The sequence below is a fragment of the Arachis hypogaea genome, chromosome 8, assembly GCF_003086295.3.
Source record: "Arachis hypogaea cultivar Tifrunner chromosome 8, arahy.Tifrunner.gnm2.J5K5, whole genome shotgun sequence".
Classification (NCBI taxonomy): Eukaryota; Viridiplantae; Streptophyta; class Magnoliopsida; order Fabales; family Fabaceae; genus Arachis; species Arachis hypogaea.
The window spans coordinates 25419791-25491879 of record NC_092043.1 but is presented as its reverse complement, the minus strand read 5'-3'; the positions used below and the strand labels follow the sequence as shown (position 1 = coordinate 25491879).

Below are 72089 nucleotides of genomic sequence, written 5' to 3'. Positions count from 1 at the left end.
CATGTATTTATATACAAATATATAATGATTAATGAATATTTTAATAGTTAATTTTTAGGTATATATAATATTTTTATTATAAAAATTATTATTATATTATATATATTTTGCCCCACTGTCAAAATTTTCTGGATCCGTCACTGGATGCAATGCACAGAAAACTTTGGTTAATAATAAAAATGCCTTCATTATTTTTTTTTCCAACATGCTGATTTCGATATTCAAATCCATACGCATAGTATTGAGTATTGACTCACAATATAATGTTAGGGTTAGAAGTTGGAATCATTTCTATTAATAATGATAGGAATAATATAGAACAAATTTTCTAAAATTAATAAATTGACAAAAATTTAAAATAAAAAATAATTAATATTAAATTTACAACTTCTATATTTATAACTTCTATTATATGATATAATAGAAGTTAGAGGACTAATAAAATTTATTATTTTTTATTAATAATTAGTTAATAATAGTAAAAATATGAGTTAAAAATATGTTTAGAATATTATACTAGAATTAGATTAACTAAAAATACTGATTAAAAACAACAAATACTCTTAAATATTTGGTACAGATCCAAATGATATATGTCACATATTTTCAACAAATTGAATATTGGGGCAATAAATTTGGGCTGGGTCATAGAAGTGTAATTGAGGTGGAAAAAATAACAGAAAAAAAGGAAATTTTGAAAAGCGATGCTGATAGACGGTTACAGTTTTGATTGTTGGCGTTTGTTTTCGGAGGCAGGCAGGACACAAAGATATAGCAACATATGTTTAAAAAATGTTTGAAAGTAGAGACATAGACACTGAATACATTGTTTTTTAGACTATCATTGTTCTTCATAAAAGAGTGGATACAGATTTTTTTATAAATTTTGTTTTTTTTTTTTGTCCATAGAAATTTTTTATTATTCCACTATTATCCCTTCTTATTTTCTTATAGGGTTGTTCTCAAAGAGATATTTTCTTCCTCAGGATTCGGTGGTCTCAGAACCTTTTGACCACTTAATTAATGGTCCATTAAAAAACATGATTTTAGAGTCTTTTTAACAATTGCTACATAGTCCTTGAACTAATTTTAATTGCAAATTAACCTCATATATTTTATTTAATTATAAAAACTGTTTTTTATTTTATAAATTATTATTTTATCAATTATCTATTATATTTATTAACAATCAAATACAAAAACAACAACCAATTATATCCTCCATTGATCCTAATAAAGCTTTTGGCCATTCCAATCGATTAAAATATTAAATTCCATGGCTTATAAATCGTGTTTCCTTGAAATTCAATCGATTGGCTTATCAAAACAATCGATTGAATTGTAACTCAATCGATTGAATTATAGTGTATCACAAAACAATCGATTGAAAGTTGTAAGGTAGAATGGTTTTCGATTAAACCAATCAATTGTTTATACTTTCCAATCGAATGAATGCCCAACAACAATCAATTGTTTTTGTTACTCAATCGATTGAATTCACGAAAATAACATGGATATGCTTAATACAATCGATTGGAAAGTGATGACATTGAAGTTTTAGACAAATTCAATGGATTGGTAATGTAATCTAATCGATTGGAAGGTGATGAAGTTGAATTTTTTGCCAACTTCAATTGATTGGTAATGCTACCCAATCGATTGAAATGTGTCATGCGCCTATTTCAATCTTGTTATCTTTTTAGAAATTATTTTATTATTCATCTATCTTATCTTTAAAATTCTATCTTCAATTTTTGCTATTTTATTTTGATGTAGATAAACTAATCTTATCTTTTTCTTAATATTAATGTAAATTTTAAAAAATTGAATAAATTTATATTTATTTTTATTACATTCAAAAGTGAATCAAGAAATATACTTAACTTCTTTTATAATAAGTAAGTTTTTTAATAATTTAATTTATTAAAAAAATCTCATCTTTTTATTTATCCTACAAAATAAAAATTCATATTAATAGTTTTGAATAAGACAATTAAAATAAAATATAAAAATAAAGCTTGAATAAAAAAAATACAAAGTTTTCAATCTAAAAATATAAAATAGTTAAAAAATAAAAAAATTATTTAAATATAATTTTTCAAGACACTCAATAACTTAAATGAATAAATATTATTTTTAAAATGAATCATGATATATTGATATAACACTTATTGTGTGTAAATTTTTTTAAAAATTAATAAACCTCTTTCGTTAATAACAATATTGGAATTTAAATTTGAACGCTAATTGATATTATATATTGTGTAGGTACTTAAAATATATTAGAAAAGTACGTTAATAATTTGAAGAGAAAAATTATTAGTGTAAATTTATTTTTTTTAAAAATTAATCCTTATTGAACTATTCTACTTTTATTCCTTCAAAACATATCTTAATAAAAATATTTGTAACAATAATTTACATCCAATAAAAATATCTTAATGAGCAGTTACATCATTCTGTCATGGGTTAATGCAAAATTTACAGAACGTGAGTACGTAATTGAGTATGTTGTTTTAGATTATAAACATAGGGGTAAAATAGGAAAAAAATAATCGACACCAACCTCTGTATTCCTAATATAAATTGTTATAGATAAGTATAGTTTCTTAAAATTTTGGGTGTCCAGGCCACTACTCGCCCCCTCTAGGTCCGTCCCTGATTACTAGCTAATTAATTAATAAAAAAAATAATAACATCTATTTACTTTTTAGTATTTCTCAATTTTTGTGAATTAATAAAAGATAAAAAAATATTTTTCCTTACACAATCAATTTCACAAATAAAGTATCGAAACAAATAATTACAAAATTAGAGATTCTATTCACTGACCTCGATTTTGTAATCAAAACGATTGTTTATTTTTTGAACACTATAATGAAAAACTTGATTGGACCTTTGCTGATTACTGCAACGGTGATTAACGATGAAGAAATAATGAATATTAAATAGACGGATAAAAAATAAAAAAAATTGGATATTGAGTAGATGGATGTTTCAAAGAAAAACAATTAAATTTTTTATAATCAAAGAAAATGATACACAATTTCAATGGTGGGATTGAATAATTAGTGATGGATTATTCTCCAATTTATAATGTTAATATTAAGGAAAGGATAAGATTAGTTTATCTACATCAAAATAAAACAGCAAAAATTGAAGATAGAATTTTAAAGATAAGATAGATGAATAATAAGATAATTTCTAAAAAGATAACAAGATTGAAATAGGCACAGGACACATTTCAATCGATTGGGTAGCATTACCAATCGACTGAAGTTGGTAAAAAATTCAACTTCATCACCTTCCAATCGATTGGATTACATTACCAATCGATTGAATTTGGCTAAAACTTCAATGTCATCACTTTCCAATCGATTGTATTTGGCAAATCCATGTTGTTTTCGTGAATGCAATCGATTGAGTAACAAAAACAATCGATTGTTTTTGGGCATTCATTCGATTGGAAAGTATAAACAATCGATTGGTTTAAGCGAAAATCATTCTACCTTACAACTTTCAATCGATTGTTTTGTGATACACTGTAATTCAATCGATTCAGTTACAATTCAATCGATTGTTTTGATAAACCAATCGATTGAATTTCAAGGAAACACGATTTAGAAGCCATGGACGAACGTCACGAGATCAAATTTAATATTTTAATCGATTGGAATGGCCAAAATCTTTATTAGGATCAATGGAGGATATAATTAGTTATTGTTTTTGTATTTGATTGTTAATAAATATAATAGATAATTGATAAAATAATAATTTATAAAATAAAAAACAATTTTTATAATTAAATAAAATATATGGGATTAATTTGTAATTAAAATTAGTTCAAGGACTATGTAGCAATTGTTAAAAACACTCTAAAAACATGTTTTCTAATGGGACCATTAAGTGGTCCAAAGATTTTGGGACCACCGAATCCTGAGCCTTCTTTCTCTATCTCTTTCTTTTTCAGATACTATCTCCCTTTTGTAGAATTTTTTATTAGCGTGAATAATTCTTTCCTTATTATGTTTTTACATTAATACCATTTTAATCTTATATTATATTATTTTATTTGTAATAAAAATAATTAATCTTAAAACTTTTGAAAGATAAATATTATCAAAAGTAAAATTGATCTTTTAAAATACTAAAAATAATTTATAAGTTGTAATTGATTTTATATAATTTAAAAAAAATAATTTTTTTGAAAAGAAAAATCAGTTTTCAAATTAAAAAATTAATTTTCTAAATAAAAATAAATTTTTATATGCAAAAATTAATTTTTTTATCATATAAAAATGAATTTTTTTTAAAATTAATTTTTTATTTAAAATTAATTTGACTTATTAATCTAAACAAAATTTTTTATTAATCAAATTAAGATTTTTTTTAATTTTAACCATATGTAATTTTACATATTATAAATAAATTTAAAAATAAAATAATTATATTTATAAAATTTATTTTAATATAAATACTATTATATATTTTTTTTATTAAATTTTTTTACCTTTTTAAACATTTTTTTACGTGCTCTCATTTTCAAAAAATTGAATATTGGGGCAATATATTTGGGCCAGGTCATAGAAGTGTAATTGGGGCAGAAAAAATAACAAAAAAAAAAGAATTTCAAAAAATGAAAAGTGCTAATAGACGGTTACAATTTCGGTTAGTTATTGTTGAGTATAGCGCATGTCTCTTGAGATTCAATCTCTCAGTCCTCAGACTCATTGTGTGTATATATAGCACTCAAACACACACATCCCCTTCCTTCATCATTTTTTCTTTTAGTAGCTTCCACTTCAATCTTCTGTTATATGTATGATAATATTTTTCGGGCCTGCTACACATACAAGCAAAAAGGCCCTACAAATTTTACAAGTTCCCAACCCACACATCATTCACACGCGCACTCATCTCACTTTGAATGGAGCGTAAATTACACGCGTCCCACTCAAACGGTTTTTCTTCGTAAATAGCGCTCCTTAATGGCGCACTCTTCCACTTCTCCAACCCGTTCAAAGAAAACACAAACCGTCCATTTTCGAGCAACATTCCAAACTGCAGAGATAGCACTTGTCGCGAAGATCAGAACTCTCCATCAACACAACGTAGAACTCTCGATCAAGAATCTCAAGAAAAAACGAAGTTATAATACTCAAGGTACGTTATGTTACTATTTCACTCATATTCTATATTTTTCAGATTTCGAAAACGAAGAACTAGGTTTTACTGTTCTTCTATATTCTTCTAGGTTTTACTGTTCTTGTTCTAAGTCTCATTTTACAGTTTTTAATATTCTACTTGTTCTACGTTTTACTGTTATTATTGGTTCTAGGTTATAGTGTTCTTCTTAGTTGTTCTAGGTATTACTGTAGTTGTTTTTCTAGTTCTTCTGGTAATTGATTGTTTGAAATATAATGCGTAATTTGCTGGGTGTATATGGAGTAACTTGTTGGGTGTATATCACATACTTTGTTGGGTGTATATTTCTGAACTGATATACTGTAATATATTCAACAGTTGCACTGTTCTAATATTTGATTGTCCATGGGTGTATATTACTTGACCTTGTAATGTTGCTTGTCCTTGTATATTAATGCTTGTTTGAGTGATATCTGATTGATATCTATAGGTGTATCTGACTCATATATATGGGTGTATCTTATTTATATCCTTGGGTGTATCTTTCTGATATCTATGGGTGTATTTTTCTGAACTAATATACTGTAATATATATTCAACAGTTGCACTGTTCTAATATTTGATTGTCCATGGGTGTATATTACTTGACCTTGTAATGTTGCTTGCTCTTGTATATTAATGCATGTTTGAGTGATATCTGACTGATATCTATGTGTGTATCTGACTCATATCTATGGGTGTATCTTATTTATATCCTTGGGTGTATCTTACTGATATCTATGGGTGTATTTTTCTGAACTGATATACTGTAACATATATTCAACAGTTTCACTGTTCTAATATTTGATTGTCCATGGGTGTATATTGCCTGAACTTGTAATGTTGCTTGCCCTTGTATATTAATGCATGTTTGAGTGATATCTGACTGATATCTATGGGTGTATCTGACTCATATCTATGGGTGTATCTTATTTATATCCTTGGGTGTATCCTGCTGATATATATGAGTGTATTTTTTATTTCAGAAAAAATGGTAGCCAGAAACCAAGTTGGAAGAAATGTAAGTGTGCTTAGATGAAATAAATGTCAGCTAGGTAAATGTGTTTAAAAAGTAAATAACTCTGTATTACATTTCTCAATTAACATGGTTGATTAAACAGAATATTCTTTTTAACTGTAGGACGCGGTGGACCACTTTAGAGTGGAATATGCTTCCAGGATTCTATTCCATGACATGAATCTAGACAAAGCTGAAGCCATTAGGAAAAGTAATGCAATAAGACTGTCCAAGCCATCCTCGTTTTTATTGAGTCCATATTGTCAGATAGATTCTGAGGATATTGACACTGTTTAATGTAAATGTTATATAGTCCTGTAACAAATTGAACACATGCTGTAAAAATTTTTCAATTATAGTTCTATTTATTGTAAAATTTCTTTCAATAATTAAAATTTCTCTGCTGTATTCAAAATGTATGAATTACAGGTACTATAATATGAAGGAAAAAAATCAAACTAAATATACATCCATAACTTGCCATTTTTTGCACCCAAAGAACGTTGAATATACACCAAAAAATCTATCCCCCTGATGCTTTATCCCTAAAACCCTAAACACGAAACACTTAAAACCTAAACCCTAACCCGTACCCCGTAAACCATAAAACCCTAAACCCTAATACCCAAAACCCTTAAACCATTGTAAAAAAAATAAACAGTATTTTATAACATAGAGATCCTTTGCGTGCTTCTCATCCCTGTCCAGAAGTGGTGATCTAGATAGATTGGAACCCATATATGACGGTCTTCATAGAGATCTGCAGAATACACCCAAACACAGACTATAAATACACCCGAAGAAAATTAAATTTACACCTCTGCTGCAGATTTTAAACAAACATTACCTGAAAGCCACTTGTTGTCCACAAGACCAAAATTCAGCAGAAATTCATTCCAATTCCTATCAAATGAGTCTTTACTATGAGAGTTCCAAACAACTTCGCTCATTTCTTGTTCAATTTCTGCATGTCCTTTGTACCCGTTTAATTTGCTTGGAATCTTCTTCATGATGTGCCAAATACACCAACGGTGAATTGTTGTTGGCATACAGGCCTCTAAAGCCCTTTTCATTGATGCGCATTGATCGGCGAAAAACCCTTTCGGAGCATTTCCTCCCATGCAACGAAGCCAACATTGAAATAACCATTTGAATGATTCAATTTCTTTGTTTTTCATCAAAGAGCATCCGAGAAGTGTTGACTGACCGTGGTGATTCACCCCGACAAAAGAACCACAAACCAAATTATACCTGAAACAAATTACCATAGTGCAGAATGGAAAATCATTACGTACACCCAACAAATACTTTGTATACACCCAAAAAACACCCAATATACACCTCTGTGGCAGATTCATAAAACACATTAATTTAGAATCATAAAAAGGGACAGTTTATTACCTGTTTGTATTGTATGTGGTGTCAAATGAAATAACATCTCCGAAATACTAGTTCCTGTAAAATTTTCTAGCATCTTCAAGGGTGGTAAAGATCATTTCAACCTTCGAAATAAACTGGTCATCAACAACAGAGAGAGGCTGCATAATACACCATGTCAAAAACTATAAATACACCCAATCATTGGTAATATAATACACCCGAACGGCACCAACTCAACCAAAATGACAATAAAAGCCATAAGCTGTAAATACACAGGCTGCATAATACACCATGAAGAAAACTAAAAACACACCCAATCATGTCTCATATAATACACCCGAACGACAACAACTCAGCTAAAATAACAAAAAAAGCCATAAATGTAAATACACCCACACTACCGAAATAAATACACCCAAAGAAAGCTCTTATCTACACCCGAGCATCTGCTATAAATTCCAGATAATCAATCAAATACATTACATTCAATCCACAGATTTATGTTGACGCGTTAGTCTCACAATCAATGTTCACGAATTATTCAGCTACACAATGCTATACAAATTACTATAACAAAATTCAGAGTAAACGTATGTAAATCAAACCTCAGGAACTTCGTTAGATTCAAATTCATAATCCACTTCCCCCTGATTCAGCTGAGAATCTGAGGTTGAATCATCTATTATCTTCAAAACGAATCCAAACTTTGATTTCAGTAAACAAAAAATCGATAGCAAACGAAGCTAGAGTTAAAAAGAGAGAAGAACAAGAAGAAGAAGAACGAGAAGAAAAACGAAGAATAAAACAAATCTAGAAATAAGGAGAGAAGAACGAGAAGAAGAAGAACGAGAAGAAGAAGAACGATAAGGAGAACGAAGAAGGAAACAAATCTTTTAAATTTGGTAGTTACATATACGCGGGATCTTTATATAGCGCGTGTATTGGACGTAGGACATGCAGCGCGTTTTGTGGGTTTATTGCTTAATGAACTTGTAAAGCATACAAGCCCTAATGACTTGTATGTAGAGCTTTTCTGAATATTTTTCTTTATCATTATATTTTATGCTACGTTTTACTTGATGTTGTTTATTATATGTGCTTATAGCTAGTTCTACTCATAGATGCTGGAAATTCAAGAATCGTGCTACGTACTATTCAAATTAGAGTTCTATTCATGATTCCATCTGCTATAATGCAACAATTAAACATGATGAGTTTCCTTTTGTTTTGATTCCTGTATTTGAATAAACTTTATCTCGAAGCAAAGGGAAGACACAGAAATGTTATTACTTAGTTCTTATTTATTTTTTTAATTATATAATCTTTACTGGTATTGTTCCATTAATTGATTTGGTTAGTGTTACTTGTTTTCACGTAATTTTTTCTGTAGAAGTATTATTATCATGCTTGACATGCATGTAATGGAAATTTCTTGCCGCATTAACAATATGTGTAGTATATACCGTATACTTTATTTCTTTAGCTTGCGTAACTTTAGAAGCTTGTTTTTTTTTTTATTATTCCATGTGGATTTCGCTACTCTGATCTTTTGCACTTTCTAGTTAGGTATATTAAATCATTTTTCTACCTCAACTCATGACAAATAAGTCTTATAGCTCATAAATTCAGCCAAACAAAATTTATAAATTCAGTTTTAATTTTAGTCTCTGTCATCTTATCTTATCTTTATGTTATCATCTTATCTGATCTTTGTTTTTCTCTTTTGTAGACAATACTCTATATATATTTAGTTTTATTCTTATAATTCAATTAATCAAAAAATACATACCAAAGTATTCTTTATCTTTGCGTACTCTTTTTGTACTCTTTGAATTTTGTTAAGGTACAATATTGTTGTAACGTGCAACACAAAGATGGATCCAAATAAAAAACCAGAGGAAGCAGCAACAACTTCAGAAATGGATAAGGGCAAGATGGTAGTTCTCACAGAGTTGCGGGATAAAAGTTAGTTTTCTGGATAATTAACCAACTACTCATTAATAAAAAACAAAGTTTAATTTCCATAACCATAGCACTTTTCGAATGGTAATTAACCATTAATTGTTCTTGTTCTCTTCATCATGTGGCAATCAAACTTAATCCTTCGTAGAATGATTAGGAGGACGATGATAAAGATAAAGACAAAGATAAATAAATTTGTTTATACTAATAAAACTTACATATATGATGAATTCTCTACAATTTTGATACAGTACTTGGTCTAAGCAATTTTTTACGGAATATCGCTCAAAAGCCTAAAGGAAAATAACGTGTCACTGAGTTACAGTTTACAATTTTTATCTGTATCTGCTAGCTATGATGATCATGAGATGAACACGATATATAGTAGTTAATGAATAAATAGTTCCATATGCATATTGGATTTCAATATTTCGAGTGTAAATGAAACTTGATGGATGGATGCTTGATGGATGGAATAATGTTGTAACTGTACTCTTTTATAGTTTTAGTTGATGAAGTCTTTAGCATGTCATTTGTTATTCTGTCTGCTGGGCATCATTTAGGCTGCGTTTGTTTGTAGAGACAGGACAAAACATGACACAATAGGACGAAGACACTAAAAATTATCTTTTGTGTATTGTGTTTGGATACGATGGATAAGACACTAATATAATGTCTAGTATTATGTTTGGATACACATGGACAAGACTAAAATATTATATGAAATGACTAAAATAGTCTTGTGATTCCAAATTTTCTACATCAATACAAATTAATTTAATAAAAATTGAGAGTACGTAGGAGTACAGACAGAACTTGAAAAAAATATTTGAAGAGGCAAAAAATTTTAATAAAAAAATATATTAGTATTTATATTAAAATAAAATTTATAAATATAATTATTTTATTTTAAAATTTATTATTAATATGTAAGAATACATATAGTTAAGATTAAAAAAAAATAAATTTGAGTTTGATTAATAAAAAATTTTGTTTAAGTTAATAAGTCAAATTAATTTTAAATAAAAAATTAATTTAAAAAAATCCATTTTTACATAAAAAAATAATTAGTTTTTGCATATAAAAATATATTTTTATTTAAAAAAAACTAATTTTTTTATCTAAAATCTGATTTTCTTTATAAAAAACTGATTTTTTCTTTAAATTATATAAAATCAATTATAATTTATAAATTATTTTTTAGCATTTTAAAAGATCAATTTTACTTTTGATAATATTTATCTTTCAAAAGTTTTAAGATTAATTATTTTTGTTATTATTTTTATTACAAATCAAATAATATAATATAAGGTTAAAATGGTATTAAAGTAAAACGATAAGAAGAAAAGAATTATCTACCCCCAATAAAAAATTCTACAGAAAGGAGAGAGTACCTGAAAAAGAAAGAGATAGAGAAATAACAGGAAGAAAAAAGTATCTCTGAACAACACAATAGAAAAAAATAAGAAGGGATAATAGTGGAAAAAAAGGAAAACAAAATTTATAAAATTGTCCGTGTCCACTCTTCCAAATCCCGTGTCTATCATTGTCCTTCGTGAAAGAGTGGACACAAAAGTATAAAAAATTGTCTCGTAGACAATATGTCCACTGTCCATGTCTCTCCTTCCAAACACTTTTTAAACAAGTGTTGTCCATGTCTCCGTGTTCTGCCTCCGAAAACAAACGCTACCTTGCATATATATTTTTATTATGGAAAAGTATAGGGAACCAATGGTCTAAGCGTACAATGTGTACAATGGAGGTTTAGGAAGTATTAGAGATATAACCATTAGTGTTACATTGTCCTGTCAGATTACGCTTTTGGGATGAGTGGGTTCATGACATGGTATTAAAGTTCTAGATCCAAAAGGTTAAGGGTTCGATCCAATTTTATGACATGAGATGTTTATTATTCCTGGTATTCGGATGGTTATTCTGGATAATGTGAGTGATGTTCATTTTATTCATGAAGCAAATATTTAGCCCATTATACACATTGTACACTTAGGCCATTGGCTCCCTAGCATTACCCTTTTATTATAATTGACTACATATAGAAGAAGTTTGGGTAGTTAAAATACATACCCGAAAAGTTGAACAAAGTTTAAGGACTTAATTAGTAAAAATTAAACATGAATGGCCAATGGTGCAAATATTCAAAGTTGAGGGAAAAATATTGGATCCGTCATGGACTGAAGTAAAAAATAATGTTGTGATTGTACTCAAGAATTAAACTTTTTAGTAATTTATAATATTTATTAATTTTTTTAAATTAAATAAATAATAAAATATAAAATAATATTAAATTAAATAAATAAAAAATATCTAATTTTTTTATATTTTTATTTTTTTTGTTAGATAACTTTTTGTGTTGTGAATGCCAACAAATGTCTATCCAATTTAATTTAAATCTAACATATTTTTAATATTATATTTAAAATAAAAAACTATTGTGTAATAAAAATAAGAGATAAAAATTAAATTTAGGTATTTTAAGGCGTAATAAAATATTTGAGTCAACTGAATTATTTTTTATTTTTTTAAAAAAATACTACTAATTTTTTTTATGAAAAATTTGATAATCTCCATTATCTCAACTAAGCTCTACCCATAAAAAAAAAATTAATAGTGTTGTTACACGAGACGTAGTACCTCGTGTTTGGTGTTTTTTTTTTCTTCTTGACACTAAAAAAAATTATATATCATTTCCTTTATTTATATTTTATAGCTAGTTGCGCCATCTCCTCTTTTAGAAGCATGTATGTTTTCATAATTAGTCATTATTATTTGTTAGTTGTACTTTTCCTTCTTCATTCAAGACAACATAGGTTTAGTTTATTAATCAATTTATTTTTATCCCTTCTTATGTTGATTATTATAAAATTACATCGGAAAAGCTCTGCATACAAGTCATTAGGGCTTGTATGCTTTACAAGTTCATTAAACAAATACGCGCTGCTCCACGTACGTTGATTACACGCGCTATATAACATCCCGCGTATATCTAACTACCAAATTTAAAATATTTGTTTCCTTTTTCGTTTTCGATTTTTTGAGATTTGGTTGTTCTTCTTCTCGCGCGTCTTCCCTCCTTCTTCTCCATCGTTCTTTTCCTGTCCTTTTCTCACTGGTATGTTCTTCGTTTACGTTACCTTTTTCTCTCTCTGCAACTCGACTTTCGTTTTCTATTTTGATTTGTTGTTTTCTGAAATCAAAGTTTGAACTCGTTTTGAAGATAATGGATCATTCAACCTCTGATTGTTAGCTGAATCCAGGTGAAGTGGATTATGAATTTGAATTTAACGAATTTCCTGAGGTTTGATTTACATAGGATTAGTATGATTTTTCTTTCAGTAATTTGTATAGCATTGTGTAGTTTAAAAATTGCTGAACATTGACGGTGAAAGTAACACGTTAACATGAATCTGTCGATTCAATGTATTATTTGTGATTAATTACCTGGAATTTATAGCAGACGCTCGGGTGTAGATCAATTCTTCTTTGGGTGTATTTTAGCTAGAAGTGTGGGTGTATCTACACTTTACTGGTTTTTTGTTATTTTTAATTGAGTTGTTGTTGTTCAGGTGTATTATATTAGATATGATTGGGTGTTTTTTTAGTGTTTGACATGGTGTATTCTGCAGCCTGAGTATTTACAGTTTATGGCTTTAAAGGTCATTCTGTAGTTGAGTTGTTGCGGTTCGGGTGTATCATATTAGACATGTTTGGGTGTATTTGAATGATATCTATGGGTGTATTCACTGTTCTGACACGGTGTATTTTGCAGCCTCTCTCGGTTGTTGATGACGAGCTTGTTCCGAAGGTCGGAATGACCTTTACCACCCTTGAAGATGCTGGAAAATTTTACAGGAACTACGCCAAGGCTGCAGGTTTCTCTACAAGAGTTCGGTGCACAAATAGGAAGGGAAACGAGATTAAGAATCAACTGATTACATGTAGCAGAGAAGGAAAATGGAGATCTAAAATATCTCCGACCGAGAAGACCAATCCGACAGCCGGTTTAAACTGTCCTGCAAGAATTTATATACACACATTGAAGGATGTCGGTGCTTGGATGATTTCAAAGGTTGTGCTGGATCATTCACACCCCTGCTATCCAAGCAAAGCAGAGATGCTCAAACAGCACAGGGAACTAAGCATGTCCATTCGTCGTACGATAGAGAATAACGAGGAGGCCGGTATCAGACCAAGCAAAACCTACCAATCATTTGTTGCCGCTGCCGGGGGTCACCGCGAGTTAAATTTTATCGAAAAGGACGTGATGAATTACATTACCAGGGAAGTGCGGAATGTTTCCGAACAAGAAGATGCAAAGGAATTTGGGAAATATTTCTTTTTTGAGCTCGAACTCGAGGAGGATCAATCGATTAAGCTGGCTTTTTGGGCCGATGCAAGAAGCAGAGCCGCCTTTGAGTATTTCGGAGACGTCATTTCATTCGACACCACCTACAATACAAACAGGTAACAAACTGTCCCTGTTTATGATGCTAAATTAATTTATTTTTACGAATCCCGCAGCACAGGTGTATATTGGCTGTCTCATTGGGTGTATTCGAAGCATTTGTTGGGGTGTACCTAATGATTTTGCATTCTGGACCATGGTAATTTGTTTCAGGTATAATTTGGTGTGTGGTTCTTTTGTCGGAGTGAATCACCACGGTCAGTCAACACTTCTCGGATGCTCTTTGATGAAGAACGAAGAAATTGAATCATTCAAATGGTTATTTCAATCCTGGCTTCGTTGCATGGGAGGAAACACTCCGAAAGGGTTTCTCACCGATCAGTGCGCATCAATGAAAAGGGCTTTAGAGGCCTGTATGCCAAAACAGTTCACCGCTGGTGTATTTGGCACATCATGAAGAAGATTCCAAGCAAATTAAACGGGTACAAGGGACATGCCGATATCGAACAAGAAATGAGCCATGTTTTTTTGAACTCTCATAGCAAAGACTCATTCGATAGGAATTGGAACGATTTTCTGGTGAATTTTGGTCTTGCGGACAACAAGTGGCTTTCAGGTAATGTGTTTTTAAAATCTGCAGCAGAGGTGTAATTTGTACGATCTCTCGGGTGTATTTTACAGTCTGTGTTTGGGTGTATTATGCAGATCTGTACGAAGACCGTCACATATGGGTTCCTATCTATCTGGACCACCACTTCTGGGCAGGGATGAGAAGCACACAAAGGAGCGAGAGCATGCATTCATTTTGTAACAAGTACATCACCCGGAACAGCTCGCTTATTCAGTTCGTCAAACAATACGATAATTGCCTCGGAAGCAGGGAGCAAGCAGAGAGAGAATCAGATGCTGCAGATTTTCATACGGTCATATCGTGTGCAACCAAATCCTCCATTGAAGCTCAGTTTCAAGATGCATACACTTACGCAAAGTTTAGGGAAGTCTAAGCACAATTCAGAGGAAAGGCGAATTGCATCACCAGATTAAAGAATTCCGCTCTAGGCTATTCAATATACGAAGTCGGAGAACAAGTTTCCAGCTCAATATTCAACAAGTTCGCGGTTACCTACGACTCAGTTGCAGCCGAGGTAAAATGCCAATGCTTATTATTCGAGTCGAGAGGGATACTGTGCCGTCACGCACTAAGCGTGTTAAGCTTCGAACAAGTAAGCCAAGTGTCCCCTAGATATATACTGGAACGATGGAGCAAGAAGGTAAAGAGGCGACACACACACATCAAGAGCAGCCACGACGAGCCACTAATGGAGCCAAGAAGCAAGAGGTTCGACCAATTGGTTTTTCGTTCGCAAAATATTTGCGAATTTGCCTCCGAATCGGAGGAGCTAACTACATTTCTGCACCGTGCGTACGATAACGTCATGGCCGAGATGGAATCATTAAAAGCCAAAAGGAAGGGGAGATCTTCTTTATCCCACGAAGACGCCAACTTGGAATCCGTTAACGAGCTTCAAAGCCCGCCAAGGATTCGAACAAGAGGACGTCCAAAAAACAGGCTAGGTTCAAAGCTGGACAAACAGATTGCAAATGCCACAAAGAAGAAGAAGACGAAAGTTTTAAGCGAGGTACAAGGAAATGTTCTTTAAATTTGTGGCGATTGAGTTTATTTTTCTCGTTAATAGTTTACCTAATGTGTGAGTGTTATATTCAGATAAACGTGTTTGATGCTGCATCAGCGGCGCATTCAAATTCCAACCAATATCAATGGCACGTTATGAATTATCAGCTCAGGGTACCAGCAGCAGGGGATAACTCGTTGGGTGTATAGTTTTATAGTATATGGGTGTAAAAGCACTGTTTCTTTTGGGTGTATTTTTGTTAATTCACAATTTACATATAGACACATATATAGATACATATAGAACAAAAGCTGTAAAAATTCGCAGGTTATGGGTGTATATTTCATTTGATGTTTTTCTTCATATTTTAGTACATGTAATTCATACATTTTGAATACAGCGCAGACAGTTGAGTGTATATTTTATGCAATCTTGGGTGTATTATTAGACTTGCGTTGGGTGTAACAGTTATATAGATACATATAGAACAAAGCTGTAAAAATTCGCAGGTTATGGGCGTATATTTCATTTGATGTTTTTCTTCATATTTTAGTACATGTAATTCATACATTTTGAATACAGCACAGACAGTTGGGTGTATATTTTATTCAATCTCGGGTGTATTATTAGACTTGCGTTGGGTGTAACAATTTATAATTTACGTTTATATATGCCTTGATTTTTTGCTTCATATTTTACCACCTGTAATACAGTTTTTGAATACATCACAGGCAGTTTACCAGCATAGATAGTTTAACTATCGGAAAAAATATACATGGAATAGAAGTTGTTGATAAATGGCAAATATTTACATCATTTGTTCAATTTACAAACTACCCAGCAGTTGGATTACCCAGTTTCTATATCAGCAGAATTAATCTGACAAAATGGACTCAATAATACAGAGGATGGCTTCGACAGCCTTATAGCACTACTCTCTCTAATTGCCCGATCTCTCTGTTTATTCATCTCACTGAATAGTATCCGGGAAGCATACTCCACTCTATAGTGGTCCACCTCCTCCTACAATTAAAAAGTATGTTATGTTTAAACAGAAATATTAATTCAGTAAAGTAATACAGAGTTATATAGTTCTAAAGACAGTTACCTGTGGCCAATTATCCCATTCATACTTCCCCTTTTTAATGTTTTCCGGCTCAATTAACTCAAGCCACTTCATTACGTAGATAGCGCAGTCATAGCTGAAAACGAAGAAAATAAATTACAAATCTCATTTAGGAAAGTTTAATGTTCAGAGTCACAAATTTATACCTTGTTTTTTGGCCTGATATTTTAACATATGATGCTTTAATTTTCTTCTCCTTCTCGCCTTTCTCCAGAGATTTCCCGCCGGCATATGTTATCAATCTTGAAAATACATATCCCTTGAATACCAAAACAAATCAGTAATACACCCGAATGAATGCACAGGATACACCCAACTGAATATGGAATATACACCCAACACAACCTTCGAAATAGACCTATCTATTAAAGTAAAGAAGACAGAGGCAACTTACAGTGAATTTATTAATGTCCTTTCTCTCATCGCTTGGAGCTTTTTTTTGTAGCGGGTCAAGTATTTGACATTTCCGCTTTGTTGTATTTATCAGCCATAACCACCAATGTCCCGAGTGGCAAACAGGAGCAAAAATCTGAAGGATTGCCACATTTCAACAGTGTGTTATTTTATTTGGCATATAAGTAAATAAGCGTACTAACAAATTTAGCAAACGAAAACTTACATATGGATGCGAACTTAATTTTTTTCTATCTATGAAGTGAATGAAACTCGGGTAGGCTTCCACCCTGAATTCTTTTTTCGTTTTCGAGGATATGAATTCCCCCCTTGGGTGATTCGAAAGTGCCATGCTCTGCAAGAATTGCGAAACAAGAAATGAAATACTAAAAATACACAACTTACACCCAATCTAACCTAAAAAATACACCCAAATCAATGCAGAAAATACACCCAAAGTTCGTAGAAGTAACACTTACCACAATATCGGGGGGGGGGGAGACAGTATATTTGTTCCTGAAACCTCTTTTCATTTTTCTGGTTTAGGATGAGGCAGATGGCAGATACAATCTAGAAATATATGCCGAAATCAATTTTTAATTAATAAACATTGCAGTTGACTTTGGTGTAAAAACATTAATGTTAGTCTAAAATTACCTGAGATTCTATATCACTTTTTGCCTGGAGGGATGCAAGGTGCATTCTCATCAAAATGTATTCTCCTTGGCCAATCAGAGTGCATATCTCCTCATACTCGTCAGTATCGCCATTTGCGTCTTCCTTCAATCTCGTCCCCCAGATGTAGCACTTTTGTTTCATATCATCCGGAATTTGATTTATTCCCCCAGGAGTTTCAAACGTTGCAGAACTTTCTCCCCCAGTCTCCCTCTGAATTTGTGGACTTTCGTCTTTTCCCTTTGCCGCACTGCTTGCTAGTTTTTGGACCAAACTGTCTAATTGTTCTAGCATACTTGCAGTTTTTGGAGATTTTTCCCTTTTTGTCTCCTGCGTTGACGCCCCCTCCTGGCTTGAATCTGTCAATCCAAGGCTGAATGATGGCATTCCTGGATCTGTTTTAGGAACATAGGTTGCTGTCCGTGCCATCATCAACATGGCAGCAGCGTCTTCTGCGGCTGGATGACTGCGTCATGATGTATAAGAATAAGAGTAAGAATAAGAATATACGGATGATAAGCAAAGATTGATTTTAGTCTGATGAACTTACATTTTAGTTGGAGCTGGGGGAAGCATGGGTGTGGTTTCTTGAAGTTGTTTGGGGGTTTCAGGAGTGCTGCACAGTTACACAAAATTAATCATGGAACAATATACACCCAAACTGTTAGCAAATATACACCCAAACCCTAAATAAATATACACCCAATACTATTTTCTTACGTTTCTCTAGTCCCTTCAATCTGTAGCATAGGGGTTGGTTCGAAATCTGTGTCAGTGGTTGTTTGTTGGGATGCCGGCACAAAAACCTGGATCGGGACTCTAAACAAGAATAAAAATGAAAGGTTAACAACGTATTTGAAAATAATAAGGTTATAAGGTTGAAATATTCTTGGAAAACTCACATTGCAAGCGCTTCCGACGGTGTTTGTTCCCTAACAACCATCATATTCGAATCAGTCGGAGTCAACCTAAAATACACCGAAAGAAGGTCAAAAAATACACCCGAACAATTCAAAAAGAAGACGGGCTTTGTTTTTTGAGAACTTACATACTTGCAGTTTTTGCTTTTTTTTGCTGCCTTTTTTTTCTTGAATAAAATAATAAAGAGCTTTTTTTTCTAAAAAAAATATATACAGAATTAGAAGTAGAAGGTATTAGAAGAACAAAAGTAACGGTTATTTGAAAGAGAAATTACATGCTCTGTGACGGCTGGTTTACACTACTCTGTTCTGTGCGTCCTTGAGAGGAAGGATCATCACTTCCCAAGTTCACAGCCGGTAGTCTAAACAGATTTCATGTTATTCAAATGAAATATACATCCAACTTAGTAAACAACATACACCCAACTTGATCCACAAAATACACCCAAATTGTTTCACAGAATACATCCAAATCATGATAACAAGATTTTATTAAATAATAAAGCTTCTTACGTTTCAGAGGACACGTAGCGACCTTCTGTCGATCGCAGGTCAGCTTGGTTCTCCCTGCGAAACAAGATACAATTATTAGCAAACAAAAGACACCAAAATCTCAAATACACAGCCCAGCTAGACATACCCCTCTGCAGCAGATTTATCAACGTTTTCCCTTAGCCATTCATCGAGTTCGTCACTTGATATTTCATATCTCTCACTACATTCATAAAATAAGACGTTAACAAAAATAATTACGATGATAGACCGTAGTATAGCTTACGAGGTACTGTACCCGTCAAAGTATTGATCTTCTTCAGGAGGTGAATCCTCCACAACAACTTTTTTCTTTTTTTGTTGTGTTCTGGGTGGAAAAAAAATAGTACCAATCAGAAATAAAAAATTAATTTTATCACAGAATTTTATCCAAAGAATTGCTTACTTTTTTGGAGTTGTTTTTGTTTTTTTCTTTTTCTTCTCCTTCTCCGCAGGTGATGATTCTTCGCTCCTATAAGTTAATAATAGACACTTCAGTTAATACACGAAATCTTTATAATGAAGCCAAAAGAAAGGAGTATTAATTTCTGGACATTACTCATCACTTGGTTCAGATTCAGATTCTGAATCAGAATCTGACTCCTCTTGCCTCTGCTTTCTTTTTCTTGAGTCCATTCTGGAAGGCAAACAATTGTCATTTAAAACATACTAAAAATACACCCAAATGAATTCACGAGATACACCCAACTAAATATATAATATACACCCAACGCAGCAAACGAAACACACCCTGCTTAATAAGCTACATACACCCAACGTGGACAAACAAAATACACCCAAACTGAAAAAGAAATTACACCCAAGTATGGTACTTACTTTTTCCCCTTTTTGCCGGGGTGTTTTCTTCCCGAATCCTCTGAGTCTTCTTGAGCCTCAGACTCAGAGGTAGAAGTGTCACTGTCAGTAGTTTCTGTCTGCGAAGACGATGTTGGGCTCGCCTTCCTTTTTTTGTTTTTTTATTTCTTGTTTTTTTTCTTTTTTTTCTTTTTTTTTTTTTCATTTTTTCTCTTGTCTCTGCCATCTTCACAATCCCCTGAAACATGAGATATTTTAGTTAGCACCATTCGGGTAAATAAAATACACCAACTTATTATGATTACTCACCAAAATTTCCTCTCTTTCTGCAGTCATTCTTTCCACCAACTGCTCCTTAGTCCAGTTGGCAATCCAGGGCTTTGGTGGTCTTTCAGTCCTGTTCTTGCCTTTGTTTTTTGAAAGATGAAAGTAGATTATCATCAAGGCGAAGAGGCAGCCATTGATTGCCTTCTTCTTCTTCTTTTGGTAGTCTGTGATGCCCTTGACCATGAAGGTCAAAACATGCCCCCCCCCAGTTTCTCTCCGATATGCCGTCCATCTTAAAAATTGGGGCCAGGTGCACGGGCGATATTTTGTTTATCGTCGTTGGCAAAAGGAACGCCATCTGTATGTAGAGGATGAATATCCTCTTGAACATCAGGCGTTCCTCTTCGTTGCCAACGCCGATTTCCATCATTTCATCGGTAAAACTCTTGAGGGTCTTACCCTGGAATCTTCTATAAATTATTTTGTCATCATCAGAAAGTTTCTTATAGTCAACTTTCTCAGGAAATAGATCTCCTACAAAAAGGAAGACAACAAAGTATCCAAGTCGGTTCAAATACACCCAAGCATCAACTTAATATACACCCAAGCAACAACTTAATATACACCTATAATTTTGAGCTAATTACCTATTGCATTGATGCCAAGCGCATCACCTATTTTTTTTGGGTTATTTGGAAAGAACCATATCCTGTCTTCAGTCTGTTTTCCCCAAGTTTGAAGTTGTTTGCCAGCTCCCTTAAGAGTTGGTGATCCACCCTTAGTGGTGGGATGTGCATCAACCCACCGAATCCAAGATCCCTCACAATCGCCTTCTTCTCCTCAGTCATGTTTCTGAACTTATCATTCAGGAGATGTGTGGCACACTTAAGGTCTTTTGTTTGGTTTCTTGCTGCCATTTTCTCTGAAACTAAAAATACACCCAAAGAGATCAGTAAGATACACCCATTGATAACAATAAGATACACCCATTGATAACAGTAAGATACACCCATATATATGAGTCAGATACACCCAAAGATATCAGCAAGATACACCCATTGATAACAGTGAGATACACCCATAGATATTATTCAGATACATGCGTATAGATATTAGTCAGATATCACTCAACCATGCTTCAATATCAAGCCACATTACAAGGTTAAGCAGTATACACCCCCGAATTTACAGAATAAACCCCCCAAAAATCAACAACAATAACAAGAGAACTTAGAACAACAACGTAGAACGACGTAGAACTTAGAAGAACGACGTAGAACTTAGAACATTGTAACAAAGAAGCAAGAATAATAGTAAACCCTAGAAGAACGACGTAGAAGAAAAGTAAAATATACAGGAATCTTAATGGACTTACGTTAAGTATTGTTGCTTTGTTTTTTCTTTAGATTCTTCACGGAGAGTTTGATGGTGTTTTGATGGAGTTTTCGAACAACGATTTTTATATTTTGAACTTTGATTTTCGCTCGAAAATGGGAGGGTTTCCTTGTTTTCAAAGCGCCTTGAGAAATGGAAGAAGTGGAAGAAGTGGAAGAGTCTGCCATACGTAACCGTTTGAGTGTTGAGCGCGTGATTTTGACGCGCCATGTTATCTCTCTTCATGCGCGTGAGTTCTCTTTGGGTTGGGCCAACTTGTATGCTTGTAGACTTGTATGTGTAGCAGGCCCGAAATTACATATAGGTATATAACATTGTTTTTCATATTCAATTTATCAGGTCATATCTTCTTTTAAAAGATAAAATGAAATCATATCTTTTAATTTATTGTTAGTCTTATCTTATATCTATTTTAAACATAATTAATCATATCTCACATTTTATACATAGTTGTCAGAACCGGACCGGACCGGCCGGTTCGACCGAAAAACCGGTAAACCGGACCCTATGCCGGTCCGGTCCGGTATTTAGACCGTGTAAGGTAGAGAACCGGTATAAACCGGTCAAACCCGGTATGAACCGGTGAAAACCGGTCAAATCCGGCAAAAACCGAACCGGTCTGGGCTGTTCGGTCAACTTTGAAGGGAAATTTACAATGGACCAACAATCTGCAACTCCACCATGCTCTATAATCATTAAAAATAAATAAATTGTGATTAATTAAATTTTTTATTTATCTTTTTAATTTGTATATATTTAATAAAATTTATAGTTAAATAAAATGTAATTGATTTAAAAATGAGTGACTTTGAAATTAAAATAAATTGAATATAAGTGAAAAGAAAATATGCTATATGTATTATAATTAGTATTATAATTGATGAGAAACATTTCAGCTTCATACTTCTACCACCAAGCTGAAATGTTTCTCATCAATTATAATACTAATTATAATACATATAGCATATTTTCTTTTCACTTATATTCAATTTATTTTAATTTCAAAGTCACTCATTTTTAAATCAATTACATTTTATTTAACTATAAATTTTATTAAATATATACAAATTAAAAAGATAAATAAAAAATTTAATTAATCACAATTTATTTATTTTTAATGATTATATGATATCTATTAATATTATTTTTTTAATATATTTTTTATTTTTTGTCTTCATATAAGGTTGATAGTTGAAAATTGTTAGATGATATTTAGTTAAACTAGTCAAATAATTAAATTTTATATAATTATTTAATTATACCGAATTAACCGATTCGACCAGTGACCCACCGGTTAAACTAGTGACCCAGTGACCCAGTAACCTTACCGGTTCGATCATCGGTTCGGTTCTGACAACTATGATTTTATATATAAATATAACAAGAAGAAGAATCTAATTTCCATGTATTTGTTTTTAGTTATATATTGTCCCATTATTAAAAATAACTCTTTGTTTACATTGAATTCTTTTAGTTTTTTTTTTTACATAAATTCTCAAAAAGATCGAAGAAAAATAATTACAATAAATACATACAAAAATTTCATGTTTGGTACATTCTCTTTTTAGCATTTAAAATACAAATTCAAAGATCTTTAAAATCAAATTGTTTAAAACTAAAAAATTAGAGAATCAAAATTATAATCTAAATAAAATTCAAAATAATCAATTACGAATTTTAATGCATTTTTCTTTTACTTAGAACGCAACGGCAGATATATTGTTTTCAGTTTAATTAATCTAATTCAAAAATATCACTTTTTTGTTACCTAATTTCAAATAACATATTTTAGAAAATCTATTTTATTTTTAATTTATTGATAATTTTTTTTTGTAAATTTAATTCACTAGGCCAACTTGAGTTAAACAAAAGGAATAAAAAAATATTAAAAATACATGCAAATGATGAATACTATAATTAGGCAATAAATTAAAAAAAATATATATTAAAACGGTTATAGTTTGTGTTAGTAAATTAGTTAGTTAGTTATTTATTGGGAATATGGCTTAACACTGCGCTTTGCACTATTGACATCAACAGTGAATAGTAGAATACACATTCATCATTTTCTTTCGTTACATAATACGTCTCTCTCTTTCTCTTCTCTCGCTACCGCTGTTTTCGTTCTTTACCATCGATCAGCAGGTACAATACTCCTTTAATCATTTACGTTTCAGATATACTTCCTAGTTTCTTAAAGATTTTTTTTTTTCTGCATGCTGATTTGTTATGGTGATTAATTCTGACTTGCACTTTGTATTTAGTTCGTGTTACTTTAATTTCTATGCTTAGGCCTTGAACTTTTTCATTTTGTTTTAGGGATCAATCGCATTGTAGCTTCTATTATGCTACGCGTTGATCTTTTTCTTTCTTGTAATAATGGTTTAATTTTCTGTCTAATATTCCTTTATTTGAGATTTTGCAAAGAAGAATAGTATAGGGTTTATCTTGTTCTTTAAAGAAGATTAAAAAGGTAATTATAGCTTAATAATTCATTATTATTGTTTGCTGCTCACAAAACAGAAATGGATGAGGATCCAAATAAGAAGGATAAGGGTAAGCGGCTAGCATCTGAAGTAGAACCAAGTCCAGAAAAAGATCCAAAGAAGCCACGGCCATTGATGGAATCATCATCAATATCAATAGCTGATAACTTTCAGCAGGTGAATGAAGCCGAAGCCGCCGCAGCTGCCGCCGCCGAAAGCTTTGCTGAAACGACCATAACAGATGTGGTGATGGACGATCCTGAGGAGCCGGAAGTCGAATCCCATGAGCGGTTCCAAACACACGGTGAGATTATGCATAATTTTACTGTTGGATGCCAAAATATCATAGAGGAAGCCAAAAGGTTCAATGCAAAATGTAAGCAACTACACCCTGCTGTATGATATGTTTTTAATTTCTATTACCGTAATAATAATTTCTTGAATGTTTAATTGTTCTTGTCAGTGGCAGCAGGATGTTCTTCAAGTAAGAAGCCGGGTGATGATGATAAGGATAATAAGGACAATAAGGGAAAAGATAAATAGATTCCATTCCACTTCAATTGTTAAGGCTTCCCTATATGTGATGAAGATTTCTAAAATCTTCTCTGAAAGGAAAATATATTGTTTTGTATCTGTTATATACTATATGATCCAAGTGAACACTACTATCCTCTATACAGTAGTTGTAGTTAATGAATGAATGAATAGTGCCATGCATGGATGCATCTTGGAATTTGAAACTCAACTTTTGGAATAATATTGTCTTTGTTATTCTCTTAGCTAGTATTTGATTGCATTGGAGCTAAATATATATATTGGAACTTGCATAGACTAATTATTAATTAGATATTTTATCTTTCTTTCAAATTACCTAAGATATATATAACATTATTTTTTGTATCCAATTTATCAAGTTATTAATTATATCTTATATCTTTTTATATATCTTTTTTGAGTTTAATCTATTAAATATATCTCATATATAATCTATAAATATAATAGTAAAAAGAATCTAATTGTATTCAATCATATATTGTTTTATTATAATCATCTAGAGGTGTATATATTTGATTGGAAGATCTTATAATTATTTTTTAATTTTTAATATCAAAATTAAACCTCTGGAGCAAAAAGTATACACGGGTCAAAAGAATACTATAAATTATAAAAGCTGAATATCCAAAAAGCCTAAAAACTAAAAAGACATTCACTCTGATCTCTGTGTTCTCTTCCGCTTTCTTCCTTAACTCCACGGCCGCAGATCCGAGGAGTTTGGGAAACCCCTCTCGTATTCTTTCAGTTTTCATTCTTCTCTCCGTTCTCTTCATCTGACGCTTCTGTTTTTTCAACACTATCATCAGGTAAATGAATCAACTTTCGTTTTTTATAAATCCGCGTTTTTAATGTTTGTTTGTTTCTTTGTAATCGTGGCCGTAGCTTGATCCGATTTCTTTTATTTTTTTTTTCTTCCGAAAGTTATTGTCTTTTGACCAATCTACATCCCATTGTTCATTCTCCTATTTGCTCTTCTCTTGCGATTATTAGTTATTTTTTTATATAATATTGGAATTTATTGTCAAAAGTTTATTCTTTTTAAGATTTATTGCATGCCCAGATTAGATTTTTTTTAAGATTTAGAATGTAATCTATGTCGTAGCCATTACTTGGAACGGATTAGTTATGCTATTTTATTTTATTTTATTTTATTGCAGTGATGGCGGGTTTGGCTCCTGAAGGAACACAATTTGATGCTCGGCAATATGATTCTAAGATGAATGATTTGTAAGTCTTTGTTCTTCTACTTTTAATGCAATATACTGTATATATTTTTTCACTCTATGCTAAAGGTTGAATTTTTCATGTACTTGTCTGTAATTTTGATGTCTTTAAAATTAATTACAGGCTTTCTGCCGATGGGCAAGAATTCTTCACCTCATATGATGAAGTCTATGATAGTTTTGATGCAATGGGATTACAAGAAAATCTTCTCAGAGGCATATATGCTTATGGTATAGTAGCAGATGAATGTTCTTTTGTTACTTCCTTTAAGTTCTTATTTTATACTGGTCTATCAATGCCTTAATTACTGTCTTATTTTAAGATTTGATGCATTGTTGTTGTGCTCTGCAATATTTAACCCGTTGAAATTATATTCTAAAATTTGTTTCAATGTCATGCTTAACTCTTAGACAAGATCATGAGTGATATGTTTTTTTTTCTTATTCTAAAAGGTTTTGAGAGGCCTTCTGCAATACAGCAAAGGGGAATTGTTCCTTTCTGCAAAGGTTTAGATGTGATTCAGCAGGCTCAATCTGGAACTGGCAAGACAGCAACATTCTGTTCTGGAATTTTGCAGCAGCTTGATTATGGAGTGGTTCAGTGTCAGGCTTTGGTTTTGGCACCAACAAGGGAGCTGGCACAGCAAATTGAGAAGGTTATGCGAGCACTTGGTGATTACCTTGGTGTCAAGGTTCATGCTTGTGTTGGTGGGACAAGTGTTCGCGAGGATCAGCGCATTCTCCAGGCTGGTGTCCACACTGTTGTTGGCACTCCCGGCCGTGTTTTTGACATGCTGCGGAGACAGTCTCTTCGCCCAGATTACATAAAGATGTTTGTTTTGGATGAGGCAGATGAAATGCTTTCTCGTGGTTTCAAAGACCAGGTTTGCACTTAATTTGTTTCAAGACTCTCAAGTACATGTTTTTTTAAGGCTGCATTTTGTTTTGAAATCAGAACAAGACAGGATATTGAGAACATGAGACAAAGAGAGACACACAAATTAATGTTTTTGTATTTTGTTTGATGGTAAATTAAGTAAAAGATAGAATAAATTCTGAATTATATAAGGTACACTAATTAAGTGTATCATGATACAATGTTAGTGTCCATGATTTCGTGTCTCTATGTCTTTATTTCAGTATCTCGTGCTTATAAACAAACGCATGCATTATATTTCTCTTTCTGTACGATATCTAAAATCTTGTTCTTTGATGATTGAAAAATGCAGATCTATGACATCTTCCAGCTTCTACCATCTAAAATTCAGGTTGGAGTGTTTTCTGCTACCATGCCACCAGAAGCCCTTGAGATTACAAGGAAGTTCATGAATAAGCCAGTGAGAATCCTGGTTAAGCGAGATGAATTGACCCTTGAAGGTATCAAGCAGTTTTATGTGAATGTTGAGAAGGAAGACTGGAAGCTAGAGACGCTCTGCGACCTTTATGAGACTCTGGCCATCACACAGAGTGTCATCTTTGTGAACACAAGGCGCAAGGTGGATTGGCTCACTGATAAGATGAGAAGCAACGATCACACCGTTTCGGCCACACACGGCGACATGGATCAAAACACTCGTGACATCATTATGCGCGAATTCCGGTCGGGCTCATCGCGAGTTCTCATCACCACTGATTTATTGGCTAGAGGCATAGATGTGCAGCAAGTGTCTCTGGTTATAAACTATGATCTGCCAACTCAACCAGAGAACTATCTTCACCGCATAGGAAGGAGTGGAAGGTTTGGAAGGAAAGGTGTTGCTATAAACTTTGTGACTTTGGATGATGCAAGGATGCTTTCTGATATTCAGAAGTTCTACAATGTCAGTGTAGAAGAGTTGCCATCAAATGTTGCTGATCTCCTCTGATAACTTCATTTTTTCTTCCTAACTCATCAGATCTTTTATTTTTATAAGAGTTTCTTTTATTATTTTTTTTACAAGAAAAAATTGTCTAGAGTTCATAAATATCTTGTTCTATTTATATACCGGATTCTATAATTTTTTGTTCTATTATTTGATTATAATGGTGCTTTATCTTTTGTCTGTCTTTTTTTTTTTCTTTTATGATTTTGGACTAAGAATTTTAAATTCATTCATTTAAAAAGTTAAATGTCAACATAGATTCAAAATACATAACTAAAAAAAAAAAATTTTGCTGTCATATGGACTATTTGACATAATAGAAACATGGTTATTTTATAGAATAAAAATGTGCCTTATGACTATGGATAGAGTCACGGAAAAGCTTTGACTCTCCAATGGAGCAAAGAGCATAAAAAGAAAATTAAGATTAAGATCAGAAAGTGAGTCCAAGAAACAACAAAAGAGGTGGAATTGATGGCAATGTGTTGATAACAAGAGTGTGGTGGAATGGATTGAAGGAAAGTATGAAACATGTTGGGATTAGAAATTTTTACAGAATAAGAAACTTGAGTAAAATATTTCAAAAGGTGAACATTAAATCAAGAGCAGAAGACAGTTTAAAGAAAGGAGGACTTGGGAATAATTGACAAGGACTAATGGTAGGAGTTAGGTCCAGTTTGGGTAAATAACTTAAATAAGTTTTTTTTTTTTTTGGAAAAAGAGCTTAAAGCATAAGGACTTTTATTAATAGTAGTTTATAAATAAGTTATTTTGTGTTTGAATTTTTAGTTATAAAAGTACTTATTTTAAAGTTGTAGCGTTTGAATAAATAACTCAAAAAATAATTTTTTTTACAGAAGAGAATGAATATTAAAATAACGATGATAACAAATACTTTCCAATATTGAATGTTGATTTTACATAACCTAATCACTAATATTGTGTATGACATGGTAGGTGAAAATAAAAAATAAATATAAATGTGTGTCAATGTATATTTTGTTGCTGTTTTTTATTTTTTTTACTCCTATTAGAACTCTCTTCTCCTTTATTGAGGTTAAGAACTTGCTATAATTAACTATGAAAATAATAGCAAACTATAAAATCACATATGAAAAAAATAAAATTAAAACTGAAATTTCATACCACAGTTAAATATAAATTTAATAATAAAAAAAGAGTGATAAAATGATAAAAAAATACTTAGAAGGAAAATATGCAGTAGGTTGTTCAGATGCAATATTTTCTGAAAATGGTGGTGGAGGATCAATACTTCCATCAGATGAATCATTACGTGAAAATGGTCAGGTTTGGAACATTGTGTAAAAATGACGGTGGAATGATGGTGGAAGGCCAATATTTCTAGAAGACCTTGCATGGAAATGATAGTGAAGGGTCAGTATTTTTTATAGAGTCAAGAAGGAAAGTAGATTTTTTTTGTTTTGAAATTAAATTTTTTTAAATAAATGGTAGAATGACTTATCGAAAAGTAGAGAAGTCATATATTTCTACTTTTTCAAAAAGTTACAAATTAAAATGATGCCAAACACACAAATTGTAACTTTTCATAATCCAAAAATAAAAAAATAGCTTCTGCTATTTTACAAACGGGCTCTTAGTCCCAGTGGAAGTATGAATGATGTGGAAGATGTTGATAACACCAATATGTGTGTACAAGAGATGCACATGGATCCAATAGTGGCATCTACTTATTGAAAATACAATCTTAAAAAACCGGATTAACATGAGAAATCTAGTTATTGAAAAAAAAAAAGGGAGAAAAAAGGACTTTGAAGTTCGATGATTATCTAAGAAAATTATTCGATATTCCGATTAAGAGAAGGAAATTATTACTTAACTTTATATTATTATGAATTTACTATCATGTTTGTAAAGTGTAAATAACTCTCAAAGTCTACATAGTATATAACTAGAAAATGTCGTACGATGTAAACTATCACCAATCAATTATTTAATCATTTGACGACTTTCTCATTATTGGTGCCTGATGATGTTTTTTCCAAATTCATGGACCATTGTTAAGAAACGTAATTTTTCTTATTCAATCATGTACTTATAATAAAAATCAATAAATAATGTAAAATAAACATTAAAATATATATTAAAATATAAAATACACATATATTAAAAAAAGCCAGATGGGTTCTCTCATTCTCTGCTTGGAGCCTTGGACTCTTGTAGATGAATCTCCTGAAGGATACCTCTAGGTTCCATCTTCCAGACATTTTAAAATATCCAAATTTGAGATAACAATGATAAAAATTTTTTAATATTTATAATTTATGAACACAATAAAATTTAAAAAACAAAAGCAAAAGCATGAGACATTGAGCTAGACAACATAATAGAAAAGACGAAAGGACGTTAAGGACAGGTGAAGTAAAACAAACAAAATACAAACAGTATTAACAGAAGCCTTTCTTTATGGGCAACCTTTGCCGGGAACCCAACTAGTATCTTTGTTGTATACTTACTTATAGTGACGACTCCAAACATGTTGCAGCTTTCCATAAACAATATGCATTCGGTATTTCATGAAAGAGTGTAAATCTTTCAAGAATGTACTAATAAGATAGATGATTGAGAGTAACAGCTTTTACTACTTTACCCTCTCCTCATTGAGATTCAGGTTCTCAAATCCTCTAAGAGTTGACTCAAAATTCCTTATGTTTGATGTGGTTATGCCAGAAGGTGCCCGGGTGTGCTCAGAAGAGATGATAGGTGCATTCTTCTGGGCACCAGATATTTTCCGGAGTGCTCCTGGATTTGCATCCAGGGTCTGAGAACGGGAGTGTTCAGTACCACTGCCAACTGCCGCTTCACGACCGCCTGAGAAAGCCACTCTTCTTGTAGATCCACTTGACCGAAAGAAATTAGAACTAGACAACTGCATAGAACATACAAATCCGTAAAAAACTAGTTGGAATACAAAGAGATAACCTTGTTTACGTGCCGTCGGCAGGCAATGATACAACCAGATCGTGTAATCATTTTCACGTATTGGATATCATGAACCAAACATACACTGGACAATACATTTTCTTTAACTACTATATTAGTTTCGCGTCTTCATAAGACTCAATGTGACAGGTTAAGTTCACAAAGAGATAGATAACTTTTCTAACACAAAGCTGATTTCTGATAAATGTTCACATTAACTGTTTAGCAATTAGCATAATATAAAAAAAGGATATACCAATACATTATAATCCTGGCCAAGACCAAAAGAAACAAAGCTAAAAAGACACGTTATAATATCTTTTTCACTTTGGAGAAATGAGAAATAACGCTCAGTCTTTCTATCAAAACTTATCAATGTTCTTAATAAATATTTATTTCCTTTTTTCTTTTTTGGTCTTCAAATACTTATTTTCTTAAACAGTTATTTTGTCAAGTATAATAATCAGGCAAAAAAATCAACTAAATTTCAATGCATAAATATACACAACCATCAACGTCCAACAAGAAATATTCTCAGCTCACAGCAATAAGACAACCCATAAATAAATGCTCATACCATCCCATCTTTGGATCTAGTAGTGTCATTTGTAACAGGGGCCTTTTGTCTGGATAAGTTTCCATCATTTGCAATAGGTCCAGAGTGCCTTCTACGAGTAGGATCTGATGAAGACAAACCAGTATGCCTACCATCTTCTCCACCTACAGAGTGTTTGCTGTTAGAAATCAAAAAGGCACAGAGCAGGGGATGTAGGAAATATAATTATCATCTAAAGAGAAACTACAACCCCTTTGTTGCGTGAAGTTGGATAACAGGCTACACTCTACGAAGAAAAAAAAATATGGAACTGTAAAAATAAAAAATAAGAAAAAGGTAGAGAAAATTTTACCCGAGTGTCTATCAGCATTCAAAGCAGCTGGTGGCAAGCCAGAACTTGGCCCTGGGGGAAGACCCTGCAAATATGACTTCAATAAGATAACCTAAGCTTGACAATCAAACATCTATTACCACCAGATACCAAATCACTTACAACAGGACGAACGGGAGGAGAGGCAATTTGAGATTGCTGATATTTCAAGATGGTCCAATCAAAGACATAATCAAACTGGAATCCTGCAGTAAGATGAGAACCACAACCCATACAGAGAAGGCATGTTAACATATGACCATCAAGTTAAGTTATCAAAGGCTGAAGTCAATCCAAAGGTAAAGTATAGATAGATAAAAAGAAGAGCATAAACCTTCACGAATGAAAAGGTCACGGAAAAGCCTTTTCAAATAAGCGTAATCTGGTTTATCATTAAATCGCAGTGACCGACAGTAATGGAAATATGAAGCGAATTCTGAGGGATAGCCACGGCAGAGAGACTAACAAAGAAGCAAGCTACATTATGTTATTGAGAAAAGGGAGGGAAATTACATGATATGCACACCAAAATACTACAGTATCAAAATTTTACCTCAATGGAAGTAGAAACTTTCTTCTCACTAATTTTATCATACTTCTGCTTCTTAGTACCAGCTTTCAATCCCTGCCATGGAAGACTGCAGAAACACCAAGTGAAACATTAATGAAGATCAGGCGATAAAGAGAGGCAAGATAAACGACAAAGATAAACAATTACCTTCCTCTCAAAAAATACATAAGAACAAATCCAAGCGACTCTAAGTCGTCCCTACGGCTTTGCTCTAAAAATGCATGAAAGAACAATCACAAAAGTAAGAATAAATTGCCAATAGCAATTAAAAGGCAAGACAATGGATCAAAGGCTCACCAATTCCAAGATGAGTATTCATGCTAGCATATCTTGCAGTTCCAGTCAAATTCTTATTCTCTCTGAAAAGGATGACAAGTTAAATCCAGAAAAGCCAAGTTCTATCTCAAAAGGTTGAAATTTTATGTGAAGTAATTGATATGAAGATATCTAATGAACTAAATAAAACAAAGATTAATTACACAATGATAGCAGAAAACCTTCTTAAAGAGACTATGTACGTAACAAGAAGTATGAACTTATATGCAAGCATCATTTCACAAAAAAGTGAAAAACAAAAACAGAGTGTTACAAAATAAAAGAATTTAAATTTGGCTGATTGTCTATATAAGATTTGTAAGGTTGATACTTCAATTTCAAGACTTCACAGTGAAGCAAATTCTGGTCATAAAACATAAAGGCTGCTACTCTTTTACTTGGGAAACAACTACCTCCAAATAGTCTCATAAATAACTATAAACATTGCATCAATTTTAGATATTGAATTTGACATTCTCAAAATTTTAATCTTAATACGATTAAATATCAAACTTGTTACTAACCCAACCATGGTATACAAATTTGGAAACATTAACAATGACACAAAAGTACCTATATGGAATATGCTGATGGGTAGAGCTGTCTCTGTATTTCTTAGCAAGACCAAAGTCAATGGCATACACCTATAAAAGAGGTTAATATGAGGAGGATACATCCAAGAGAAGGCAACCTAAAAAAAATAGGAAGATCATTTGACTAATACTTGATTTGCACGCCTCCCTAAACCCATGAGGAAGTTGTCTGGCTTGATGTCCCTATGTAAAAATGATTTGGAATGGATAAATTCAACTCGATTTATCTGCAAGTAGTCCAAGATTGCACATTTTAAGAAAACTGGTTAATCTGAATTGGGAAGAATACTAAGCCAAAACAATAAATCCTACCATCTGATCAGCAAGCATGAGAACAGTTTTCAGGGACAATTTCCGACTACAGAAATTGAATAAGTCCTCGAGGCTAGGACCCAGCAAATCTATAACAAGGACGTTGTATTCTCCCTCAACACCAAACCATTTCAAATTTGGGATCCCAGCTGCAAAATAAAAGCACATTAAGGCAGAGTACAATGAAGGATATGGTAAGAAACAAGATTTAAAAGATATAAATTCAGTAAGATTGGAAATTACTTCCTCCTTGTAGTATTTTGTACAGCTTTGATTCATACAACAGCTGAGGATGCTTGGTTTTGATACTTTCCTAAATCCAAAGGCAAAGGCACAAATTATTTAGTTAAAAATAAATCCCTAATCCAGAACAATCAAAACAGTTCTTTAATAAGTTAGCTATCTTCGATGCATTACGAAAAATACAAGCCTGAGCAGATAAATAACCAAACACATGTCTATTACTTCGAATCATGTAGCACCAAAGCACCATGAGACACGAGTGGATCAAACAGCCTAAGGCACACATATAGGCGCCTGTGACTACACTTTCTCCAAAGCCAACCATATATGAATTGTTCTCCAAAGTCCAAACTTTACCACTGATCCTATCAACTAAGCTGCCATCATTACTTCAATTTTCCACATTCAGTAGAATTAAACCTAAATCAATAGTTCTGCAACCACTATCACTAAATAGTACACAGTAAACATGACCTAAAATGAGCTAGAAATCACAAAATGATGAAAATAAAGTTCTGAGTTTGGAAATTCAGGATTAGAGTAGGTCGGTAATAGTACTCACAAGCTTAATTGCAACTTCTTCATTGGTCTGAACGTTAGTCCCTGAACAAACACAATAAAAAAAGTAATTAGAGGGAAAATAAACAAATAATAAAAGTAAAAAAAGCAAAAATGGAGAAAAAGTGAGGAAAAAGAGTAGACCGAGATAGATCTCCCCGAATGATCCGCTACCGAGCTTGCGGCCAAGACGGAACTTGTTGGCAATGCGAGGCTCCATTGAATTAAACCCTGGCAGAGAAGAATTCTGAGAGAAAGGGAAAGGTGAAGGGCAATATTGGAATTGTGTCTAAAGAAATGGAGGGGGGAGGGAGGGAGGGAGGGGTGGTGGTAGTCCTCCTCCCGCGCGCCTTCGCCTCTCCTCTCCTCTGCTGACTTCCAATTCGATGATGCGGATTTTCTTTCTTCCTTCTTCCTCTCTCGCCAACCACCACCGCACCAAACGACGCTGTTTCGCTCCCATTTATAACTGATTATTACTAAATAGTAATTACTAATACTAATCACCCTTATACACATTCAATTCAATTCTTAGTTAGTCACCCCAAAAAAAATCAATTCTTAGTTACAAGTGTAATAACGGTGTTGAAATTATAATTTTAAGTTATTTTATTAAAATTAATTTAAATTATAATAATTTAATTAATAAATAGGTGGATTCTATTGTGTAGAAGCTAAAATATTTCTACACATATAGAAATATACGTGTTATTTAATTGAAGGGAATTTAATGTGTAGCTCTCCTAAAGGAGATAATTTCTGCATATTGAGTCCCATCAAACCTGTAGGAGTTAGAACTAAAAGTTCGCATGTAATTAAAATTCTCATTAACCCACTTAATTAAATTATGATATTAGTTACTAGTATTTGAAGAAAAAATAAATAAATACTTTTTTAAATAAATAAATACTTTATTAAAATGAGATAAAGTATTAGACTACTATTCATTAGCACATCAAAAAAAATTATAAAAAGTGAAATTAAAACATCATATTTTATTTGTTGAAACAAATTAATTTTTATCTTTTAATATTTACTTTGTAATAATATCAGTTTACTGTATTTATTTCTATTAATAAAATTTGTTGCAAAGGTCTCTTGAAATAATTTCAAATTTTATAATTCATTTAAAAGTGATTACAATCACTCTAAATTTGTGTATTTATTAAGTACATTAGGACTAGAAGTGAGTCGAATTAGACCAAATTCAAACTTGACGACTCGAAAATTAAGCTTGATTCATGATGTATGAGCATCATTCATATCTTTTTCTATTAATTTGTATGGGGAATGATTGAATTTCTAGAAAAATTAATTATATATAAACAATGACTATAAAATTTTAAATAATTAAGAACATTAATATATATGTAAAATTATATATTATTTGAGCCAACTCGTGAGCTTTCGTTAAACTGAATTTGAGCTTACGAAATATGTTCAATTGTTAATGATTTGAGCTGTAAACCAAGTTTAATTTTACATATATATTAATGAGCTTGAGATTGAGCTTACTAAAATTAAACTTGGTTCACGGCTCAACTCATTAATAATCGAACCTATTTCGTAAGTTTAAATTCGATTTAACGAAAATTCACGCGCTGACTCAAATAATATATAATTTTACATATATATTAATGTTTTTAATTATTTAAAATTTTATAGTTATTTTTTATATATAATTAATTTCTCTAGAAATTCAATAATTCACCGTACAAATTAATAGAAAAAGATATGAATGATGCTGATGCATCCTGAATCAAGTTTAATTTTTGTGTGTCGAGCTTAAGTTTGGTCTAACTCGACTCACTTCTAGCCCTAATGTACTTAATAAATACACAAATTTAGAGTGATTATAATTATTTTAAATAAATTATAAAATTTGAAATTATTTCAAGAGACCTTTACAACAAATTTTATTAATAGAAATAAATACAATAAACTGATATTATTACAAAGTAAATATTAAAAGATAAAAATTAATTTGTTTCAACAAATAAAATATTATGTTTTAGTTTCACTTTTTATATTTTTTTTTGATGTGCTAATGAATAGTAGTCTAATACTTTATCTCATTTTAATAAAGTATTTATTTATTTAAAAAAGTATTTATTTATTTTTTCTTCAAATATTAGTAACTAATATCATAATTTAATTAAGTGGGTTAATGAGAATTTTAATTACATGTGGGGCCTTTAGTTCTAATTTCTACAGACTTGATGGGACTCAATATATAGAAATTGTCTTTTTTTAGGGTTACACATTAAATTTATTCTCCTTCAGTTGAATGACACGTATATTTATATATGTGTAGAAATATTTTAACTTCTATACATCATAGAATCCACCTAATAAATAAGTAACATAATGTGTATTATTTATTTTTTTAAATATGGTATTAAGTGTATTTATTCAAATATAATTATTTTTTTTTTGTTAATTTATTTTGTTTAATAAATTAGACATATATATTTAATATTAAATTAAATAGCCAAATAATACTTAAATCTACTAATAAATATTTATATATTGTTTTACCGTAAAATAAGAATATATTAAAATCAGTTTAAGATAAACAAAAATAAATTATTAAAAAATTTTAATGTACAAATTTTTTTAATAAAAAATAAATAATTTAAAATCACTAAAAAATAATTCAACACCTCTTTAATATTTGTAAAACATATACCTGAAATAACAATATCTCAATAGTATATAAAATTCTATGATTAATGTAATTTTAGAATAGTTTATCTAAAGAATAAAATAATATATATTTTTATTAATAAATTTTAATAAATTTGACTAAGAGATTAATTTTTTTTTATTATTATAAGTTCTCAAAAACCTTTTTATGTACCACATTTATCGTGTAATTATCTTCCAAATGTATGTGATCTCACAAACCATTTTTACTCTTTACTCTTGATAACGCAACATACAAATGACCACGGGTGAAACTGATATTGAAAGGTATATTCCAACTTTCGATAGAGTTTATTCCTGATATTTATTTATTGTCATTGCAAATGACATAATAATTAAAAATTGTTTTCTTTGAAACCTAACCCATAATGTTTTGTTATTTGAAATTAAATGCAGTCTTAGGATATGAATAATACTTTCAGCTTTATTATTGGTTAAAGTCTTACATTTTATGTCCTGTTAGGGTTTTTTAGTGCTCTGTTAGGGTTTCTTAACGAAGTCCCTGCTGCCGTCAAGGCTACATTGTTAACATCAATTAAATCTCAACACAAGTCTACGTAATCTGCATGGTTGAGACAACAAGGGATGAAGATCGAATCGAGGAAGACAACCGAAAAGGAGGTAGGAATGTGATTCTACTAGAAGAGGCAGACATATCAGAAGGTATTAACGTTTGCTCCAATAGTCTCTATGGCAGACTCTTTGCTTCCAAAACCTTCTCAATTGGAACCATGGGGAATGCTTCAAAGGCTATATGAAAAAACGCAGAAGGATTTAGCGTGAGTGACAAGGGGAACAATTACTTCCAATTCTTTTTTAATAAAGAAGTGGATGTCTTGCATGTTGAACGTGGTTCTCCATCGCTATTCAAAGATTATGTGCTCCATGTCAATAGATGGAAGGAAGATCAGAATTGTGATGAAGATATTATTTCTAATTTTCCAGTTTAGGTTCAATTTTGGGGTTTGCCAGAATCGTTTAAAACCCTCAAAGTTGGACGTAAATTGGGAGAGAGATTGGGCACAGTGTTGGAGGTAGGCAAATTTCAGATGCGGGACAGAGAAACTAGGATTGTAAAGGCCAAGATCAATATTGATGCTGCCAGGCAAGTGAGGGATCAGTTAATAGTGGCAAGACCTAATAAAAAGGAGGTAGAAGTGGCATTGCGCTATGAGAGACTTGAAAAGTTCTGTACCTATTGCGCAAAATTGGGGCACGAGGTGAAAAACTGCCATGATCTGCTGAATAAACAGAGAGTGATATGGTAAAAGAGGATGACATTGGCGAATGGGTTAAAGCCAGCCAAGTGGGAACGCAAATCTACTCTGAATAAGAAAGAACATTCAACAACTCAACCCAAAATCAGAATAAGGCCACTCAACGTAAGAAAAAATCGGTTTTAAACTGCTTATTGGAAGAATTTGCAGGATGTCAATGCAAGAAGGGAAACAAAGCTTGAAACTACAAGACACTGGTAACAGGGCAGCACTTGAGTCACCTCAATCAGCCAACTCTAGAACAGAATGCATGGAGGTTATCATAGCTGGTCAGTCCAATGTCAAGGAGGATGAAGGGCAGCCTATGCAATTCACTATTGGACAGTGTCTCACCACAGAGAATGGTAGGAAGTGGAAAAGGTTAGCAAGACAAGGTATTGGAAGGTCAGATACTAAAAGTGAACCCAAAAGAAGGTTGATGAGTGGTATAGCTGAAGGATCTACAAAGAAAGCAAGAACAAAAGATGAAAATGCAGTTGAACAGAGGGTGGAGGGTGCCAGCCTACAAATGGCACCCAACGCGCCATGAGAACTATAGTTTGGAATTGTCAGAGTTTGGGGAGACCCCTGACAATTCACACCCTAAAAGGGATCTGTAAATCCCACTCCCTCGAGATTGTGTTTATAAGTGAAACAAAGAACCAATCTCGACAGGTGGAAGCAAAACTTCGGGTATGCGGCTACGAAAACTGGCATATTGTTAACTCGGCAGGAGTGGCAGGAGGACTTGTGCTAACTTGGAAGGACAGCATCAATGTTCAAATTATTAACAGTGGAGAATTCTTTGTGGCAGCCGAAATTAAGGAAGTCGGAAGCAGTGAGGTATGGGCGTTCATTGGTGTCCATTTGAGCTGTTCAGAACAAATTCGATCCCTACAGTTTGAGGAGCTTACAACAATGAGTTAACACCTGGAAGAAAAAGTGGTAATAGCAGGCGATTTTAATGCTATAACAAGCCAAGCGAAAAAGGAGGGTGGATGCCAAAAATCAGCAACCACCATTGCAACATTCACTAATTTTATTGACAGCAACGAATTAGTGGATATTGGAATGGTAGGGCGCCCTTTCACGTGAATAAATCGAAGACAAGGAGAGGATTTGATGAAGGAGAGGTTTGACCGCTATTTAGTTTGGATGGAATGGAAGCTGAAGTTTTCGAATGCAGTGGTACACAGGCTCACAGAGTCAGGCTCGTATCATGCTCCTATTTTGATGAAAACCGAACCTCAATCCTGGCATAGTAAAAGGCGTTTTAAATACCAAAAACGTTGGTGTGGAGAAGGAGATGTCAGGAGAATTGTCAGTGAAGTGTGGAGAATGGAAGTTGTAGGCTCGGCTATGTTCTCCTTGGCCCAAAAGTTGAAAAATTGTAGACATAGATTAGTTCAATGGCAGAAAATTCACAAAGCAAACTTCCGGAAAGAAATTGAGGACCTTCAAGCTAAGTTAGAGGAGTTGCGGGTGGCTGGAATCAATGGGGGAGAGGAGGTTACCAATTTGGAGGAGAAGTTGGAGCAGGCATATTTGAAAGAAGAGAGCTATTGGCGAGAAAAATCTAGAGTCAAGTGGCTAAAAGAAGGAGATCAGAACACTAGATTCTTTCACTAGAAATTTTAATCAAGGGTTTGAAGGAACAGAATTGGAGATTATTTGGGAGGGACAATGAGATTGCTTCGAAACTGTAGGATATTGCAAAGGTAGCTGAAGACTACTTTTGCGATATTTTTACTTCTTCTTATTCAGCTGATCCGAATCCATATTTAGAGGACTTGGAGCCTAAGGTTACAGCTTCCATGAACCGCAGGCTCCAAAAGCCGGTAACTATGGACGAGGTCAAAAGAGCTACATTTAGTGTTCATGCTCAGAGTGCTCCTGGTGATGACGGGTTTACAGCTAAGTTTTTTCACTTTTTCTGGGATATAGTTGGAGGTGACGTTTTTAAGGCAGTGAGAAGTTTCTTTCACGGTGGCAGAATTCTAAAAAGCTTCAACCATACTCAAATTTGTTTGATTCCAAAGGTGCCAGATGCCAGTGATATGACTCAGGTACGACCGATCAGTTTGTCCTCAGCTATGTATAAAATTATTTTTAAAGTTATGGTGCACCGATTACAAGGTTTTATGAATAAATTCATAAGCCCAAATCAGAGTGCATTTCTCAAAGGTAGACTCATTTCAGATAATATTCTAATTGCCCACGAATGTATGCATTATTTGAAAAATAAGAGAAGTGGGACAGAGCATGAGATGACTATTAAATTAGACATGAGCAAAGCTTATGATAGGGTTGAATGGCATTTTTTATGGTATATTATGGATAAGTTGGGCTTTGATACTAAATAGATTAACTAGACTAAGGAATTGGTAATGACTGTTTCTTACTCTGTTGTTATGGAAGGTCAACCATTTGGCTATTTTAGGCCAAATAGGGGCATCCGACAGGGTGACCCCCTATCTCCATATCTCTTTCTTTTTTGTGCAGAAGGGCTTTCCTTCTTTCTACACAAGGCAGAGCAAAACAGATTAATTCAAGGAGTTCAAGTTAATCGGAGATGCCAAACAATTAATCACCTTTTGTTTGCTGATGATTCAATCCTTTTTTCCAAAAGCACACCTAATACAAGCCAAAGTATTCTAGAATTGCTAGAGATCTATGAGGGTTTCAGTGGGCAAAAAGTCAATTTGAATAAGTCAGCCATCTTTTTCAGTCACAACACACCTCAAAACACAAGACTAGCAATTGCTCAAACACTAAATATTGAACATATCGGAGTACAAGACAAATACCTAGAGCTGCCCTCTATAGTTCAAAAATCAAAGAAAGCAACCTTTGGAGCTATCAAGGATAAAGTTCAGAAGATGATTATGGGTTGGAAAAGAAGCATATTGTCATCAGGTGGCAGACACACGCTATTGAGAGCGGTGGGGGAGGCGATTCCTATTTATACACTCTCTTGTTTCAAGTTCCCAGACACGCTATTGACTGAGATTCATAGCATGCTCTCGCAATTTTGGTGGGGTCAAAAAGGCGCAGAATGAAAAATGGTTTGGATTAAATGGGACACAATGACGAGACCGAAGGCCTTATTGGGCAAGCAATGTTGGCGTCTAATGAAATACCCTAATTCTACTCTATCAAGAATGCTCAAAGCTAAATATTTCAAATATACAGATTTCTTACATGCATAGATAGGAAGCATACCGTCGTGGGGCTGGAGAAGTGTTCTTGAAGGGTGCAAGGTGATCGAGAAAGGCTTGTTATGAAAAATAGGCTCTGGTGCTAATGTCCGCATCTTCCATGACCCCTCCCATCACCAGTGCCCTTTAATGTCCCTCAAGATGCACTCACAATTCCACCTAATCTGCAAGTGTATTACGTTAGTGCATTACTAAATCTTGATAAAAGCTGGAATAGAAATCTGATTGAGTCAATTTTTTCAGTTGATACATGCAATAATTTTTTTTCAATCAAACCAACAGAGGAGGAGGATGAAGTTAATTGGTGCTGGACAAAATCTAGTATATATGAAGTTGGGTCAGGATACAAAATTGCTTATGGATTCTTTCATTCTCCTACTTCATTGAGGCCCCAGAACATACAGAATAACAAAGTATGGAATAGTATTTGGGAATTGAAATTACCTCATAAAATTAAGATTTTTCTATGAAAGAGTCTGCATGAAAAGTTTTCGGTGTTGCAACAAGTTCACAGCCGGTTTGCATCCACCCCTGCCACTTGCCCAAGATGCATTTTGAAGGTTGAATCAATTTTTCATGCTTTGTTCCAACGCCCCCTGTCTTCAATAATTTGGAGCCTAAATTTAATAACCCTTGACCTATGGATGAGAGAAGAAGAGACCTTTTTCAATTGGTGGCAACGAGCCTTATCCTGGGCAGCGGCTCAATTTGACGGTAGGCAGAAGACCCTCTTCATAGCGGCGCTGTGTTGGAGCACTTGGAAAGCGAGGAATCGGAGTGTTTTTGAGAAGGTAATAAGCCACCAGAGGTGAACTCATGAGCCATACCTGATGGATGCTGATAATTTCCTTTACTCTTACTTTACTCTTCTTAAGAATGGGAATACCCAATTCTTTTGTACTTCCTTATGGTAACACCTTTATTTTATATTAATAAAATAACATTTATCTTTGGAAAAAAAAATCTTACATTTTATCATATGGTTTTCTATTTTTTTAATTTGTATTCACGTTTTATTGCACAAACCATTAATTTAGTCTATATTCCACAATAACATGACAGAAAAGCCTTCCTTTATAATCAATTTGTGTGGTCGACTGGTTGGAGATTTGAACAATATTTTTAAAAATATATATTTATAAAAATAGATATAATATAATTATAAATATAACATAAATAAATAAAATATATAAATAAATGTTAAATCAATATGCTTTCTAATATACCAATAATACTAATACTTGAAAAATAATTATGAAAAATTTCTACTATTATAATAAATTTAATTGTTATTCTAAATGAATAAAATAAATAACAATAATTAAATAATTGAATTAAGGAGAAATGAAAGATATATAAATATTATTATAATATGACTAATAAATTTTAATAAGATAGCCACTAATATGTTACATTAATATATCAAATCAAATTGATATTATTTTATATTTAATATTTAATATAAATATAAAGAGTACAATAATTAATAAATAAAAATATAAATAAAAAATAAAACATGTCAATTAAAATTAAATATTAGTAAGTAATTGAAATTAAACAATTTTAGACAATCATTTAGCATTTAATTAAAATTTATTCTATATCTGAATTATATTATAAATTCTTTAAATAATAAATATGAGAAAAAAATTTATTATTATTTATTATATATTAATAATATGCCAATATTTTTAAAAATATACCAATTACTGATAATAACCAATTACTATGATAATAACCAATTACTAATAATACCAATACTTAAAAAATAATTGTGGAGATTTGTTACAATTATAATAAATTTAATTATTATTATTATTATAATTAAATAAAATAAATAACAATAATTGAATTAAGGATAAACGAAGGATATACAAATAGTATTACAATATAACTAATAAATTTAATTATTACACTAAATAAATAAAAAAAATAACAATGATTGAATATTAAGTAGATACGAAGGATAAATAACAATAATTGTCTTATATTTCTTAATAAATTTTAATAATCAATACCTAAAATAAGTAAATTAAATAACAATAATTGAAAAAAAATTAATAAATAAAAGAATAAAAATAAAAAGAATTAATAAATAATAATAAATATCATTATATAGAAAAATAGTTCTTACATTTTAGAGGGAAAAAATTTATAAAAAAAATGATACCTCATTTTTATCCATTAGGGAAAAACTCAATTTTAGTATATTAAGTAAATCAATAGATTCTATGATGAATGTAATTTTAGAATAGTTTATCAAGAGAATAAATAATATAAATTTTCATGATAATTTTAATATCCTCAAACTATAAATGTAGAATAAAAATGTCTCATCAATTAGTACCTATGATCACACAATTTTTTTACTTTACAGTAATAAATTTGACTAAAAGATTACTAAATTACTTTTTTATTATAAGCTCTCAAAAACCTTTCTATATATCACATGCATCGTGTAGTTATCTTTCAAGTGTCCGTAATCTTGCAACAATACTCGCAAATCATCTCTACTCTTTACTCTTGATAACATAATATACAGTTGACCATGGGTGAAAACTGACCTTGTAAGGTAATATTCTAACTTTCCATAGAGTTTGTCTTTGAGATTTATTTATTGTCATTACAAATGACATAATAATTGAAAATTGTCTTCTTTAAAACCTGACCGATATTGTTTCGTTATTTGGAATTAGATTCAATATTGGGATAAGAACAATACTTCCAATTTTTTTGCATTCTATCACATGGTTTCCTATTCTTCTGACTTGTATTCTCGTTCCATTGCACATAAAGATGGCAACATCACCCAAATCTATGGGTACTCACCCCGTCCCTACCCACTCGGGACAGGTAATTATCCGTCGGTGGGATGAGGCGAGGGCGGGTTTAAGTAAGACCCGTCCCTATATATATATATATATATATATATATATATATATAATTTTAATATATAATATGTGTAATATATGTAAAATAATTAGTAAAATGATTAATAATATTGTATCATATTTAATTTTTTGCTTAATTTATGTTATGTATGTGATGAAGGGTGAAATTTTTATTTTAATAAATTAAATAAATGTAATAATTAATGAAATAAATAATTTTAAAAGTTATTAACAAAATCCATCAGCCTCTCTTATCTCGTTTACACTGTAAACGAGATAATTTTATACGTATCTCGTTTACAGTATAAACAAGATAAAACACGTGGACGTAACATATGTATATCTCGTTTACAATCTTGGTTACAGTGTAAACAAGATAAGTGGAGATCTATCTCGTTTACAGTGTAAACAAGATATAGTGAGATAAAAGTTCAGCAGCTATAAAAGGATGTATAACCTTTGGCATTTTCTACAAACATTTCATATCTTCTTCTGTCCTGTTTTTTTCACAAAAAGAAGCCAACAATGGCCAGTAATAGCGTATACATAGTTGTGTGTGTTTACCCTAATTGTCGTATGAAAAATGGCGACAATGGGGCGGTATTGAGTGTGAGAATCTGATACTGTTGCGGACTCAACGTATAAGTTCGTTGTACGAGTTGAAGAGTTTGATATTGAGTAACCTTGGTGGCACAGGGACGAGGGAGGTCAGAAGGGTGGGGTATAGGTTGTTGGCACCGTTGGGTAATGGAGTTTTCCAGTTTCGACTATTTAGGCTTTTGGGGGACGAACATTTGCAACTTATGTCCGGCATCCATAGGAGAATCATGGCCAAATAAGTGATGGAGTTTTTCGCCGAGGTTGAAGATGTTGGTGGTGGTGGTTCTGTACACTCGACCCACGTACAAGACGACCGACCTCTCACACCCACCCATTCATGTTGTCATTTCAGTGGAAGACATGGAAGTGAGTGAAGAGGACTCCGACGAAGAGTACGTTGCCTATAGTGCCGACATTGATTCTTCTGAAGGGAGGATGAGGAGGAGTTTGTACCGGAGACGCCCGTCGAAGCAGTGGTGCGCTATGTTTTGCCTCCCCCAACCAATTCCGGCGCTATCAGATGTACCAAGTCACTGGACGCCATACATGAGAGAACTCCGTTTTCCAACACAGGGGAAGAGGACTACAACCTAGACGATGGGGTAGAATTTTGGGTCGGCCACAGATTCAAATACCGAGATGCAGTAATGCAGGGTGTGAAGAACTACAGTATTTGCAGGAGTGCTGAGTACCGGGTAATCGAATCGGACTGATTAAAGTACCATGTACAATGCCATCAGGCTGAAAATGACTGTCCATGGAGTCTCCATGTTGCCCTTTGACAGAACCTCAGATACTGGTGAGTTCAATTTGAATTGAGGCATACTTACTTATTTATGGTTGCCATATATTAAGTAGTTTTATTATTTTGTCAGGGAGGTCTGGAGAGTTGGTGGAGCCCACACTTGTTTAGCACTCACCATGTCCTAAGACCATCAATAGTTGGATAGCAGTCTCATCTGCAAGGTCATCCTGCCGTTGATATAGTCCAACCCCTTCGTCAGCATCCTTGTCTTGCAAGGTGCGGTCTGACAGAGCTATCACTTCAAACCCTCCTACAGAAAGGTGTGGATGGCGAAGCAGAAAGCAATTGCTTAGATTTATGGAGATTGGGAGGAGTCATACAACAAGGTACCGAAACTGCTTCAGGCGTTGCAGAGTTATTTTTCGGGAACTATTTGTGAGCAACGGGTCATACCGTACTACGACAAACACCTTCTGGTCCGCGACTGTAGCATGCTTGATAAAGTATTTTGGGCTTTTCCATCTTGTATCGAGGCTTTCAAGCATTGCAAGTCGTTTGTTTCCTTTGATGACATGCATCTGTATGGCAGATACGGTGGGGTGTTGCTTATTGTGGTGACACAAGATGGCAACAACAATATCCTGCCTATTGCTTTGGCCATTGTGGAGTCCGAGAGTACCGAGTTATGGTCATTCTTCCTTACTAATCTGAGACGACATGTCACCCCACAAGAAGGCTTGCTAGTTATCTTCAGCAGATCGCAGGCCATCAAGGCTGCACTTAGTGCCGATGATAGTGATTGGCATCCTCCTAGGGCATTCCACACTTATTGTATTAGACACATGACCGCAAATTTCATGATTCGTTTTAAGTCAGCCAAGGGCAAGAGATACTTTATAAATGCCGCTTACAGTCCAAACAAGGTTGGGTATGAGTGGTACATGGATGCCTTGAGAGGAATGTCCCCGGGGATGGCGGACTGGGCTGGTCGCTTCAACAAAGAGATATGGCTGCAACATTGCGATAGTGGTCGGCTATTTGGTCACATGATAACAAATCTGTCTGAGTGCATCAATGCAGTTCTCAAAGGTACATGATATCTACCTATTTCTGCCATCATGCACATCACATACGAACGGTTGCAGAAGTTGTTCGTCACAAAGGGCAGGGAGGCGCAGTCACAACTAGCTGCAGAAAACCGCTTTTCCCAGAAACTGATGGTAGCCATTGAGAAGAACAGAGAAGGCATCCCAAATATGTTGTTTGGATTAGCTTTTAGTGTGCAAGTTGAGAAGGGAAGAAATATCGGTCATAACAAAAAATTTCCTTAATCTGAAAGGCAATTTTTTTATAAAATTTATATGATTACTAGAAATCTAAGCCTGAACTAGTATCTTCATTCTTTTAACAACTATTTAGAAAAGTATAGTTGTTGAATTGAACTAATAATAAGTAATTTGAAATGGCAGGTAGGTGAAAGGGGGTTGCAACTTTCAGGAGGCCAAAAGCAGAGAATTGCTATAGCAAGGGCAATGCTGAAGAAACCCGCAATTCTTCTCCTGGATGAGGCGACAAGTGCGTTGGACTCCGAGTCAGAAAAGCTTGTGCAAGAAGCACTTGATAAGTTTATGATTGGTAGAACAACACTTGTGATTGCACACCGCCTTTCCACGATTCGCAAAGCTGACCTTGTTGCAGGACTTCAGCAAGGAAGTGTATCAGAAATTGGAACTCATGATGAGCTATTCGTCAAAGGCGAAAATGGAGTCTATGCCAAGCTTATCAGGATGCAAGAGGCTGCCCATGAAACTGCCATGAGTAATGCTAGAAAGAGCAGTGCAAGGTAGCTTATATCGTTGTTGAACATTGATATCGCTGGAAAAATTCATTTAGTACTTCATATTAATTGTTCATGAAAGTATATATATTCACTGAAACTGTTTGAGCTTAGATAATTTTGAATTGTAAAACTCAAACTTGTGAACTCATTTGCAGGCCTTCGAGGGCTAGAAACTCTGTAAGCTCACCTATTATTGCTCGGAAACTCTTCTTACGGCCGGTCACCATACTCAAGAAGGCCATCTGACTTCTCCACATCGGATTTTAGTCTTTCCATTGATGCATCACATCCAAATTACAAGCTCGAAAAGCTTGCCTTCAAAGAGCAAGCCAGTTCCTTTTGGAGACTTGCAAAGGTGAACTCTCCTGAATGGCTCTATGCTTTGATTGGTTCTATAGGTTCAGTTGTTTGTGGATTCCTTAGTGCTTTCTTTGCTTATGTTCTTAGTGCTGTTCTCAGTGTCTATTACAATCCGAACCACAGACACATGATCCGAGAAATAGAAAAGTACTGCTACTTATTAATAGGACTTTCATCCGCAGCTCTTATCTTCAATACATTGCAGCATTTCCTCTGGGATATTGTTGGGAAAATCTCACAAAACGAGTGAGGGAGAAAATGTTCAGTGCAGTGCTCAAGAACGAAATGGCATGGTTCGATCAGGAAGAAAATGAGAGTGCTAGAATTGCAGCAAGGCTATCTCTTGATGCCAACAATGTCAGATCAGCCATTGGAGATTGAATTTCGGTAATTGTGCAGAACACTCCACTTATGTTGGTTGCTTGCACTGCAGGGTTTGTACTACAGTGGCGCCTTGCTCTCGTCCTTGTTGCCGCCTTCCCAGTTGTTGCAGCCACTGTTTTGCAGGTTTGAACTTTTCAACATACTTCTCTTTGGCGTGTTTACAAGCTCTTTTACTAATTGAACTGACTTTTATAACAGAAAATGTTCATGACTGGTTTCTCTGGTGACCTTGAAGCTGCTCATGCTAAGGCCACACAACTTGCTGGGGAGGCTATAGCCAATGTAAGGACTGTTGCAGCCTTTAATTCGGAAAAGAAAATCGTAGGACTTTTTGTCTCAAACCTTGAAATTCTGCTGCGACGCTGCTTTTGGAAGGGACAAATTTCTGGAAGTGGATATGGAATAGCACAGTTTGCACTCTATGCTTCCTATGCACTTGGTCTTTGGTATGCTTCTTGGCTTGTGAAGCACGGAATATCTGACTTCTCTAAAACAATCCGAGTTTTTATGGTCCTCATGGTCTCGGCTAATGGTGCTGCTGAAACTTTAACTCTGGCTCCTGACTTCATCAAGGGGGATAGAGCCATGAGGTCTGTTTTTGAACTCCTTGACCACAGAAACGAAATTGAGCCGGATGATTCTGATGCTACACCTGTTCCTGACCGGCTTCGTGGAGAAGTTGAGCTGAAGCATGTTGACTTCTCTTACCCATCTCGGCCAGATATGCCTGTTTTCCGGGACCTCAGTCTTCGTGCAAGAGCAGGTAAAACTCTAGCCCTTGTAGGGCCTAGTGGCTGTGGTAAGAGCTCAGTCATTGCACTTATCCAGACGTTCTATGATCCATCTTCGGGGCGAGTCATGATTGATGGAAAGGACATAAGGAAATGCAACCTTAAGTCCTTAGGAAGGCACATTGCTGTGGTGCCGCAAGAACCATGCTTGTTTGCTACTTCAATATATGAAAACATTGCTTATGGCCATGACTCGGCTACTGAAGCCGAGATCATTGAGGCTGCTACTCTTGCCAACGCACACAAGTTCATATCCGGCCTGCCTGAAGGATACAAAACATTTGTTAGGGAGAGAGGAGTTCAGCTATCAGGAGGACAAAAGCAAAGAATAGCTATTGCTAGAGCTTTTGTGAGGAAGGCAGAACTCATGCTTCTCGATGAAGCAATAAGTGCCATAGATGCTGAATCCGAGAGGTCTGTGCAGGAGGCTCTAGACCGAGCTTGCATCGGAAAAACAACCATCATAGTAGCTCACAGACTATCCACAATCAGGAATGCCAATCTCATTGCAGTGATTGATGATGGGAAAGTAGCAGAACAAGGATCACATTCACAGTTGTTGAAGAATCCCCCTGATGGGATCTATGCAAGAATGATTCAGTTACAAAGATTCTCAAACAACCAAGTCATTGGTGTTGCCTCAAGTTCAAGCTCCTTAACAAGACCAAACGATGATCAAAGGGAAAGCTAGCAATTCTTATATAGAGGACTATATGACATATAATACCAATGATAATTGTTTTGGTAATTTTTTCTTGTTTTGACCATAGTATAGTTTTGTGTATCATCCCTCTTCACCTTACATTAAAGAATGTATCTTTGTATTTGTGAATGTTACTAAGGAAGACTGACAATTGAAGATTGAAATAGATATATATAGATGTCCATCTTTATGAATTTATCCAAGGCCCCTTTAGTACAAATGTTAGAACAGAAATGTGAGAAGTGATATGTTGTTTGACTAATATATAGTCAAACTCTTCTTCTAAATATGTGTTCTTAAATAGTTAAATCAACATAGAGAATTTAGAATGATCACATTAAAGGATTAGAATAACACTTTGTGTATACAACAATTTATTGGTCAACATCAAATTCTTAAATGAAACTTCTAACAGATTAGTTCTTGTTATGTCGGATTAACAATATTGTGAAAAAAAAAAAAGGATTGACAGTTAGATTCTTAATAATAAACTTCGGATATTGGTTAAGAAGCAGTTTTGTTTTTTAATAGCATTAATGATAAAATGTGACTGTTAGAAAATGCTGGGTGAGACATGTATTAATATTCTGCCAATTGCTAGTTTCCAACATTGACATAGCACTTAAGGATGGTGGAGGCCTTAACTGAATATACCAAGGGTGCTAGCACTTTTGGCTCTTGACAATTGCACACACGTTGCAATCAAATCTTGAAAGTTGATCCTGTGTCATCATAAGAGTTCTAAAATCTTCTGGTTATGATATCTCTCTCTAGCGGGTGCAGGTGCATATATGTAGGGAAACACACTCCATTATTGAGTTTAACTGAACATAATTGTGGCACAAACATGCATGACATTAAAGATGCATATAATATATGTTAGAAAAGATAAGAGAGTGCACTAGAAAAAGGATTTGTGTCTATTCAAGTTGTATGGAATAATATAATATAGAAATATATTTATAAGTGATAAGAGAATCGAAATAATAAAGACGTAATATCTTATAATAAATATTTAGATATGCTAAATAATTCTAATGAAATCTAATTTATTCTAATATATTTTAACATCTCTCCAACTTGAGTTTGAAATTTATTTAAAATAATGAAATAAAGAAAAAAAACTGCATAAACTGATGGAACAAATGCAGATGAAACTGTCGGAAAGAAGCGCAAACGAAACTACCGCCAGAAGGAGGCTTAGACAGAACTGGCGCAAAAGAAGTACAGACGGAACTGGCACAAGGAAGTACAGACGGATCTGCCGCAAGAAAAGCGCAGACGGAACCGCCGCAAAAGAAGCGCAGACGGAACTGCTGCAAAAAAATCAGAGAAACTGCCAAAAAGATGGCGAACTACCCGAAAAGTGGCGATATGCGAAGAGATGGTAAATACCGGAGGATGATGAAAAAATATGAAAGGAGTGACAAAATGTAAGAAAAAATGGCATCGAGAAAAAATGCAAAAATTACGATAATTTCACCAGAAGAAAAATAACATATCTTCTTCAAGGATGATATTATGGCTCTGATACCATGTTAGGAAGGATAAAAAAGAACAATAAAAAAAAAAGATTTGTGTCTATTTAAATTGTATAGAATGACACAATATAAAAAGGTATTTATAGATCCTAAAAAAATTAAAATAATAAAAATATAATATCATATAATAAATATATAGATATACTAAATAATTCTAATAAAATCTAATGATTTTAATATATTTTAACAATATAAAAAATTGGGAGAATCAGACAAGGATCTAAATGTGGGAAGAGTTGTGGACATGAGTGGGACAAAATGTAAAGAAGTAAAGGGATGAGAAAATGACAGAGCAAAATGAGACAGTGTTATCCGTTATTATGTGGAGGGTCCATACATTGGTGATTGGTCGTTGCGTTTAAAAGTATCATCAATTTTGGTTGGTTCAAAGTAGCACTCTGTTACTTCAAACTCCAAAGTTTGGTGAATGCTTTTACCTCTTGTAGTAGTAATATATCTATTTTATCGTAGAGTAAAGTGATAAATAAATTTTTTTAAAATTTATATTTTGAATAAATTAGTTTTTAAAAAAAATATCAATAAAATTAATAATAGATATGAATACACTATTTTTAAATTAATCTCTATGATTAGAATAAAAAATCTTAATTTAAACTAATTTATCTATATTTGTTATCATAAAAAACTTTATTAAAACTTTTTTTTATATTGGCTAACATGTTCGAAATATAAATTCTTATAAATTTATTTATTATTTTACCTTTTATATTTTATGCCATAACCCACGTATCAAAATATCAAAATAATATATAGTTTGATTTTTTATACGATTATTTAATTAGACTTATATATTTTATGCATTTTTTTAAGTAATAAATTTAAAAATGAGTTATTTTACCAATATGACAGTATAATAGTATATAGTTAATTATATATATACATTAATAATATATGATAATTATCTATTATCTATATATTAAAAGAAAGCTAAAGATAGATAGCCTCTACATTCGTTCTTAATTTTCATAGTTTATTGTTATGCAAATCACGGACAACTAGTTTTTGTGTTGGAGGCTGAATTGTATAGTGCTGAAATGAAAGTGAAAAATTAAGAAAAAACAAAACAAAATCAGATTGATACAACATCTTAAGCAAAGGCAAAGAGGATTTCCAATTGAGTTTATAGCCATACCAGTGGAGGAAAGAGCTTTTCTGCCGCCCTCCGTGGAACTGAGAAACCACCGTGTGTGCTGGTCTCACTAGCAGTCAAAGTTTTGCCGAAAAACTCGGTTGGATGCTTGATGTGCTTTAGGCCAAAATCAGAGATAGGAAACACATCTTTCTCCTGAAACATACAAACATAAGCTTAGGAGAATGACCAATATCACAAAAAACTTTTAACATTTAAAGGCGGCACTTTGCTGCATAATGACGGAAAATGAAGTGTCAATATTAGCGACTACATATGCCGCCAAGGTTTCCAAGCTGTTGTCAATGTACATATATTCCTTTGGCAAATGAAGTTGTTTAACCTGAGGAAGCAACATTAGAAGACCATACAATGCTTTAAACAACCATATATGTCTTCCAGGTTAAAAAAAAAAAACTAAATTGGCATATATAATGTTTTAAAAACCATTTTCACCATTAACGTTGTTTGTTAATCTCCACCACAATCACGCTTCACACCATCTCATTTAATTAAATTTCCAATTAAACTTTAAAGTTATCTTACCAAATCTTATATACCAATTAGAAAATGAACAGCGCCTTAAATCCAAGGTCGGGCAAGCAATTACATTAGAAACATGAACAACCAAGCCTTAATAATTATCCACTCAAGAGAATAACTTGCCTCGTTAATAACTATAATCATAAAACACTCATTCTTAGTTAATGCACTGAATTTCATTACTTAATTAACTAAGCTTGATCACAAGGAAAAGAAATATTACAAATCAAATCACATAATAATCCAAAGCAACCATATAACAATTAAAACAAATTCAATACTCAGTATATTTTAAAAGCAAAAGCTTAATGCGATTTACCATTCTAAACTCTATTCTGTTAATGACTTAATCATAGTACTAGGTTCATTATACTCAACCCTAATCCATGTTTAAAATGGATACACATTTTCTATAGAAAAAAACATTCACACATATTTCTAAGCAGAAATTATTTCTGAAACACAAAATGCATCACCTTAATTATTAAGGTATTAGCTCCTTGATAAGTATCATAAATTTGATATCACAAGCTCATCAAGCAGCTCAAAAACAAAAACATACAACAGTTTTCTGTCTTTACAAATTCGGTCAATCAAATACCTCTAGGAATCAGATCCTGGCTGGAATCCCATCTTCACTAAGGCAAAGAGTGCCATAGCAGCATCATTAACCATCCCAGCCTTACAAAGTTGAACCAATAATTCATTAGAGGTAGCATAATAGGGTACAAACCCCCTACCAAGCATTAGACCTAATAATTCCTTTGTCTTCTTCAAGTCGCCTCTTTGGGTTAAACAAATCAGCACTGTAACACCCTAATTACCCTAAGTCTTACCTCACGTCGTAAAGCAAAGGTTAATCAAAGACTACGACAAGTCTAAAGCTTATACATATAGTATATAGAAGGAATAATATATTCTAGAAGCCCGATGAAGGATACAGCTCAAAATAGGATTTGAAAAGCACAAAACGTGCACACGAAGCTACTAACTTAACGCACAAGAAATAGATATAATATAACAAAATATAAGGGTATAATAGCATATCTAGCCACGGCTCGCGGAGTTTAAGCCGGCTAGCTATATACAAACAATACAGAATCTGAAGGGTATTTACAAATTTGATTAATTAATATTATTAATATTATTGATATTATTATTAATATTATTAATATTAAACGGTTACTAACCGTTTAGTACCATTTGGTTGAAGGGACACAACCTTTTAAGGATTGTGTATGTTCAAAACATTGTGTCTATTGGCTAAAGGGACACAACTCTTTAAGAGTTGTGTATGTTCAAAACATTGTATCTATTGGCAATAGAAAAGACACAACCATTTGTATACGTAACTAATCATAATTGCTACGTGCAATATGTATAAATAAGTCCTTGTCCACTATTTCAGAAATGAAGTACTAAGTGTACAATTTACTCAACCATTAAAAGATTTTCTTTGTTCAAGAGAGTTGAGAATTTCTTACTATTGCTAATTAAGAAATTCTTAGGTTTCATTGTATCCTGGGAGAGTATTGTCATCAACCCTATAGCAACTAAGTGTGGGGACAAATATCTCTCTAAAGAAAGCGATCTAATCGTGCCTTGAAACCACTACACAAATATAAGATTTTGTCATCTTATCATCTTACCATCTTCATATACCCAGCAATTTTAGAGAGATATTAGTTGAAGATGGCACAAGATCAAAACACCACGTTCAAGGTCATGAATCAAGAGTTTGTCAAGTTAGATCGCTTTGATGGAACGAACTTCAACCGTTGGAAAGACAAGATGATATTCCTTCTTTCGGTTCTCAATCTTGCATATGTGATTGACCCAAAGACTACACCAATTGCCAATGCTGCTGGAAGTTCCACAATGGAAGAGGAAGAAACAATTGTTCAAATTGAAGAAGAAACATGATGCAGATACTATTGTATGTCGAGGTCATATGTTAATTCAATCACCATTGGAGATTTGGAAATCTTTGGAAGAAAAGTACAATACTAAACGACAAGGAATAGATAAGTTTCCTATGATGAAATATTTTGAATTTGTTATGAATGATATTATGGATCAAATTCATGAATTACAAATCTTTGTAAGTAGACTTCGTGATCTACAAGTGGTGATCCTTGAATCATTACAAGGTGAAGACTATTTTTCTAATGAATTTGATCACTTTTGTGAATTATATGGTATTGTGCATGAATCTTCCGCTCCGTATACTCCGCAACAAAAATGGTTTGGCGGAAAGAAAAAAACTATACCTTAGTGGATATGGTTAATTCAATGTTACTAAATGCAAAATTGTCTTACAATTTGTGGGGTGAAGCATTATTGACATCATGTCATATCCATAATAGGATATCATCAAGACATAGAAATGTTTCTCCTTATGAAATTTGGAAAGGAAGGAAACCTAATTTAAATTATCTTAAAGTGTGGGGGTGTTTAGCCTTTTATCGAGTTCCTGATCAAAAGAGAACCAAATTGGGGCCAAGAGCCATAAAAGGCACTTTTATAGGATATGCTCAAAATTCTAAAGCATATAGAATATTAGACTTAGTGTCTAATGTAGTTGTTGAATCAAGAGAAGTAGAATTTATTGAAAATAAATTTATTAATGATTCAACTTCTAATTCAGAGTATCTCCAAAATGATACTAATATTGCACAAGAAATAAATAATCAAAATAATAAACGTCTAAACGACAAAGAGTTGATTGAACCAAGGAAGAGTTTGAGAGTAAGAAAAGAAAAGGACTTGGGTCCAGAGTTTATTTCTTCTCAGGCTATCACCTTTTTGGTAGAAGGAACTAGGAATTCTGTAACAAACAAGATTCCTATTGTGATGAACATAGAGGGTGATCCTCAAACGTTCAAAGAGGCTATGGCTTCAAGGGATTCTGCTTTTTGGAAAGAAGCAATAAACGATGAAATGGACTCAATATTATCTAACAATACTTGGGTCTTGGTTGATTTGCCTCCAGGATCAAAGCCTATAGGATGTAAGTGGGTATTTAGAAGAAAGTATAACACTGATGGTTCATTACAAACCTTTAAAGCAAGGTTAGTGGCCAAGGGGTTTAGACAACAAGAAGGTCTAGACTATTTTGATACCTACGCACCTGTGGCAAGAATGACTTCTATTAGGGCTCTTATAGCATTAGCATCCATTCACAAGCTTCATATACATCAAATGGATGTTAAAACGGCTTTTCTAAATGGAGATCTTAATGAAGAAATTTATATGGAGCAACCGGAAGGCTATGTGCTACCCGGGAATGAAAAGAAAGTTTGCAAATTAATTAAGTCTTTGTATGGGCTAAAACAAGCGCCTAAACAATGGCATGAGAAGTTTGATTCAGTGGTGTTATCAAATGGCTTCTCACATAATAGTGTGGATAAATGTATTTACTCAAAATTTACTATGGAGTAATCATTTGTTTATATGTTGATGATATGTTAATCATCGAAACAAATTTAGAAGGAATTCGTATAACGAAGGAGTATCTAACTTCTAAATTCAAAATGAAGGATTTGAATGAAGTTGATACAATATTAGGCATAAAGGTTCATAAGAATGAAGTTGGCTTTACTTTAAGTCAATCTCATTATATTAAAAAGGTATTGGAAAAGTTTGATCATCTCACAATTAAAGAATCCAATACGCCGTATGATCCTAATCTTAAATTAGAAGGAAACATGGGAAGACCTATAGCATAATTAGAATATGCTAGTGCTATAGGAAGTTTAATGTATGCAATGCATTGTACTAGACCTGATATAGCATTTGCTATGTGCAAATTATCAAGGTTTACAGGAAAGCCTAGCAATCAACATTAGAAAGCTATAACAAGAGTTCTTGGTTATCTCAAGAAAACCATAAACTTGGGATTACATTATAGTGATTATCCCGCAGTTTTAGAAGGTTATTCCGACGCAAGTTGGATTACAAATCTTAGTGATAACAAATCCACTTCAGGATGGATTTTCACCATAGGTGGTGGAGCAATAAGTTGGGCCTCAAAGAAACAAACATGTATTACACATTCTACTATGGAGGCTGAGTTTGTAGCTTTATCAGCCGCAGGTAAAGAAGCGAAATGGTTAAGAAATTTGTTATATGATATAAAGCTGTGGCCACAGCAGACGACAACCATTTCAATCTTCTGTGATAGTGAATCAACCATGTCTCGGGCATATAATAAGGTTTATAATGGAAAGTCTAGACATATAAGTTTGAGACATGAATTTGTGAGGCAACTAATAGATGATGGTGTAATTACCATCACTTATGTAAGATCTCAAGAAAATTTAGCAGACCCTTTGACTAAAGGTTTGTCAAGGGATAAAATCAAAGAGACTACTGCTAAAATGGGATTAAAACCTATTATTACTAAATGATGGGAACCCAACCTTATTCTAGTAGACCACTAGTTTCAAGGTTTAATGGGTAACAACAAGTTATTTAGCAATTGGAGCACTAAGGTATAGGATTTAGTGCTATTTACAATAAATTAGGAGGGTGAGTTAAAACTCTTAATGGAATGATAATATTATTTATCAAAAGATTCCACCTATATGAATATAGGAGTGGTGCCGCTTTAATCGAGAATTTTAGAGGTTTTATTCTCGTAAATATTCATGAAACCAGGATGAGCACAAGGCCATATAAGTGCTTAAAATTATAAACTCTTGAACTTGGAGGGTATAAGTAATGTGTGTGATTTTTGGTACTAGCATATGGAGTATAGGTTTAATCGATTAGACACCTACTACTTTGTTAGAACTTTAAAATTTACACTAAAAGAATGTTTAATCTTAGTGACACATTCTTTATGCATATACTTGTATGACATTTAAATTTTGTAAATAGTGGGGGATTGAAGGGTATTTACAAATTTGATTAATTAATATTATTAATATTATTGATATTATTATTAATATTATTAATATTAAACGGTTACTAACCGTTTAGTACCATTTGGTTGAAGGGACACAACCTTTTAAGGATTGTGTATGTTCAAAACATTGTGTCTATTGGCTAAAGGGACACAACTCTTTAAGAGTTGTGTATGTTCAAAACATTGTATCTATTGGCAATAGAAAAGACACAACCATTTGTATACGTAACTAATCATAATTGCTACGTGCAATATGTATAAATAAGTCCTTGTCCACTATTTCAGAAATGAAGTACTAAGTGTACAATTTACTCAACCATTAAAAGATTTTCTTTGTTCAGGAGAGTTGAGAATTTCTTACTATTGCTAATTAAGAAATTCTTAGGTTTCATTGTATCCTGGGAGAGTATTGTCATCAACCCTATAGCAACTAAGTGTGGGGACAAATATCTCTCTAAAGAAAGCGATCTAATCGTGCCTTGAAACCACTACACAAATATAAGATTTTGTCATCTTATCATCTTACCATCTTCATATACCCAACAGAATCCAGATAGTTAAAAACAGCTTATACAAGTTTTTCTCTCAAAGTAAGCCTCTAGGAAAAAGTAAAATACAAAAGATGAGAGATCTAAACAAAATAAGCAAAAAGACTCCAAAATGTATCCAGGATCCTCCGCTCTGTCACCATCGAAGCAACTCACCGAGGTGGGTTGCGACCTGCATCTGAAAAACAATAACAGAATATGGTATGAGAACCGGAGGTTCTCAGTATGGTAACAGTGTCCAGTGATGTAAGATATAAGACCCCGAAATGCCAGAGGTAATCCTAGAACTTCATATCCATCACAAGATTCATCTTAAAGCATACTAAAACATTAAAGCATAAGTTAAACCTTAACATAATAAACAGGGTAGTCTATCTTAGGGGATTTTCTAATCTAACAGTTCTCCGCTGTCCCACAGCCTTCACCAACCTATCCTCCTTGCGATCCCATCGCCACTGCCTTCCAAACCTCCTCAATCCCAGTAGAAAATACAGATAATATCAATGCAACTAAAACACAAGTATAGGCATATATGGCAAGTAATTCAAGTAGGCAATTAGGTATGTTATACAATTAAGCAAGCAATTTCAAGTCGGCAAAGCAAACAAACAAATAGAAGATGCACATGATGAATGCCTGTCCTATTGGCTGTGATATCACATTGTCGGTCAACTGCCAACCCGACACATCTCCATGGAGACGTCGCCCTTCGGAATCATAATTGGGAACCCCCGAGATATGGTGCTCGGAACACCGTCCAGGATTTTGTGCCTGCACACTCTAGTGATCTGAAGGGATGCGAGCGGGATACTCTTGCCACGGACCTCACATCTCAACGCAAGCGGGACGAACCACCGCCCTTATGCCGCCACCGCTACCTCGACAGGCGAGATCCAACCACCATCCCTGCCGGGCGCATAGCGTCTCAACAATCTCAGTACAAAACAGTGATTCAGTGGTTTTCAAGAAACATTTTCAGTATATCAATGATTCATCGTTATCATTCCAAGTCCCCGACTCATCTCAACCACTGCCAATTTAACATTTCCATTCTAAACTCATTAGTTCATAAATTTCTCAATTCATATACCATTTTTCCTTCTCACTCCACCAAACCCATCCTTAGTACACCAGAAACCTAAGCCTCCGTTCTCTAACTTTTTAATGTAATACTAAAATAAATTTCCTAGGACCTTTCCCATGTTTTGGTACCCAAAAGTAAGCCAAAGAGTCTTAAAATGGTGTCACAGAAGTTTATAAGCTTGTTGGGAAGGTAAAATAGTTAAAAACAAGGTTTTAGTTAAAAAACAGGGCATGTGCGTACGCACAGAGGTGTGTGCGCGCACGCCCAAGAGATTTTCAAGACCTGTGTGTACGCATAGAGGTGTGCGTACGCACAAGTGTAAAATTTTCCAACTCTGTTCGCTCGCACAAGGCGTGCGAACACCCTCAACAGAGTGCACCTTCCAACGTGTGCGTGCACATAGGTTTGTGTGTGTGCACAGATTGCAAAACTTCGTTGGTTATGTGTGCGTACAAATCGTGCTAGCACTCCCAACAGCAAGCCTTCCCCTGTGTGTGCGTAAGCCTGTGCGTGCGCACAGGTTCAAAAATTCACAGGGTGTGCATGCGCATACAAACCAGAAACAAAATTCTTCAACTTTGCAGAATTTCAGATTTTGACTCCAAACTTTCAACAATCATATCTTCTTCTACCAAATTCGAATTTTCACAAAGTTTAAACCATTTTAAAGCTTGTTCAATCATCTTTCACTTGATATAAAATGCATTTAATTTCAAGTACGGTAGCTCAAGATATGATTCATTGAAGTTCATCAAAATTATAGTTTAACCAAAAGTTCACAATTTCTCAATTTTCCAATTTCACAACCAAAACTAAACCAAAACCACACCAAACTCCAATTTACATCATAACTCACCTTTTGTATCACATTCCACCATTCATACCAAATTTTTCTTCACACTTCATTATTCTCAACCTCAAATATCAAATATATAACATTATAATCAATCCTCTACCAACACATTCATCAATCCTAAATCTATCAATACCAAGCATCATAATCAATCTCATTTCATATCCATCTAAATCGTTCACATCATCTTTATCAATCTCAACATCATAATTCATCAACATATTAAAAAATCATCAATTCATCATAATTCATCATAATTCATCATTCAACAATTCAACAACTATCTCAATTCAAATCTATCATATGGGTCACTAGGCTAAGTGTCTAGAAATATTATATATTACATAGAGAAAACCGAAACCATACCTTGGCAGATTCCTAATATGCCAAAAAACCCAAAATTGAGTGCAATTTAAGCTTCCAACAAGCTTCCATTCACCAAATCCTCAATCAATATCAATAAGTCCGGCCACCAAGTCCACTTTCAAGCAATTTAAGTCACCAATATACTCCACACAAAACCAATTCAAGCTAGAAATTACACAAGTTCCATAAATCAAACCTTTGATTTCATATATACACAAAACCACAAGAGATCAAGTATGCTCACCTTACTAAATGTGGATTGGGTCAAAACCCAATAGGAATCAAAGGCTAGAGTGTACCTAAACACTCAAAATCACAAAATTTCACTTAATACAAAGCGCAAAAACTCGAAATTCTTAGGGCAGAAAACTGGGAAGGGGATTTTGAAAAACTTACCACAAGACTTAGCTAGAAGTGACGGGCTTGGCGAGAGCTTCACGTAGCCGCTGACGACACGCGAATCGAGCACCGTAGCTCAAGATATCGCGGATTGAAGTGAAATGTGAATAGTGCTTCTTCTCTCTTCTCCCTCCTCTCTTCTCAGCTGGTGTGTGTGTGAGTTATGAGAGTGTTGTGTGCTGAATTGGCCTTTAATGAAAGTATATATATGTTGGGCTTAGGCCCAACTTGGGCCCGATCCAACCCGTTAGCGTTTTTAGTCCGTTTGGCCCAACTTTTGGCCAAACCTTTAAAATTAACGCCCGATTTTTTACTTTAAATATTTTCCTAAGGTTTTCTACTGTTTTTAATTTTTCTCGCACAGTAACGGCCAGACTTAAATCGGTTCGACCGGTTCAACTGTTGGTTCGCTGTTTTACTCGGTTTTTCGCAGAAAATACATTTTCTGACTCAAAAAAATCCACTGAGTCTAAAAATTATATTTAAATCCTCCAATTCTCATTCTAAATTGTCGAATCCTATTTTGGAAAATATTAATTATCTAATTAGGCGGTTAATTAGCCGCGGTTCTTACAAGCACAATCTTGTAACTATCTTTGTTCATATAGATGCCCTCGAGTGGAAGTCTCTCGAGCATATCCCAAACGGAGAATTTATTTTTTATTGATAAAATAAGAATTCAATTAGGGTGAGAAACCTAAACCATATCATTCCTCCAAAATAAAACTAAAAGCTGGCCACCAAGATATCTCACATGAAGCTCATGTCCAACCTTGCCAATTGCCACGTATAATTTTCTTAAGTTTTTCATTTTGTCAAAATTAACAACAACTAATATAAAATCACAAAAATAAAACCAAATTACCTTAATTACAAAAATACACCAATGCTATAATAATTAAAATCACAGAAATCACAAGGAGGGAATTACCGGAAAGAAAAAGCTGACGACAGTGATGAAGAACGAGGAAGACGGCGACGCTTTCTAGAACCAGGAAGATGGCGACGCTCTCTGATAGCGACGACGACCTTGATTACGACGACGATCTTGATTGCGAGACCGGAGAAGAGAGAGGGAGAGAGCTTGAAGGCAACGCTATAGTGAGACAGATGAGAGAGATCAAGTTCCAGCGGGAGAGAGAGAGAGAGAGAGAGAGAGAAATTAGGAAGAGGAGAGAAGAACAGATCCAAGAGAGAGTTTTTGAAACCAAGTTGAACGAACAATTTTTTTATTTTTTATTTTTTGTTTCTCAAATATGTTTTTGTTATATTAATTAAATTATTTGAAAATATAAAATTAGAATGGGTTAAATTTTAAAATTTGATTGTTTTAAAAAGATATTTTTGTCTAATCAAATAAAATAAGGATATTTAAGACTTTTTATAAAATTAAATAAAAAAATATTTTTTATTTTTATTTAATTAAAAAGGTATTTTAGTAAAAATAGTGATATAATATATATTTTTTAAAAAAAATTTGATGTTGACAGGAAAAATAAATTTCACATGGCTTATTATTATTTGTCTATATTTTAAACGTATTGATACATATGAATTTATCATTATACCGAAGCAAACATCAATATTAAATGTCATGTTCTTAAAATATTAACATTTAAAATCACATGATTGTAATTTAAGTCTTATGATTACAAATTAAATATATCAATCAATATAAATGTATTACTTGTTACTAATGTCATAAAACTAATTAATTTTTAAATTATTATTAGCAGTTATAATCTTCATTTTAAATATAATCAAAAACAAAATTGTAACCGATAAAATTTAAAAAACAAATCAAATTACAAAATCACCCTTTTTTATGAAATGTCCATTATTTTACTTATATATACAACACACTTATAAGTATCTATATAAATATATACTTTGCTCTACAAACCTCCATCTCAACAAATCAAAAAATTTATTATGGATTGGATACACAATTTATAGAAAATCTCACAAAAGATGTGATAATTGGACATTCAAAATTCGTGTCGTGCGTTTATCGAAAACATTCACTCCCATAGATGACGAAGAAGATTCAATATATATTAAAATGATTATACTAAATGGAAAGATAAATTTATCTTACAAAATAATTTCAAATTTAAAATAAGAGTAGTAAACTATTAATTAGTTCAATTTATGCGGATATCTCTAAGCAAAAATAATCGTATATAAAATAAAAAATTACTAACTATTTTCATTAATTTTTTTTTTCAAAAATAAATAAACCAACTAAAAATAGAACGTTATATATTAATAAAAAACATAAATTATTCAACTTTCAATAGAGTATAAAAACAATTGCCACAAATATACATACTAATGAAAGAATGGCAAGCAAAAAAAATTAAAAAAAATATGGGAACATTTTAAACATAATTATCGCTAATCTTTTTTTCTTTAATTTTCAAATATATTATTTATTTAGAGTAATAACTAAATTTATTATAACTATAGTAAAATTATCTTTAAACTATTAGTATTATTAGTAAATTTTTAAAATTATTGACATATTATTAGTATATATAATAAGTAATAATAAATTTCCTTTCATATTTATCATTTAAAAAATTTATAATTTTCACATAGTCTTTATTCTATTTTTTTTCATACCTAATGATTATTGACTACGATCCTATCAATAGTATCACCTATAGTAGATTATATGAAGAAAAAGTATGGAAAATAAAGACAAAAATTATAAGGCTATAGAAAGTCTCATTCAAGTTTGACAAAAGCAAGACGGTTTACATAAAAATAGTTCTATAGATGATAAGATTAGTTGACTCATTTACTAAATTTTTTCAAGTAATGCTAAATTCAATTTATAAATAGAGTTTAATTTTGATGCACTGACAGTGTAAAACGTTTTACACAGTCATACAATCACATCCATTCTTTTGGATGACCATTCACGCGATCAATATGAAATGTATTTATTTTTATTGATGTGTTATTACGTAATTGGATGCACGTGTAAAACTACTTTACATTGTCAGTGCATCAAAATTAAATTTTTATAAATATTTGTAGTTCATATTTTAAGTTAATTTTATAAGTACACCATTCACAGGTCAAAGACAATTCTTTTTAATAACTTTGTAAATGCTAATAGCTTTTATATTTAATTTATTTTGCACTACGATAAAATTCATTATTCAATCAAGAATTATTTGACAAAAATATTTGAGAATGAATTGGTAGAAAGGAAGGTCAAATTTTGAGATTGAGAAATCAAGTGGAATATATCTTCTGACTGTACATACGTGCAAAATATCTTTTAAGATGGAGTCACGTATAGTAGATTTTTTTTTTGAAACAAAGGAAGCTCAACACATGAGAGTGGAGCATAAAACAGACATAAACAGAAGAAAAACTAAAAACAAAGGTAACAATCCTATGTCATCTCCGGCATTGCCATCAACAACCAGTAGGATCAATACCAGTCCACTCCTTATAGCTCAAAAACGTCCTGTTTTGTATGACACCAACATTAACCTCTTGATTGTTGAAGATCCGGTTATTGCGTTCTAACCAGACGTTCCAAATAACCGCAAAAAACCCAGCCAGCCACCTCTTCTGCTCCTCTTTTCTACTTGTCGTTCCATTCCAACTCTCAAACAAGCCTTTAATGCTTCCTGGGACAGCCCAATCTCTGTGAAAACATCTCAACCAGACGCACCACACCTGCCATGTAAACTCACAGAATACAAACAAATGATGAACACACTCAATTTCTTTTTTACACAAGACACAGATATTATCATGCTGTTGAAGTATGCCTAATCTACTCAACCTTTCTTTAGTATTCACTCTTCCCACTAAAACAAACCAACCAAATAGCTCGACTCTAGTCGGAACCAATCCTTTCCAGATCGCACTTGTGAAGCTATAACTCGTAATCTCTTCCGAAAGATTCTCAGATTGCAACACCTGCAAAAAGGAGTTAGTAGAAAAAATACCTTTATTATCAAATTTCCAAACAAGATTATCCTCTCTGTCAGCTGATAGTTTCACTGGTCTTAACCTCTCATGTAGTTGGTGCACTAGTTCCAACTCCCATTGAAACAACTCTCGCCTCCAATGGAAATTCCAAATCCACTCTAACCCATCCCAGAACCCACAATCCCCTATCATAGATCCTTGTTGGTTTGAAACAGAGAAGAGCCTTGGAAAGCTCGCTTTTAGAGGACCACCATAGACCCAGTTATCTTCCCAGAAACGTGTTCTACACCCATTTCCAACTTCCATTGTCAGCCCACTCATCATTTTTTCTTTTACCTGCTAATCCTTTATATTCAACTGACAGATGTCTTTCCAGGGGCCACCCTTTACTGGTAGAGTCTGACTAGAAAGCATAACCTGAGGATTCAATTTGTTACAGGAGCATACAATCTTCTTCCATAACGGACAATCTTCCTTGGAAAACCGCCACCACCACTTAAACAGTAGTGCTGTGTTCCTGAGCACTGCATCCCCAACCCCCAACCCTCCAGCCTTCTTAGGAGCCTGAACCATTTTCCACTTCACCAAAAGTATACCGTTGTTACCATCCTCCTTACACCACAGGAATCTCCTCTGTAAGGCAATCAACTTGTCAGCGATCGCCTTCGCCATCTTGTATAAGCTAAGGTAGTAAATCGGCAGGCTATTCAATACCGATTTAATAAGAACTAGCTTGCCTGCTTTATTTAGAATCTTCGCTTTCCATAAGCTGAGCTTCGCTTCCACCTTATCTATGATCGGTTTCCAAGTCTTCACCAAACGCAGGTTCGCTCCTAGAGGAATCCCGAGATACCTCACAGGTAAAACAGCTTGCTTGCATTCTAGAAGGCCACACACATGCTCCACCCACTCCTGCTCACAATTAACTGAGATGAGATTCGACTTATCAAAATTAATGCTCAGACCCGACATCAGCTCAAAACACCGTAGCAACCTCTTATAATTCACAATTGTCTCTGTCTCCGAAGGGCAAAATAAGATAGTGTCATCCGCAAATTGAAGGTGTGACAGTTCAATATGTTCTCTCCCAACCCGTAGCAGAGTAATACGCCCATTCCTTACAGCTTCTCCCAACATCCTATGCAACACATCCACCACAAGAACAAACAGAAGAAGAGACAAAGGATCTCCTTGCCTTAGGCCCCTCTCCATCTTAAAAGGCTTGGATGGAGATCCATTCACTAAGACTGACATAGTTGCCGTACTTACACACTCCTTCACCCAACTCCTCCATCTTTGCCCGAAACCCATCTTCTGTAACACAACATCCACAAAGCTCCATCTAACTCTATCATATGCTTTCTGAAAATCTAGCTTTATAATTGCCGCTTTCTTTCTATACGTCTTGAGCCATTGCACCGTCTCACAGGCAATAAGTGCGCCATCATGAATCTTTCTACCCTTCACAAAAGCAGTCTGCGTCTCTCCTACCAATTCAGGCATAACTATTCTCAACCTCCTCACCATAACCTTAGAAATCACCTTATAGATACAGCCGACCATACTAATCGACCTAAAGTCCTTAATCTCATTCGCACCCACAAATTTCGGAGCTAGCGTCACCCACGTGACATTTGCATCAGTTGGTAGTTTCACACTTTGGAAGAACCCCAAGACCGCCGCAGTGAACTCCTGACCAATCTCTTCCCAACATTGTTTGATAAAGTTCATATTGTACCCATCACTCCCTGGGGCTTTAGAAGAGTCACAGTCCAAAACTGCATCTCTAATCTCCTCCACCGACGGCATGACTTCCAAGGCCTCCACCTTAGCTCCATTAATCTGTCTCACCAAACCCTCCCGAAACCCAATCCTCAGCGCATATTCTTGCCTATACAATTCCTTATAAAATTCTGTAATTGCAACCTTTATCCTAGCCTGATTTCATACAATCCGCCCATGAATCCTTAGAACATCAATCCTGTTATTCCTGCTTCTTGCCGAGGCAATGTTATGGAAGTATTGAGTATTTCTATCCATGTTTCTAGCATGCTGCGACCTAGACATCTGCTTCCAGTGAAGCTCTTTCCGAACATACCACTTCTCACAGAAGCTCACCAGCGCCTTCCTTCTAGCTTCCGTCGTTCCATCATAAGTGCCGTTACTCACCTGGTTATCCACCTTCTTAATCTCCTTCTCCAACAATAGTAATCTCCTATTCATGTCCCCAAAGTTGTCCCTGTGCCATTTTCGCAAAGGTACCGTCAAGGCCTTCAGCTTGCTAGTAAACTGCACATCCCCCAAGTTTCTCCATTCATCTCTAACCAACCTCAGGAAACCCTCATGCGTAAACCAGGAATCCAAGCTTCTAAATGGGCGGGGGCCCCTGCTAACTCTTGAAGCTTCCACAATTAACGGACAGTGGTCTGACAACCCTCTTGGTCCACCTTTAATTCGGATGTCATAAAACTGCTCAATGCACTCAATATTGACCAGGACCCTATCAATTCTACTGCAAGAATGACCTCTGAACCACGTGAATTTTCTGTCATGAAGAGGTAAGTCCACCAATTGCATATCATGTACCCAATCCCTAAACTCTTCCGATGATGCCGGTAGATTACTCGCCCCTTTGCATTCTTCACTATGCAAAATCTCATTAAAGTTCCCAAACAAGCAGAACGAGACCTGACACAGCCCCACAATATAGCTCAGCTCCTCCTAAACCACCCGCTTTTCCTCCTTCCCAAACGTCCCGTACACCAAACAAAACGCACAATTAAAATTGCTTTTCGTCAACATGCCTTCAACACACAGCCATCTCTCTCCTTTATAACAATTTCTAGATTTAAATATCGCCTCGTCCCACATTAAAAGCAAACCCCCCGAAGCTCCTCTAGACTCCACACACTCCCACCCCACATTACTATACCTCCAAATTCGAGTAACATCAAATTTCGAGATTGCCTCCCTTTTTGTTTCAATCAAGCCTAACATATTAAGTTTATAATTTCTCTTCAAAGATTTCACCATACTCAATTTACCATCCCCCCTCAACCCCCGAATATTCCAACAGCTTAAAATCATTTAAACAATTTTTTACTCACCTTACTGTGATTTTTAGGCCGACTCCTTCGTACTTTTTCTTTATGTTTGGCCATCTTCTTCCTCACCGCTAATTTTTCATTCTGAGCTTGCAAATTTGTCATAATATCCTCTTCTTCATCATGTAGGACCGCACCCGATTCCACCGCCAAAGCCCAAGTGGCCTCATTCTCCTTCATCTATTCTTCTTTTGTTGGTCTGTCACCATCTATCCCAAACTCAACTTCCATCTCTGATACCGTCTCTGCATTCTCCCTCCCCCTACTCCCCTTATTGGCTCTTCGATGTACCTCTGTATCGACCATTTTGGCTTGGTCCAAAACGCTGTCCTTCCCATCTACTTGTGCCATGTCCTTTGAACATTTATCGCACCCATCACGACCGTTCCCAACGCCCGCCCTTCCCACCAGGTCCTGCGGCCTTCCTGCCTCACCGAGTTTGAGCTCCTCTCTCATCTGAGACACCCTCCAATCACCCTCTCCGCTGACCCCGCTCCCACTGCCTTCCTTTCCCAGATCTGGCCGCTGTTCTCTATTATCTCCTCCACGAGGATCCTGTTCGATGGACTCTTCGCTCACCGATGATGACAGGTCATCTTAGCCTAGTTTCACTAGTCTTTTTCTTTTGTTTTCAATAGTTTTTATGCACTTTCTTGAGCCATAAGTAAGCCAAGTGGGTAGAATTTCATGTTTCCTTTGATTCAATCAACCATGGATAAATTGATGCATTTTCATGAGTTTTTGTGCCATAATTGCTCATATGACAAGAAGAAGAATAACTCTCATGATTATGGCATAGCTTTGATACAATTGTTGATTGATGATAGGTGGAAAAGAGGCTTGGAAGAAGGTTGAAGAAAAGGGGAAAGCAAGGGGCAAGAGGAAGGACTCACGTTTGAGCTCAAGTTTGCCTCAAACTTGGACTCAAACATGAGGAAGAGTGCAACCACAGCCTGAAGGGGTATACTTCCAACGAAAATAACTTGAGCTACAAAACTCCAAAAGAGGTGATTCCAAAAGCATTGGAAAATAGGAATCGAGAGCTTTCCAAGAATATATGGCACTACATGGTGGACATAAAAATTGAGGGAGAAAACTTCCCCGAAAAGTGCATAAGACACCAACCTGTAGTAAGGCCAGCTGACCTCTGCACCTTTGACGGAGTATAACTCGAGCTGTGGAGCTCAAAATGATGCGCTTCCAATGGCATTGAAAAGTAGAAATTAAGGGCTTTCCAAAAATATATAATAGTATGGGGTGGACAGTACGTTAGAGCTTCCGAAACTGGCAATGTTCCCAACGTTTGCGCCAACGTTTGCCTCAAACGTGAGGTCAAACGTTGGCGCCATAAAAGCTAAGAAGATCATCCCTGAGCATGGCAACGTTTGCGCCAACGTTTGCCTCAAACGTGAGGTCAAACGTTGGCTACATTTTGGCAAGGAAGAGCATGGCAAAGCACCCCTGATTGATGGTTTAGATGAGCCACGTTTGCACCAACGTTTGCCTCAAACGTTGGGCCAAACGTTGGCCAAAAAGGGAGCCTGGGAAGACCCACGTTTGAGCTCACGTTTGACCTCAAACATTGGCTCAAACGTGGATGACAGAAAATGGGCTATCTGCATAATGTCTCACACAAGGGACGTTTGAGTCAACGTTTGCCTCAAACGTTGACTCAAACGTGAATGGTTCATGGCCCGGTTCACAAGTGGATTTCTTCCCAACACCAAGAGCAATCAACAGAGGCTATTGTCAACCCAATTCCATCAAGACTAAAGGCCCAATTCAAGGCTTAATGATCATTTGAAGAAAGTGTATAAATAGCTTAGGATTTGAAGTTTTAGGAGAGCTTTTCCTTTTGGAACTTTCTTTTAGAATTTTCGTAGTACTCACAGAGGGAGCTTTTCCTTTTTAGTTTTGCTGAGTAGTTTTTGGGAGAGCTTTTGGTTTTTGAGCTATTTGGGGATTTTGAATCTTGGGTGTTGAAGAATTGAGGAAATTCTGTCTCAATCTCACCTTGAGATCTCTCTGTTTTCTTTACTACACTTTTTGAGCAATCAATATTTGAATTCCTTTCTTCTACTGCTTGATCTTTACTTTTCTTGCAATTGAATTCTAAATTTGGATCTAGGAAGGTATTGAGATCTAGACTTGGTTATCTAGTCTCTTAGGTCCTGAGATCTACGTCTTTCAATTTCAATTTCCTTGTTTCGTTGCTACACCAAGCTTACTGCTATTGTCATTTGAGATCCGGTTTAATTGAGTCCATCTTTTATATTTCTGCTTGTTAAATTTTACTTTTCCTTGTTTAATTTCTGCAATCCCAAATCCCCAACTCCTTTTATAATTCAAGCAATTTACATTTCTTGCACTTTAAGATTCTGCAATTTACATTTCTTGCGTTCTAAGTTTCTGCCATTTAATTTCTTGTTCTTTAAGATTCAGCTCTTTTTCTTTTTTTTTGTTCCCTTTAATTTCCTGCAATTCACCCACTCCCCTTTACATTCTATGCAATTTAATTCCTGTCAACACAATTTCACACAATCAACACTTGTTTGCTTGACTAATTCAACCACTAAACTAAAGTTGCTCAATCCTTGTGGGATCGACCTCACTCCCGTGAGTTTTATTACTTGATGCGACCCGGTACACTTGCCGGTGAGTTTTGTGTCGGATCGTTTTCCGCACATCAAGTTTTTGGCGCCGTTGCCGGGGATTGAAATAGATTGACAATGATTAAGTGAAGTGGAGATCTAGATCATGCACTTTTTCTTTTCTATTTCTTTATTTTTTTTACTAACCCACTAACTGTTTGAATTTTTGCTTAAGCTAACTCAAACTTCATTCTAGCAATAGATTGAAGTGTCACTAGTTTTTGTGTGTTTTTTTTTGTGTTTTGCTTGTATGTCAGATACAAGAAGAGGGATCCCTACCTTCTGTGAAACTGACGAAAGAATCCTCCGAAGGCTAAGAAGAGAAGCAAGAGAAAAAAATGTTGCTGGAGAGGAAGAATCAGATGAAGAATATCATGAATTGGAGGAACACTCAACAAATCCAACAAATCCACCAGTGAGAATGGCCAACAACAATGGTCAACCCCAGAAAAGAGTGTTGGCCTCTTACACTATCCCCAATCCCAAACATTATGGGAGCAGCATCCTCACCCCAAATATTCAGGCAAATGACTTTGAGTTGAAGACTCAACTAATCACCTTGGTGCAGAACAACTGTTCTTATGGAGGAGGCCCCTTGGAAGATCCAAACCAGCACCTCTCCACCTTCCTGAGGATATGTAACACAGTGAAGACCAATGGTGTGCATCTTGACAGTTACAAATTATTGTTGTTTCCATTTTCCCTGAAGGACAAAGCTACTCAATGGTTGGAGTCATTTCCAAGAGAAAGCATCGACAACTGGGAGGATCTAGTGAGCAAGTTCTTAGCCAAATTTTATCCTCCTCAAAGGATCATCAAGCTCAAAACAGAGGTCCAAACATTTACTCAGATGGATGGAGAGTTATTGTATGAAGCATGGGAGAGATACAAAGCTTTACTCATGAAGACAGCTGAAGAGGCCCAAAACCTCATAGATATGGTGGCAAACAATCAATATTTCTTTGCTCATCAGAGACAACGCCAGCCATCACAAAGGAAAGGAGTATTGGAATTTGAAGGTGTTGACACTATCTTGGCACAAACCAAACAGATGCACCAACAACTTCAGCAACAAATGGAGATTATGGACAAGAAAATTGATGGACTGCAAAGTGCTGCAGTGAACACACAAAGCCAACCTCAAACCGCACATAGGTGGAA

General features: G+C 34.0%; 2 protein-coding genes and 1 pseudogene across 2 annotated transcripts; 2 read left to right on the top strand and 1 right to left on the bottom strand.

The window, feature by feature from the left end:
• The first annotated feature begins 25333 nt into the window (after positions 1–25333).
• LOC112706545 (eukaryotic initiation factor 4A-8) lies at positions 25334–28026 on the top strand. The gene is made up of 5 exons (XM_025757911.3): positions 25334–25571; positions 25923–25992; positions 26113–26219; positions 26442–26872; positions 27218–28026. The coding sequence occupies exons 2-5, from the start codon at positions 25925–25927 to the stop codon at positions 27851–27853; spliced, it is 1242 nt and encodes a 413-aa protein (XP_025613696.1). The 5' UTR covers positions 25334–25571; positions 25923–25924; the 3' UTR covers positions 27854–28026.
• A 2085-nt stretch (positions 28027–30111) lies between these two features.
• On the bottom strand, positions 30112–34810 carry LOC112706544 (casein kinase 1-like protein 2). The gene is made up of 14 exons (XM_025757910.3): positions 34474–34810; positions 34334–34374; positions 33772–33841; positions 33529–33677; positions 33348–33443; positions 33197–33267; positions 32606–32667; positions 32456–32519; positions 32291–32375; positions 32072–32198; positions 31861–31943; positions 31720–31783; positions 31389–31531; positions 30112–30758 (listed from the first exon to the last, which is right to left on the bottom strand). The coding sequence occupies exons 1-14, from the start codon at positions 34547–34549 to the stop codon at positions 30471–30473; spliced, it is 1419 nt and encodes a 472-aa protein (XP_025613695.1). The 5' UTR covers positions 34550–34810; the 3' UTR covers positions 30112–30470.
• Positions 34811–46863: 12053 nt separating this feature from the next.
• On the top strand, positions 46864–50019 carry LOC112705130 (ABC transporter B family member 1-like; annotated as a pseudogene).
• Positions 50020–72089: the final 22070 nt, after the last annotated feature.

What these genes read in the sequence shown, in the direction of transcription:
- LOC112706545 (XM_025757911.3), top strand. Translation starts at nt 25,925, where the DNA reads ATGGCGGGTTTGGCTCCTGAAGGAACACAATTTGATGCTCGGCAATAT. An exon ending in GATTCTAAGATGAATGATTT is followed by an intron (nt 25,993 to 26,112) that starts GTAAGTCTTTGT and finishes AATTAATTACAG; the next exon opens with GCTTTCTGCCGATGGGCAAG. An exon ending in CAGAGGCATATATGCTTATG is followed by an intron (nt 26,220 to 26,441) that starts GTATAGTAGCAG and finishes TTATTCTAAAAG; the next exon opens with GTTTTGAGAGGCCTTCTGCA.
- LOC112706544 (XM_025757910.3), bottom strand. Translation starts at nt 34,549, where the DNA reads ATGGAGCCTCGCATTGCCAACAAGTTCCGTCTTGGCCGCAAGCTCGGT. An exon ending in TAGGGAGGCGTGCAAATCAA is followed by an intron (nt 33,268 to 33,347) that starts GTATTAGTCAAA and finishes CCTCTTTTATAG; the next exon opens with GTGTATGCCATTGACTTTGG. An exon ending in AAGTTTCTACTTCCATTGAG is followed by an intron (nt 32,199 to 32,290) that starts GTAAAATTTTGA and finishes CTTCTTTGTTAG; the next exon opens with TCTCTCTGCCGTGGCTATCC.